General features: G+C 37.8%; 4 protein-coding genes across 6 annotated transcripts; 3 read left to right on the top strand and 1 right to left on the bottom strand.

Moving 5' to 3' along the window:
- Positions 1-25,465: 25,465 nt before the first annotated feature.
- LOC115971984 lies at positions 25,466-26,375 on the bottom strand. The gene has a single exon (XM_031092114.1). The coding sequence runs from the start codon at positions 26,273-26,275 to the stop codon at positions 25,781-25,783; it is 495 nt and encodes a 164-aa protein (XP_030947974.1). The 5' UTR covers positions 26,276-26,375; the 3' UTR covers positions 25,466-25,780.
- A 10,446-nt stretch (positions 26,376-36,821) lies between these two features.
- LOC115972509 lies at positions 36,822-40,962 on the top strand. 3 transcript variants are annotated; one of them, XM_031092819.1, is made up of 7 exons: positions 36,822-36,868; positions 37,372-37,676; positions 38,836-38,970; positions 39,057-39,099; positions 40,251-40,307; positions 40,406-40,520; positions 40,614-40,962. In XM_031092819.1, the coding sequence occupies exons 2-7, from the start codon at positions 37,372-37,374 to the stop codon at positions 40,742-40,744; spliced, it is 786 nt and encodes a 261-aa protein (XP_030948679.1). In that variant the 5' UTR covers positions 36,822-36,868; the 3' UTR covers positions 40,745-40,962. The 3 variants fall into 3 exon arrangements, with proteins under 3 accessions (XP_030948679.1, XP_030948680.1, XP_030948678.1); XM_031092820.1 differs by lacking the exon at positions 36,822-36,868 and adding an exon at positions 36,953-37,106 and having other exon boundaries at positions 40,254-40,307; positions 40,614-40,939; XM_031092818.1 differs by lacking the exon at positions 36,822-36,868 and adding an exon at positions 36,954-37,106.
- A 5,238-nt stretch (positions 40,963-46,200) lies between these two features.
- Positions 46,201-50,020, top strand: LOC115971366 (protein NTM1-like 9). The gene is made up of 6 exons (XM_031091246.1): positions 46,201-46,623; positions 47,232-47,524; positions 47,633-47,953; positions 48,131-48,502; positions 48,771-49,178; positions 49,262-50,020. Exons 1-6 carry the CDS (start codon positions 46,452-46,454, stop codon positions 49,550-49,552), a joined length of 1,857 nt encoding a protein of 618 aa, XP_030947106.1. The 5' UTR covers positions 46,201-46,451; the 3' UTR covers positions 49,553-50,020.
- Positions 50,021-53,530: 3,510 nt separating this feature from the next.
- LOC115972254 lies at positions 53,531-54,280 on the top strand. The gene is made up of 2 exons (XM_031092468.1): positions 53,531-53,682; positions 53,834-54,280. Exon 2 carries the CDS (start codon positions 53,839-53,841, stop codon positions 54,010-54,012), a length of 174 nt encoding a protein of 57 aa, XP_030948328.1. The 5' UTR covers positions 53,531-53,682; positions 53,834-53,838; the 3' UTR covers positions 54,013-54,280.
- Positions 54,281-71,878: the final 17,598 nt, after the last annotated feature.

Genomic DNA, 71,878 nt, shown 5'->3' with positions numbered 1-71,878 from the left:
AAAGAGAGAAATACAAGAAAGAAGAAATTTTCTAGAAAAACTATCAGAAAAATCTGTGGTGATGAGAAAATATTAAGGGAAAAACAAAACATTGCTTCCCGGTATCCTGTAAAAGCCACTATTGCGCATACTCGGATTCAACGAGAATCAAACTTTGCAAGTTTTGAAGGCTGAAATAGCCATTCAAGACTGTAATTTTTGAGCTTGATTGAATCTTGTATCACGTCTTAGTGAGCTTTCTGTAATCAAACAGACAATGTATTAATGAAACATGCTTCATATTTCCCAGGATCCCCTCAGCATTAATTTTTTTATCGCTTTGCTAATCCTGTTTCTTTCCTTCTGAATTTACCTTGTTAATTTTTGGCACTCTTCGATATCCTTGCTTGTCATTTTTTATTTTGTCAGGAGTATCCTCTGTATACCACTTGATTCTTAAACAGCTCGTTAGCTGCGGTGAGTCAAGGCCCGGTTCTCCAACCTTTTTTATTTAGGCCCGGGATCCTTGGGCCTGAGTGTCACAAAAAAGTGCACTCTCACATTTTGGCGACTCCACTGGGGACTGGGCAAAGAAGAAGGAAGAAGCAATCCCTTCACAGAGTATGCCTCCAAGACAGAGAAACAGCAAAGGAACTAATGTGCTACCTACGGCCTCTGAGCCCGTAGGAGAAAACGAGGTAGCTTCCAAGCAAGGAGGCGGGATACCCCTGGTAGAACAGGAGGTTGTGTCAGAACAAAGACATGCAAGGCAGGAACCAGACCTCATGGCCAGGATGACAGCAATGTTGAAGGATCTGGAGCAAGAAGTTCGCCTTCTCAAAGAGGGCAAGACACAGGAAATCAGAGACAATGTTCCCCCTACTGGCCACCAAGATGGGATGCAGCCAGAAGGAGGGTCAGCAGTGGGAGGAAGAGCCAACCCTCAGTACTTAACACTGGCAGATGTCAATGCCCTCCTGGAGCAAGAAAGGGAAAAACTCTCAGGGATCCCCAAGCAATTCTCTCGGGATCCCCCGTTCCGTCCAGAACTTCTTGGCAAACCATACCCTAAGGGGTACGAACCCCCAAAGTTCCATCCTTTCGATGGAAGAAATGGAAGTGTCGTGGAACATGTGAGTAGGTTTGTCCACATTATGGGCCCCTATGCAGGAGACAGAGAATTATGTCTAAGGGAGTTTGCCAAGTCCTTAGTGGATAGGGCATACACTTGGTACACCACGCTGAGACCCGGGTCCATCAAAACCTGGGATGAGATGATGGAAAAATTCTGCGCCAAATATTACCCTGGTGAAGACAGGATCACTTTCCAGAATTTGCAAATGGTGAGGCAGAGACCTGGAGAGGATCCCGTCCAATTCATTAAAAGATTTGAAGATGTGTCCCTAGACTGCTATGGGAACCATGAAGAAAAGGAGCTCGTGGAAACCTGTGTGGCCAACATGCTTTTTGATTACAGGCTCAACCTTGAAAATCTATGTATCACGCAATTTGTTGACCTGCTACAGAGAACCAGAAGGACGGCGCAAACCATGAGGACAAAAAGGCTGCCCGCGTCCCAAGCTATGACAGCATCAGTAGGAGAGAAAAGGAAGAGACCAGATGGGAAGGTGTTCGAGGAACCATCGGTGATCCCATGTACAGCTGAGGAGTTAAGCCATGTTTTAGACAAATGGATCGGAGATAGGGTTGTTAGGCCATTCACTGTGTCCAGGCCACCAACTGAAGAAGAAAGGAAGAACCCTTTATTTTGCAGAATCCATAATTATGTCAAGCACTCCACCAAGGATTGCTGGACCCTTCGCAGACTCTTCCACAAAAAGTTGAGGGAAGGAACCTTGGAACTCACTCAGAAGGAGCCAGAAGTGCAGAGGAATCCCTTACCTAACCACAAAGGAAAAGGGGTGGTAGCAGTAGTAATACATGGGAACCTGGCAGAAGTAGGAGAATCTGAAGGATCCTTCCACCCGAGCACAGTCAGGACCCTCTATAAGAATCCTAAGTTCAGGTCACTATTCAATCAATTAGGATTTGGACCAGAAGCAAGAAGAGTGGCCACAGTCTCTCATGAGTATAGCAGCAGATTTAGGGATGGAATGCTTCACAGCAGAGTCACATGCTAGTCGTACTTTTCTGGAGACAACCAATGCAATAACCTTCACTGATGAAGACATGGAGATTGAGCACCCAGACCATCGTAGACCCCTTTATCTAATGGCCACCATAAACGGCGTTCAAGTCAGAAGAGCACTGGTGGATACGGGGGCATCACTCAATCTCATAGCCTTGAGTACCCTGAAAGCTGTGGGCTTAGTTGATAGAAGGATCCTGGGGGCTCCCATGGAAATAACGAGATTTGGAGGATCGGTGGAATCAACGGAAGGATACGTGCAGCTAGCCTTAAGGGTAGGGCCAATAGTAGCCTTGACAAGGTTTCATGTGATTAATGCAGAAGTTTCTTATCATGTGTTGCTGGGACGCCCGTGGCTTCATAAACATCGCCTTATTCCGTCCACGTTCCATCAATGCATTAAAGGGAGACTGAATGGGAGGCCCATAAGGATCCCTGCCAACCATAATCCTTTCAGCCAGGGAGAAGTGAATTTTGCAGAAACGATGTTTTATGATGAGTTGGAGCCAGATGATGAGAACCTCGCCCCGAGGACCCCAGGGGCACCTATCCTAGAAGAAGAAGGAGGGAGGGGCACCCGTGACCTGAGGAACCTTCTAGAAAGAAAAAGACAAAAAAGGGAGCCCAGCTTTTCAGGATCCCGAGAATGTGTGGTGGTGCGGGAACCCGGGGGAAGGCTAATCTATCGTTTGTGAAGGTGCGCGGGACCCCAATGCATTATGCAGGAAGGTCCCGGACCACCAAGCTGCATGATGGCCCAAGAAGAAATTCCAGAAGAACCAGTTAAGGAGGCCCAGATTCAGCCTGAGGAAGAATTAAAGGAAATAGATTTGGGAACAGAACCAGGATCCCGAAAGTCTGTCTTCATTAGCAGTCAATTGGTGGCGCAAGAAAGGGAACAACTGGTAACCTTGCTTCAAAAATACAGAGATGTGTTCGCATGGACCTATGATGAGATGTCTGGTTTAGACCCAGGGTTGGTAGTCCATTCTCTTAATGTGGACCCAGGGATGAGGCCAGTAGTTCAACCGGCTAGGGTCTTCCACACTGAGGTAGAAGCTCAAATAGTTCAAGAAGTCAAAAAATTGCTAATAGCTGGTTTTATCAAACCCATTCAACACCCAAAATGGCTTTCCAACATTGTACCTGTGAAGAAGAAAAACGGTCAGATCCGTTGCTATGTAGACTTTCGCAACTTGAATAAGGCATGTCCTAAAGATGAATTCCCCTTGCCCAATATCGACCTCCTTGTAGATTCAGCTGCAGGCAGCTCAATGTTCTCATTTATGGACGGGTATAGTTGGTACAACCAAATCCGCATGGCTGCTAAAGATGCAGAGAAGACGGCATTTAGAACTCCAATTTGGAACTTTTACTACACTGTAATGCCCTTTGGCCTCAAAAATGCGGGGGCTACGTATCAGCGGACCATGACAGCCATTTTCCATGACATGATGCACGAGGAGATGGAAGATTATGTAGATGACATTGTGGTCAAGTCAAAGACCAGAACAGGACATTTCCAAGTACTTGAGCAAGTCTTTGAAAGATGCAGGAAGTACAAGTTACGTATGAACCCCATGAAGTGCGCCTTTGGAGTGTCTGCTGGAAAGTTCCTTGGGTTTCTGGTACATCACAAAGGCATAAGTGTGGATCCAGCCAAGGCCACAGCTATCGCCACAATGAGAAGACCAACTACTGTTAGGGAACTCAAAAGCTTCCTGAGAAGGGTCTCCTATATTAGGAGATTTGTGCCTGGTTTAGTCTCAGCTACAGCAGGTCTATCCAAACTGTTGAAAAAGGGGAATGAATTTACCTGGGGGATGGAGTAGCAGGAAGCTTTTCAAAGAATTCAGGGCATCATGAATCATTTGCCCACCCTCCAGGCGCCAGTACGTGGGCGACCTCTGCTGCTATACTTAGCATCAAACTCCCAGGCAATAGGAGTTTTGTTGGCACAAGAAGACGACCAAGGAAATGAGCAGCTTGTATATTACGTAAGCAGAACACTCAAGGATACCGAGACCAGGTACCCCAAAATAGAGAAAGCTTGCCTAGTGATCATTTATGCGTCCCAAAGGCTAAAGAGGTACTTCTCAGCTCACCAAATCCTTTTGGTAACCAAGTCCCACCTTATAAAAGCACTCCTGCACCAGCCCCTTCTCACGGGAAGGATAGCACAATGACTAGTGTTGCTCTCTCAATATGATATAGGCATAAGAACTCCCAAGGCTGTTAAGAGTCAGGCCATAGCAGATTTGCTAGCTCAATTCCCAAGGAAGGAGGAAAGCCCCCTGAGCGAAGAAATCCCTGGTGAGGTAGCAGTAATGGAGATCCCAGGGAAGAAATGGACCATGAGGTTTGATGGGTCGGCTACAGCAACTTCAAATGGGGTAGGAATTGTACTAAGTTGTGAAAACGGGGATATCATGCCCTTGTCTTTCACGCTTGGTTTCTCGTGCTCTAATAATGCAGCTAAATATGAGGCATACTTAACTGGGTTGACTATAGCACTCAGCATAGGAGTGAAACATATGAGAGTGTTGGGAGATTCCAATCTTGTAGTCTCCCAAGTGAAAGGTGACTTTGCGTTACGGGAACAAAGCTTAGCAGCCTACAGGACTTGGGCATAAAGGCTGGAGATGGAATTTCAGACCTTTAGCATAGAGTACACTCAAAGAAGTGAAAACAGGTTTGCTGATGCCCTCGCCACCCTGGGATCCCAAATACCATTTAATGGGAGAGATACGCTGATAAAAATAGGAAGACAGGAACATTCTATTGTAAGGATCCTCCAAGGGATGTACCCCGGAGAGTCCAAACAGTGGGACTGGAGGGACGAAGTCAAAGAAAAGATGAAAGAGGTAGGGCCTAGAGGGAACATCAAAGAACTAATGGATTACACTCAGATAGAAGGAGAATTGTATAGAAGGCTGCCAGGAGGAATATTGTCCAGATGTATCACCGAGAATGAAGGAAAGTCGAAACTAGAAGAATTACACGCCCAAGCATATGGAGTTGCAGAAAAGGTCAGTCTATATAGAAGGATGCAACGCATGGGGTATTACTGGCCAAATATGAACAAGGAAGCAGCAATTATACAGGAGAAATACCAGGAATGTCGTTTGGCAATTGATAAAGAAGAAAGCTACGTGGTGTTTATTGCAGAAGATTGGAGGGTTCCTTTCATAGGAGACCTGGCTCAGGGGATCCTGCCAACCGACAGGAAACTGGCCCACAAGCTCAAAAAGCTAGCAGGCAGGTATTTCCTGCAGAACGACATCTTATTCAAAAAGGGATACCATGGGGATCCCCTCAGGTGCCTGGGACCAAAGGAAGCTAGAGAGGTACATTCTGGAGATTGTGGAAGTCACCCGGGGAAGAGAAGGCTGTACAAGCAGTTACTGTTGTTGGGATATTACTTGCCAACGATGAAAAGAGACTCTGAAGAGCTGGTCAAAACATGTCATGCTTGCCAAGTCCTGGGAGATGCAATTCACACTCACCCAAATGTCCTACAGGATATGACGACGCCATGACCTTTTCATACTTGGGGGCTTGATCTCATAGGGCCTATAAACCCTCCATCCAATGGTTATATATGGATCCTGGCAGCCATCGAGTACTTTACAAAATGGGTAAAGGCCATCCCTTTGAAAAAAGCTACTGGAGCAGCTGTAGCAAATTTCATTCGAAACCACATCATTACAAGGTTCGGGATCCCCAGAAGATTGATCAGTGACAACGGAACCCCATTCATAAACAAAAATATGAAGGGGTTAACTGAAGCATACCACATCAAGCATGGGAGATCTACCCCATACTACCCACAAGGAAACGGCCAAGCTGAAGCTACTAATAGGGTAATGTTGAAGATCCTTAAGAAAATGAAGCATGAGTATGGAGGGAAATGGAGTGACCATCTGGCAGATGTACTTTGGGCATGTAGAAGCTCTGTAAAGACAGCCACATGATTCTCCCCATTCTCCTTAGTCTATGGAACAGAAGCCATCAGTCCCGTGGAGTTAGTCATTCCTACACCAAGGGTAGTTTTGGAGGAAAATTAAGGAGAAAGTGAGGACACAAACAATGAAAGGAGGCTAGCAGATCTGGAAGGGGTAGAAGAAGAAAGAGAGCTGGCCAAGAAAAGGAGCCAAAGGTACCAGCAAAGAATGACCAGAGCATATGCACAAGCAGTACGCCCAAGAGTGTTCACTGAAGGGCAATTAGTACTAAGGATGGCGGAGCACGTGAGGAGGAACCTGCCAGGGCCTTTCAAGTTCACCCCAAAATGGGAAGGACCCTACATCATTAATGCAGCTCATGAGAGTGGGTATTATTACCTTACCAAAGAAGATGGGACAGTCCTGACAGAACCCATAAACGGGAAATGGCTGAAGTAATACTATGCATAAGGACGAGGGGATCCCGGTACCTCAGGGTCCTTTTACCAGCTTCACTATCTGCTAAGTTTTTTTTTTTTTTTTTAATCTTTTTATTTCAGCCTTTATCATGAATTCTGATCTAAAATAATTTTGTTCAGGAACATATGATAGATTGACACTTTGTGGTCAATACTGCACTAAATGATTTTTTCTTTGTTCCTTAAAAATGACCATATTTTAATGAAGTTCTTTTTTCTTCAATATTTAAGTCTTTCTTTAAATACTGCAAAGACCAAGTTTGGATAGATTTAAGGAAGGATACCTGAGTCAAAAAGAAAAAGAAAAAAAGGTATGTAATACCCTTTTACATATGGCCCAGGATTCACCTCACAGATAATTTCAAATACCCCACAGACAGTTCCAAGTGCATAAGGTCTAGGATCACAGATAAAAGTAAAGTATCCAAGATACCTAGCCTAGCACTTGGCAAAAGAGGGGAACCTGTCAAAGTTCATGAACTGGGACCGTATCTCAAAATATATATAGGAAAAGATACCAGTGTACCCAGTTCAGTACTTGCATAATAGATTACTGGGTACCTGGACCAGAACTTACAGTGAAGCCTGTGGAAACCATGGTCCAGGACTCAGGAAAGAAAAGAGAAAAGTCATAGGAAAGAAAATGCAATATATCAAAGAGAAAGGCAGATTCACATACTAAGAAATTAGAAGCAGTTTTGAAACACCAAAAAAAAGAAACAAAGAGGAAAGCAATGTTAAAAAAAAAACTTATACAACCCCAAATTGTTTATGTAAATCTAAAAGTAAGCTAAGGGATGAGGCTGGCCAACAGGGAGGCATCCGGAAAAATAACAGGCACAATCGAAGTAGAAAGGATCCTCTGCCGCTTGACCTTCAAGTCTTGTAAAACCTTGTGAGCACGAGCCAAAGCTTCCTCAGCAGCAGCTATCTCGATGTCTATACTCTTGGATGATTGCTTCTGAAATATCATATGAGCCAACAGATGCAAGTGATCCAACAAAAAAGACAAATTGAACTTGGCCTCCAGAAGGTCTTGGACCACCCCTCTCCACTCCAGAAGCTTTTCTTCAGACAAAGAATCTACAGAAGAATTCCTCAGGGAAACCAACACAGCACATAGCAATTCCATCAAAATATTACATAGAGAAACATCTCCCCTGAAGCCACTGGTGAAATCCCCGTGACTCTTGAGCAGACTCTCTAACAGCGGCAGGCCTTCAACAGGAATAGAGAAGCGCAGGAAGCTGCCATAAGAAGACCCAAAAGCATGGAAATGGCTGGCAGGAAGACTGTTAAATTCCAAGAGATCAAAGCGAGCCAGGAAGGAGGAGAGCCTTGAATCATGATCTGAGGCAGCCACTCTCGAGGCATCCCCCATCGCTGTGTCACCACTTGCAGAGACTGGAGGACTTACAGCCTTTCGCTCTGGCTGAAGATCAGCAATTCGAACGGGTCTCACAATTCCTTCAGGGATAACAGGCTCAGAATCTGTAAAGCCTATATCAATATTCAAAAAAAAAAAAAAAAAGGAAGAACATATTTAGTCTTAAAAAAGAAAAGGGGAGAAAGAAGGACAAACCAGTACCGGCTTCTTGGGGCAGAGCCTTTTCTTCTAGATCCCCTGATTTCCCCGAAAATTCTGGGAAAGAACATAAGGCAAGTTGGAGAAAGGATAAAGAACCAATGGCAAAATGGCTAAAGGAAGGAAGAGATGCAGGGGGCTTCGCCATTTTCTTAAAATAAAAAAAAGAAAAGGGTGAAGGGAAGGAAAGAAAGGAAAAAGAAACACAGTGGGAGCAGCTCACACTCACCTTTTGAGCTTTCTGATTCTAAAGAAGAGGCAACATTGGGAGCAAACTTCTCACTGGTTTGACCTAAAAGGAGAAAGAAAAGAAGGAACTCAAAAAAAAAAAAAAAAAAACTGGAAAAGAAAATAGAGATGTAACGCTATTTCAAGGAAACATGGCTCACCTGTTTGTTTGGATAAAGGAGTGTCTCCCAAAGCGCCTTTATTTGACAATGTTTGAGGAAACACAGTCCTGATGGGACTAGGAGTGCGCTCAAGATGGGGACTTTGAGATGTAGGGATCTTAGAGGTTTTGGGATCCTGAGAATCCTGGGAACCCTGCATCGGTTGCCCGGTTTCCTCAGCCAGACCACCAGTAGGGGGCTCCTCCCCCACAATAGGAAAGGCAATAGAAAGAGCTGTAACAGTTTCCTTTCCCAAAGCCTTACCGGTCATAGGAGGAGATACCTTCACCTAAAGGAAGAAGAGGAGGAAAAAGCAGTGCCAAGTAATACAACGGGGTAATGCTAACAACACAGTGCCAGAACAAAAGGGAGAGAACATAAAAAAAAAAAAAAGGGGCACACATACCACGTCGTCACCAGAAGATTGGCTTTTACCCTTCTTGTAATCAGACTTGTGTTTGGACTGCAAAAAAAACCACCACTCGTCAGCAAAATAGAAATAAGTGCAACAAGGTGAACAAGTGAAAAAGAGAGAAGAAGGAAAGAAGTCTTGCCCTTCTCTCTCTCTCTCTACATATTCTTTAGAAGTCTTTTGCTTACTACGAGTACGCCCAGAAGGTCCTAAAGGAGGCTGGGATACAAAACCAGATGATCCTAAAGAACCATGGACTGAAACAGTCACAGGAACCTGGGAAAAAGAAGACTCTACCTTAGTCTTCTTCCGGGTCCTTGAAGCCAAAGGTTCTCCGACATCCTTGCCTTCCTAAGATGCTAAGTGTGTTTGAGATTTCCCAATTTTTCTTCTTTTCGTCTCAGAACCTATCTGAACACCCTCTGTGCTTTCATCAACATCAACAGCTTTCATTTTTTTCGGCCTGACATCCTTACCTTTACTCGGAGCGGTGGCAGCACCTATTGTCTCCACTGCACCTTTCTTGATGGGCACTCTAGAGGAAGTGCCAATGACGAGACTATAACCCAGCCAAGTCTCAGGAAAATCCTGTGCATAAGTCACCCAACCTCCCTTGGAGGCATGCCACTCTGCAAACCCAGTCTTACTGCTTGCAGCAGCAGAAACAATCCTAGCAGTAGGAAGGGATAAACGCCTATTGGATGTCAGAGCAGAAACAATACTAAGATTCGGGGTTTCCCGAACTGTACTAGAGCCAACATAGTCAACGAAAGACTTCTGTACTCTTCTCCAATAACTAGTATAGCCACTAGAAGCAAAGACTCCTCTCTAGGAGTTAGGCACTGCAAATTGGGGGCTCCTCCGTGACCAATAAGAAAAGGCATGCAGCCTCAGGAAAGGATCCAAAGAAGGAAGGGACGGCACCACGTCTTTAAAAACTGGAGGAACGTCCTGGTCAAAACCAAACTGTCGGAGTACCCGGTGTGCTGAATAATGGGTATATTTTGGGCCACTCGAAGAAGGCACAGGAAGCCAAGAGGGGCTAATACAGGCAAGATAAGCCAGACTGCCCTCATCACCACGGTGCAAGTCAAAGGTATTACCTGTAGAAGATAAAAAAGAAGACAATACAGAATCACACGCAAAGCCAGGGCCAAACTCACGAGGGGATCTTCAATGTAAGTTCCCTGCTTGGTCAAATAATTCCACAAGATTGAGGCCGCCACCTTTCAAGCTAATCCGACGAAAGATAATGGGAAAAGCATCAGTAGAATTGCCACAAAGACCCTTCACTATGTCAGGGGATCCTTGGAATTTGTCTTTCACAAATTTCAAATTCCTGCACTTGGCCAAAGTAGCTGCAAAACGGTCCCACATGAAAATCTGAAGGATAGCACAGTGAAGAGATGAAGTAATCACATAACAAGAATCACCCTCGGTCTCATCTCCATGAAACTGGTCCAATTGAGAGTAAATATGACCCAAAAACAGAGGGGCCAAAGGATATTGGGTACCTCAAGCTAACTTGATTGCTAACGGAAAAAAGAAAGACTTAACTTCGTACCCAGGGAATTCACTAAACAAGAACTTGCTAAGCCAAAAAGCCAGAAAACCGACCCACCTCACTTCCTTATTTTTCTCACGAGAGAGGGTCATCACCCATCTCCCCATTCTAGCCGACTTACCACCAGAAGAGGCAGCACGACCACCAAAATGACCAAACAATTTATCTTCCACCACGATATCCTCCCTAGAAAGGTTAATATCAAAGGGGCTCTCGTCACCAAATACCGGGAGAAGGAAGTTATTAACCACATCTTCCAAGGTAATTGTCAATTCACCAACAGAAAAGAAAAAAGTATGAAGGGAAGGGCACCAATGACGTACCAAATGCCTGAGCCCTTTGGCGTTTCTGAAGCCCTCAAGGTTTCTGGAAATAGCCACTGCCTTTAGGATACCGGCGCGCTCCAAGCAACCCACAAATTTAGCATCAGACAGTTCCTTGTCTACCCAGATAGGCCAGCCCTGAATTTTTCCCGGGACAAAATCAAAGAAGATAGGAACCGCCTCTCGAACTCCTTGTCTAATCTGAAGGTCAAAAATCTCTCTAGGGTCAGGAACCTGGGCGGAACCGGTGAAACCCGCTTGGCCAGAAAACATCCAAGCATGAGGAGATGGAGGGGCCTCACCATTAGATACATGAGGGAAAAATGAACTGAGAGAATACCAAGGATCCCGTAAAGGGAAGGCCGGACGTTCGGTAACCTCGCGAGAATCACTTGGAGCAGAACCAAAAGAACCTTCGCCCTTAGAAGGACTGGGGGTACGCTCTCTCCTCTTTCGGGAAGAAGAAGAAGCCATTGGAACAACACGTACAATGAGAAGAGAAGAGATTGAAAGTGCGAAAAGGGGGAAGACCGGAGTGACAGAGAAGAAGAGAAAAAGAAAGAGAAACCCAAAGAATGAAAGACTCAGAGAAGCAAAGTGATAAGATGAAACGGCTACAATAAAGGCGCAAATAGCAGTTGGGGAAGACAGTGTATGGAAAGACGCGCCAGTTGCCAAAAAATTTAATTTGAAGAAGGGATTAATCAGCGGTTATTAATGAGAAGTAACGGGAAATGAGAAAAGTGGGTAGAGGAATTTTACCTCAAATACTCAACTGCCACGTCCCGTGCAAAGAGGAAGCTGCAAAAAATAATAATAATAAGGGAACGCAACACGCAAAAAGGAGGTAACCAAAAGCAGCAGAAAAGGGCCGAGATCCCAAGTAAAAAGGAAGGGAACCCAATAGAAGTTGAAAAAGGGGGATCCTACGAAAATCTTAGAAAACCTAAATCACTCACGCGTGGGCTTCAGGCAACCCATGAGCTCGGGGGGCTAAATGTTGAGGTCTAAAAAGGATCATAGTGAAGGAAGCCCAAAAGAATGAGTCAAGCCCAAAAGAAAAAATCAAGTTGAGCCCAAAGTAGTAGATGCAGGAGACCTATGAAGGAATAAAAAGGCCCAGGGAATCTTGAAGCCCAGACGAAGAAGCATCCAAAAAAAAGAGAACCACAACAAGGGATAAGAAGTAAGGATCCTCAGGAATCATCAAGAGGCGCGGATCCTTTCAGGCACAAAGACAAAGGAAGACTAGGACAGCTCGAAAGAAAAAGACAGAAGAAGAAAACAAGAAACAAAAGCAAAAGAACGCAAGCGCCAGTAGAACCCAACGATCTCTCATGGCACAGACAGCAAAAGCCTCGGGGAACCAGAACAGGGAAGCACAAAAAAAAGAATGATAACAAGCGGCTTTCAAGTTGGCAGAACAAGATTCCGCCCAGATAGGAAAGAAAAGGGAAAAGTGGAAGATGCCAAAAACGGGGATGCCGAGAAGGGCATACCTCAGCACATCCCAAAGAAGATGGCCAACCAGGAACTTTCAAAAGAATCAGAGCTGAAAGAAGGAAAGAATGAGAAAAAAACGGAAATGGGACTTACTGAGTGATGGGTACAGGACGTGCTCTGTTTGCAAAAGGGTAAAACAGGGGAACCAACGGTTCCACAGGAAGACCAAAAACTTCATTATAAAAGGAAGAGATGGGTTGCGAAGAAAGGGCAGCGAAAAAAGAGAGAAACACAAAAAATAAGAGATTTTCTAGAAAAATTATCAGTAAATCTGTGGTGAAGAGAAAGAAAAATACCAAGGGAAAAAACAAATATTGCTTCCCGGTATTCTGTAAAAGCCACTATTGCACATATTCGGATTCAAAGAGAATCAAACTTTGCAAGTTTTGAAGGCTGAAATAGCCACTCAAGACTGTAATTTTTGAGCTTGATTGAACCTTGTATCACGTCCTAGTGAGCTTTCTATAATTCAACAGACAATGTATTAATGAAATATGCTTCATATTTCCCAGGATCCCCTCAGCATTAATTGTTTATCGCTTTGCTAATCCTATTTCTTTCCTTCTGAATTTACCTTGTTGATTTTTTTTGGCATTCTTCGATACGAATATCCTTGCTTGTCATTTTTTATATTGTCAGGAGTATCCCCTGTATACCACTTGATTCTTAAACAGCTCGTTAGCTGCGGTGAGTCAAGGCCCGGTTCACCAAACCTTTTATTTAGGCCCAGGATCCTTGGGCCTGAGTGTCACAAAAAAGCACTCTCATAAGGGGCAATATGTGTTAATACACAACCAATGAACCAAACATGTTCCTAATGAGGAAACATGAAAAACTCCAAAGTTTGGTACTCATCAGAGTCCAAACAAGCAAGAAAATGCCTAAGAGGTATTTTATCAAACACCTAACGTGCATACTATGAATAACAAAGTAAAAAAATACATGAACATCATGAAATCCATCCTTAATACATGTTCTTTTTGCCACAAGGGGCCAACATCCAAAGCAATCATCAAAAGAAACCAATCTCATACAAGAATTTGACAAAAATTAAGTTTTTCCAACCCCTATGATGAAAATCGAATCCCAACCAAGAGCACAAAACTCTCCAAAATATAATCTAAGGATCCAAATCAACGAAAAGGGTTTAAAAATACCTTAGAGATGTTAATGGAATGAAAAACCATTCAAATTGATTGAATTTTGATGTAAAAATATTGAAAGAGGGGTTTGAGAGAGGATAGGAAATGTTTAAAATAAGTTTCCTACGAAAAAGCTCTTTAAAAAGCTATTTCTGGGCATTTCGCGACTAGCGAGTCGTGAGTGAGTTGCAAAACCATTCTGTGTAAACTCATAGCTTGGACTCGCGACTTGCAAGTCGCCAAAACTCGTAGCTTGCTCGCTACTCGTGCAAGAAGCCAGAATGAGTAGCCAAAAATTCTGATACTTGTTTTTCAACACAGAACATGTTTAAACAATGAAAAACAAAGTAAGTACTAAACATAAACACAAAGAGTGATAAAAATCACTTCCAAAAACATATAAAATGATCAAAAATTTATTTGGATTAATCCATATATGGTTAAGCACACATACATCACATTTAAACAAGTACAATCGAACAAATAAATAAGACATTCATTGGACATTAAGTATGTGTGTTGTGTGCGTGTATCAGATGTGGAATAGTCCTTAGTCTAGAGTGAAACTTCAATGATCAATTCAATTAAGTCATACACAACTAGTACTAAATTAAGTGGTCTACCTCAATTATAGAAATGAACATATATAACCTCCTACAAGAAAATGATAACATATCTTAGAAGCTTTTCATTTGGCTTCTATACAATTCATAACATTTGATCATTTTGAATCAATATATCTCATTTTGAGATTGATGCCTAAAATTTTTGATATTTCAATTTGATGAACAAGTTTTTGGCTTTTGGGCATCATACATTTTCAGTACAAGTCGCTTTCCCTTTTTCCTAGTCAAATACTAGTTTGTGCGGCGACTTTTGCAGCTCATTATCTCTTTTCATTTTGAGATTTACATTTGTTGAGCTCTTTAAGCAAAAACAATAAAAAGTGTGGGAAGATATATAGGCACAAGTCTATACAAGTATCAAAACTATCAAGATTATTGACCAATCATTCATGACAAGCTTGAAGATCGATTTACAACAATCATACATAAATTTCAAGATTTTTCCCACAAAGAAATAAGTGCATAAAGAACAAGCTAAGCTCATAAATGCATAAAACCATTTGTATGAAGGTACAAGGCAAAACTCACATGTGATATGTGCTCAAACATATACGATCAAACTTTTTGAATTTTTCACTTTTTATGTGGTTTTGAATTTTTACTCACACAAAACTAAAAATTAAAAAAAAAAAATCAAATGCAAAAACAATCAAAACAATGTATATAAAGAGATGCATGATGCACAAATACATGACAATGAAGCATCTAATGCATGAAGGGTCCTACAAAGATCGAAAGAATTAGATCAAGGATCAAAAGAGTAAAAGCTCAACCATAGGAACCCTTCCTTATCCAAACACAACGATTGTTTGGAATGAGTTTCTTATGAGAAGTGAGACAAGAATTGGAAGAATGAGAACCGGAGATGCACATAGATAAGGAGTTAAGAGCATAAAACACTTCCTTTAACAACATGTTATTTTCACTCAAATCCGGTTTACCCTTTTCAGCATAGTTTCCAAGAAGCTCAAGTTTCTCTTTTCTTTTAATTCTTTTAAAAACATGAAACTTAGAGCATTAAGGTCTTAGATGATCAAAGGCACCACAATGGTGACAAACAATGTGTTTAGGTCCACTAGGCTTTTTGGGAAGGGATCTAGCAACATGGTTTTGTTCCATCTTCAACTTATGACATTGAGGTCTTATATGACCAATCACACCACAATGGTGGTAAGTTGGAACAAATTTAAATCCATCCAAAACCTTAAGCTGAGACATAAACGGAGGCTTTGACTTAACAGCTTTTCTCTCCACCTTTTGATTTCTTTTATGTGGAGGAATGTACATCGATTTGTCTTTTGAGGTAGAACCCATAATAGGCACGAAATCGGGTACCACAACATGATTGCAACATATATTATCATCCTTTTTAGCAATAGGTTCAGCAATCAAACACTTGGCATGCATCTTAAAAGATTCATTTTCACATGTTAGCTCATCAACAAGTTTGTTAGACAAAACAAGTTTAGCATCCAAGTCCATATTCAAACATTCAAACTCTTTCAGTTTTTCAAGAGAATTTTCTTCTCAACCAATTTGTTGGATTCATTGAGCTTAGCAATCAAATCATCATTTTCACAAAATAACTTGCTTAAATTCTTTTGAAACTTCTTAGCATTTTTCTTCAAGAGTTTATCATTTGGAATATCAACAACACCCAAAGATTCATGTAACATAGTATCACAATCATGAGGAGTATCACTTATAAAGGCATTTTCACAAATACGTGGCATGTTATAATCATCAACATCCAAAACATGCATTAAGGCATACAAAGCACTATCCATGGCATATAAACACTAGGGATCAAGGATCACACTTAGGTATTTAAACCACAACAAGTGTACCTGCTCTAATACTAATTGAATGTTCAATAAGTGTATAAAACACTATGAACGTTTAGACCCCCAATATCTAAATTATCAATTCAAGCTTATTATCAAACAATTAATGTGCGGAATATGAACATAAGCATATAACAGAATTGATAAAAAATCTCAACCAAATAAAATCATATCCACAGTAGAAATTAAATGGTAAAGATTAAGGGAAGAGAGATGCAAACATAAGGACAGCACAATGATGTGTTATCGAAGAGGAAACCAAAGCCCTCGGCATAAAACCTCTTTGCCGCCCTCCAAGCGGTAAATAATCCACTAAAGAATGTAGTTGAGATACATGAACAGTAGAAGACCCTCCAAGCCTAATCTACCCAGTGTACCTAAGCTCTCCAAACTCCTAGTCCAACGAGGTTACGCCGAACTTATTTCATTTTTAGCTTATCGAATTCTGCTATAACCCATAGCATTAACCAATATGAAATTGGTCCCTTCCTAACTGCTTCCCAAGAACTAAATAGCCTTCTCATATATATAGGTATGATGAGAAAAGGTTTTGGTAATGTACCTTACAAGGATGTAACAATGGAGAGGGTGAGAGTAGAGGAATTTGAAGAGTCTCTATGTGAAGATTGGGGATGAGTCAATCTTGTTTTTCTCTAGAATTTCACTCTCAAAATTCTCTCTAGAAGCTCTCTACATTTCGTGGGTATAAGGGGTATATATACTAGGGTGAGAGTGGAATGCAAAGAGTCAGTTTTTCAAAACAGAGCTAGCTGGCGGCTTGGCCTCGTGACTTGACTAAGCCGCGAGTTCCAGCCGCAAGGTAATTGAATGGCTAGTCTGTACTTTTTGTCCTGTAGTGCTTCAGCTGGCATGACGCTTCAACTTTTGGCATGCTTGGCACGTGTGCAACTTCTAGCGGCTTGCAAGCTGTGAGCCACCCACGAGATCCAGTCGCGAATCCCTGCTACTTTGCACAATCTTGAGCATTTTTTCACACTCTCTCACACACTACCCTTTCATGATTCCCACCTAAATACAGGGTTACTAATTACTAAAATACAAGCAAATTTGGTACGGAATAAAGCCAACAAAATGATTGATATAATTCAACCTTACAATCTTTTTAGTTCACTTCTTTTCCTTTTTTTTTTCTTCTTCTTTCTTTCTCCAGAACCTCCATCTCTCCCTTTTTCTTTATTTTTTTTTCCCTTTTTTTTTTCTTTTCTGTCACCTTCGCCTTCTCTATCTCTTTTTTTTTTTTTTTTTCTCCTGTCATTGTTTTTTTTTTCTTCGCCTAGGTCGTTGCCATTGAGATCGGTCGCCGCCGTGGAGTTCAACCTTGATGAGGCTGTCACCATGGAGCCGTGGAGATCTCTTATTCTGATCTCCCTCTGGATTTTTTTTTTTTTTTTTTTTTTTTTTTTTTTGCTTGGGTATGGTAGTGTCAGACTGTGCTGTGTATGATGGGGTTTTGTTGAAGATTTTTTTTTTTTTCTCTTTTGTTGTGGTTTTTGGATTTGGAATTTATTGGAGGACTCGGTGATTGTGGTTGTAGTTTGTGGCGGTGGTGACTGTCGCTGGGCTGTGTGTTGGTATATCGCTGGGTTTTAAGTAAATATATTATTTTAATGTGTTATATATATTATTTTAATGTTTAGAAGGAAATAATAGAACATGTGATGAATGAGATATTGTAAAATAATGTGGTAAAATAATAAAGTAGACTTTTGATGTGTCAAAATGACATTTTTTATAAAAGAATTGTTGGTGATGCTCTAAAGGGATCTATTGCAAAAAGTGAAAGTAACCACTGACGTGTTGGGACTTGGGAGGGGGATGGAGAATGTTTTAAAAAATTGAGTCTAATTAGGAGGGGGACATGGACAAGTCACAGATGGGGGGCAATATTTTTGGTTTTGGGGGCCATGGCCCCCACTATGTTGCACTTGGGGGTTTGGCATTAACTTTATGTTTTATAGGTTTTTATATACAATTTTTAATTTTTTTTAACTCATATTTTTAAAGTATAAATATATTTTAACATATTTTTAATAAAAAATTAAATAAATTATTTTTAAACGGATACTTAGTTTTGCCTTTGCCCATAACCATTTTGACAACATTTATTTGTTGCGTCAAAAAAAAGTCGAATCAACAAAATTATGTCGCGTCATTAACCTCATTATGTGAGTCGGGGAAATCAAAACAAAAAGAAAGCCCAAACAAACAACGTTGAGTACATTATATTGTTCCTCACAATCGCAGAGAACAAAATCGTAAGCTCAAATAGTCAAAAGCCTTCATTGCTAAGATGCTAACTCAAGCTTCTTTTCCGTTTTGTTTGTTGATAAAGTGCGGGAAAAGAAAAAGATTTGAGAGGTTGAAGAAGTTTAGATCTTAATTCTTAATCATTGGCTTGAGGCATAAAGTTAGGTTGTAGTTGCTAGAATTGATTCTGCAAAGTGCTTTAGTTGCTGAGAAAATTACGGAAATCAAATGGGAAGAAAAGTGAGATGTTAGATTCAAAAAATTATTAAGTATCTCCATAGTATAGTGACATAGTGCTCTCACATCTCAAAAAAAAAAAAAAAAAAGAATTTTACTAATAAAATGCTGGACTAATTTTATTAGAAAGTGTTTATATAATCTAACCTGATAATTTTTGGAGAATAAACACGATTTTAGATAAATACATTAAATATATCTTTTTCAAAATGTATTTAGTATAATACTGTACGTGTATATAATTAATGAGGTTAAGATTGTGTTACTTCGGACAAAAATTGATTTTTAGAAATGTTTTTCGCATTTGTGTGTGTTTGGGATTGATTGAGAATAACAAGTATTTTATCACACATACACTGGGAGAGGGAACAAAAGTTTCTCTGTCTCTAAGGAAGTTTCTCTGGGGTCCCAGGAAAACTCCCTTTTGACTGTAGAACCGTTAGTTTCCTGTTGGGGGGAGTCATTGTATCTCAAGTAAAATTTATTTTGCTTGGAGGTTGGTTGACGTTGGCACTCTGTTGATATTTTTAAAGTTTACTCCCCTAGTTTCTTGGAGCTAGAGAGTGACGAGAGCACTCTCCGTGAGTGTGTCTTAGAATATGGAAAACCTTACTAAACATTGGCAAAGCCTGTCACTGAATGCCAGGGAAGGTGAAGAACTGGGGTTGGTTGATGAGCTTTCAACCAAAAACTTCACAATAGCAGCAAAATTTCTTACAAAAAGGGCACTAAATGTGGAGGCAGTGACCAAAACTTTCAGTCCGTTGTGGAGATCAGAAAAAGGGTTTGAGGTTCGAAAAATTAGTGACCATGTTCTGCTATTCACGTTTGAAAAAAAGGAGGAGGTGGAGAGGATAATGAGCTATTCCCCCTGGAGCTTTGATAAGCACCTTGTTGTGCTTCAGTGGTATGATAAGGAAGTTCCTCTCCGGGCCCTAGAGTTCAACAAGATTCCGATATGGGTCCAGATACATGATGTCCCGATCAGATTTATGAACAAAACAGTGGCGGAGAAGCTCTGTGATGTTGTAGGGGAGGTGTGTAAGAACATTGACGAGGGAGAGACGGATGGAGGGAGTTTTTTAAGAATGAAGGTCACTATAGATATAAGTACACCCCTGTGCAGGGGAAGAAGAATATCTCTGTCACAAGGCGAGCAAAGTTGGGTGTCTTTCAAATATGAAAGACTCCCTAACATATGCTACTGGTGTGGGTGCCTGAATCATGTGGATAGGGACTGTGACTTGTGGATAGAAAGCGAAGGGAAGCTTATAAAGGAGGATCAAGCCTACGGTGCATGGATTCGTGCAGCATCCTTTGGGAAGGGAAGAAGTTCAGTTTTAAAAGTGCCAGGATTCTATGCAGCAAAGAAAGCCCAGAAAAAACAGGATGATAGCAGTGAGAGTGTGGTGGAGCCGATGGTTGCTCAGGTCAGTGAGCAACCTCCTGTGGCGGAGCTGGTGCAGACAGAGGAGGGAGGCACTTCCCAAGGCGCATTAAATGTGAATCACATGGGGTCAGGAGGGGATGTCTTGAACTCTGACGGTGCTGTGATGGAAAGCCGTGATTCAGGGAAAAGTTTTGAGGTCAGGCTAGGCGAGATTGACAAGGAGCTGGCGAGATTTGACAAGAAGAGTGGCGTGACCGTAGGAGTTTCTATAGAAGGAAAGAATGAGGGAAATAAGGAAGCTAGTACAGCAGGGAGGGCTGAGCTTATACTAGGGGCAGTGGAAAGTGTAGAAGCAAAGCTAGTGGAGGAGTTGGTGACCACACATGCACGTGAAGAGGAGGGCAAATTGGTAAGTGTACCTATCACCCAATCAGATTTATGTGTTATCTCTAATGCTATTGGCTCTAGGAAAAGTAGTGCTAGGGTGGAAAAAGGCAAAAGAAATAGGAAGAAAGTTGGTGCACGGCTAGTTGAGAGTAGTATTCCTGGGGTAGTAAAAAAAAATGCAAAAAGGCTAGCTTCTGAGGGGGATCACAGTGAGTTACCAAATAAAAAGAGATTGGTTTCATACTCTGGTCAGGAACATGATTATGAAATGGTGGAGGCTGCGGTGCAGCCCCGCCAACAGCAATGAATATCTTAAGCTGGAACTGTCGAGGACTTGGGAACCCTCAGACAGAGCAGGAGCTTGGGGATTTACTACGAGCTCACTCTCCCTCAATCGTGTTTGTGGCCGAAACATGGTTGAAAAAAGCTAGGCTAATTTACTTACGTGACAAATGGAAGTTTGGTGGGATGATTGAATTTTCTAGAGAGGTGAGGGGTGGAGGGGTGGTGGTTTTTTGGAAAGAAGATGTGGATTTCGCGGTGGATACTTATTCGCCAAATCACATTGATGCGGTCATAAATAAAGGAAAGGAGGGTGAGTGGAGATTTACGGGTTTCTACGGTGAACCCGAAACTAACAATCATTGTATCTCTTGGGCTACTTTGAGAAGACTAAATTCAAAATTTTCCCTACCTTGGTTGTGTGCGGGTGATTTCAATGAAATTATTCGAGCCCATGAGAAATTGGGGGGGCGGCATAGACCAAATAGGCAAATGGAGGAGTTTAGGGATGTGTTGGATGAATGTGGGTTTCAAGACTTAGGCTTTTGTGGGAACAAGTTCACTTGGTGCAATGGGCATGAGGAGGGGCATACGGTGTGGGAAAGACTCGATAGAGCGGTTGGTACGGCGGAGTGGCTCTCCATGTTCCCGGCCACAAAAGTGGTTCATTTGGAGTGTGGCACATCGGATCACAAACCGATTATGATACACTTATTAGGGATTCCTAAGCGAGTTAATAAACCTTGGAGGTTCGAACAAATGTGGATGAAGGATGAGGGTTGTAGAGAAGTAATTGAGGATGCATGGTCCTATGCTCATCAAGGCAACCCGATGAGTAAAGTGGAAGGGAAAGTGGAAAGGTGTCGAAAAAACTTGAAGTGGTGGAGCAAAGTGGCTTTTGGTAATGTGACCCGAAGCCTTAGGAAGAAGAAGGAGTTACTAAGGTTGGCCGAGGTGGAGGCAATTAGGGGTGGAAGTTTTTCTCGTGTTCAAAGGTTGAAAAAAGAGATCTCAAAGTTATTGGTGTCGGAAGAGCAAATGTGGAGGCAACGATCTCGATCCCTATGGCTTCAAGAGGGAGATAACAACACTAAGTACTTTCATAGTAGAGCCTCTCATCGGTTTAGAAGAAATCGAATTGACGCCATTGAGGATTCTTTGGGGGAGATGTGCACGGATGAGGAGGGAATTTCTCAAACATTGGTAAGCTATTACCAACTCCTCTTTACCTCTTCTATTCCGAGTAGGATGGAGGAAGTCATGGCGGATGTGCCTTGTTCGGTAACTGAGGAGATGAATATGTTGCTCTTGGGCGAGTTCTCCAAGGAAGAAGTGGTCACGGCCTTGAATCAAATGGCCCCTTTGAAGGCTCCGGGACCGGACGGTCTCCCCCCCCTCTTTTTCCAACATTATTGGTCGTCAGTGGGCAAAGATGTGACTGAAGCGGTGTTGAGCTGCCTTACCTCGGGTGTTGTCCCTTCATCCATAAACCGGACTTTCATCACTCTTATCCCAAAGGTAAAAAGTCCTACTAAAGTCTCTGAATATCGTCCTATTTCCTTATGTAATATAATTTATAAGCTTGTATCAAAGGTGATAGCAAATAGGCTTAAAGCGGCGTTACCGACGATTATTTCGGAATCTCAAAGTGCCTTCCAATCGGACAAGGCAATATCCGATAATATTCTTGTAGCTTTTGAGACTTTACATCACATGAAGAATCAAAAATCAAAAAAAGGGGGTTTCATGGCCTTGAAGCTCGACATGAGCAAGGCTTATGATAGGGTGGAGTGGAATTTCTTGGAGGCAACAATGTTGAAGATGGGTTTTAATGCGAGTTGGGTGGCTTTGATTATGAGTTGCATATCTTCGGCGTCCTACTCTATCCTAGTGAATGGAGTTCCTAAGGGTGATATCCGGCCAACTAGGGGTATTAGGCAAGGAGACCCTCTCTCTCCTTACCTATTCCTAATTTGTTCTGAAGCTTTAAATTGCCAACTGCAACAGGCAGCCAGGTCCGAAGCCATTAGGGGATTCTCTCTTTGCAAAAATGGCCCTAAGATTTCTCATTTATTCTTTGCCGACGACACCTTACTATTTTGCCGAGCAAATAGGGGTGATTTGGATGTTATCCAAGGTATCTTGGTGTTGTATGAGAATGCCTCTGGTCAAAAGCTTAATAGAGAAAAAACCACCGTGTTCTTTAGTAAGGCTACTTCGGAGGAGAAGAAGCTTGAGATAATCGAAGCTTTGGGGGTAAGCGAAGTGAAGGAATATGAGAAGTACCTTGGTCTTCCGGCGGTTGTGGGGAGAAATAAAAAGGCGAGTCTCAATTTCATCAAAGAGAGAGTATGGAATAAGCTCCAAGGTTGGAAGGAAAAACTCCTTTCTCAAGCGGGTAGGGAGGTGCTCCTAAAAGCGGTAGTTCAAGCTATTCCCACCTTTGCGATGGGTTGCTTCAAACTCCCATCCGGTCTTCTAAATGATATTGAGATGATGATTAGGAAATTTTGGTGGGGTCAACGGGGCAACCAACGCAAGATTCATTGGAAGAATTGGGAAACTTTGTGCAAACCAAAGGAGTTAGGAGGTATGGGCTTCAAGGATTTGGAAAAATTTAATGAGGCTATGCTCGCAAAGCAAGTGTGGAGGCTTTTAGTAGATCAATCTTCCCTCTTTTACCGGGTTTTTAGTGCCAAATATTTCCCAAGTGGGTCAATCTTTGATGCAAAGGTAGTTTCGGGGTCGTATGCGTGGAGAAGTATTGTTAAGGCTAGTAAGCTTGTAAAATCGGGTTTGCTATGGCGAGTGGGGAATGGTACAAAGATTAATATCTATAATGATAGGTGGCTGCCTGGGGAGGCTTCGGCTTGTGTCATTTCTCCAAAAATTGAGGAGGCGAAAAATTGGGTAGTTGCAAATCTGCTAGAGCCGGAGGGAGGAGGATGGAATGAGCAGCTTGTGGATGTCCTCTTTCTGCCCTTTGAAGCTCAAAGAATCAAAAGCATTCCTTTGTGTGTTACGGACCAAGTCGACTGCTTATCATGGCCAAGGTGCAGGTCGGGGTCTTACTCAGTTAAAACAGGTTACCAGCTGCTGTGTGAATTGGAAATGAGCTCTCTGCCTTCTAGCTCCAACTCTGATGGGGTAAGAAGCTTTTGGAAATTCATATGGCACTTGAAGGTTCCTAACAAAGTGAAGGTGTTCATTTGGCGGGCTTGCTCAAGAGCGCTTCCAACAAAGGAAAATCTGAAAAAAAGGAAAGTGGTAGATTCCTCCGTGTGTGATCAGTGTGGCTGTTTGCAGGAAGATGAGATCCATGCCATTTGGGACTGTGTGCAGGTCCGTGTGGTGTGGGAGTCCTCCTGTGCTGATGTGATGAATAAGTACTTATCTGTGAAGAATATGTGGGACCTCGTGAGTATTATGAAGGCTGAAGGTAAAAATATGGAGGTGTTTGTGATGACGGCTTGGCTTATTTGGATGCGAAGAAACAAGTTGCGCTCAAAAGAAGCTACTCAGCCTTGTACTAGAATCGCTCAGTTAGCCTCATCCATGTTGGCTGAGTTCCAGCAGGGAAAACAGAGGCGGGTTGCAGGGGTGCAAGCTGGCCTGGTGCGGTGGCAGCCCCCGGCAGAGAATTCCATCAAAGCTAACTTTGATGGGGCGGTTTTCGGGGAGGAGCAAGAAGCCGGTATTGGGGTGGTGCTTCGCGACTGTGAAGGGCAGGTGCTGGCGGCTTTGTCGGAAAAGGTTAGGCTGCCAGCAACAGTTGAGGTCCTCGAGATGATGGCGGCTCGAAGAGCAGCTCTGTTTGCAAGGGAGCTAGGCTTTAGCCGGGTCTGTTTTGAAGGGGATGCGGAATTAGTGGTGAAATGCTTGCAGTCGGGGTTGGTTGCTAATGCATTGACAGGCCACTTAGTAAAAGACTTTATGTCTATAAGGGGGTATTTTCAGTCCTCCTCTATCATCCATGTAAGGCGGCAGGGCAATCATGTAGCCCATGCTCTAGCTAGGGATGCTAGGTTTTCTTTTCCTTTAAGAGTTTGGATGGAGGAAGTGCCACCAAGTGTTTTCAGCTTTGTTGTTAAAGATTTGCAGTAGTTGTTTTCCTTCCCTCCCTGAGAAGGGAGGTTTCTCAAAAAAAAAAAAAAAAAAAAAAAACACTGGGAGAGGGGTTGATTGATTGATGGTTAACTTGAAAGTAATTTCCAATTGACCATAAAATTTAGGCACTTTGGGCATAAAATGCTTTACGCTTTCATTTTCCGTAAAACATTTGACACCCCGCCCAAAACTCATCAGTCTAATCTCCACTCCCATCTCTCACTATTAGTAGCTCAGCCATGACCACCACCCCCAATGGTGTCATTAGTCACTAGTTGTCAATCAAGATTTTTTTTTATCTAAAATTCTCATTTTAAAAAAAAAATTATATATTTGTTTGGGAAATGAGAAAAAGGAGGAAAGTAATAGAAAATATATTTTTCATAGCATTTTCAAGAATGCAACCAAACACTATCCATCCAAACAAATGTAGCCAAAGTGAGTGATACACATGTATCTAATAATTTTGAATGCGCTAGAAGTATCTACTCCCATTTGTGTCAAGTCAAGAAATTGAGTTTCTTATTGAGTCAATTTGAGTGTTCTTATGTATTTTACTATCATCAGTTCATCACTTAGCACTTGCGTGTACTTTCATATTCCAATAATTAATAAATAAAGAAATTATATTTTTTTGTAATTGATGAAATATATTTATGTAATAAAATTTATAATATTTGAAGCATTACTCTTGCTAATAACACAACTGCATGAATTTGGCTTACAGAATACAGAGTAAATTTTCTTTTCTCAAAAAAGAAAAAAAAAGCAAAAAGAAAAAGAAAGAAAAGAAAAGAAAAAAAGAAGAAGATAATAGTAAACTTCTAATAAAAATATTTGATGTTGTTATTCATATAACTAACAATATTTTTTCCTTTTTCTTTTCGTAGGTAGGAGATATGTTTAACAATCCAAACAACACACACAGTATCAACAAATAAATACCATATTGTGATACATAACTTTGGAATCAAACTGAAATATGATGCATCAAAACTCAATACCTAAATAAAATTTAACCCTTTCATCTCTTCTCAAACTTAAATACTCTTATATAATAAATTAAGCAGCATGCTCACGAAGACTTATTAATTATTAGTACGTAATTATGGCAATATTGATAATACTTGTTTAGCCTTTACGACCTCTTTGTCCCTGCAAATTTGTGATTCATGAATCATGATCTCCATCAGAATGCTCGGTGTGGTCGCTTTTCTGGGAGTCCTTCTCTTTTTTCTTTCCCTTCTTTCCATTTTTGTGGCCTGGCTTATGGCCATGGTTCTCTTGGATGTCTTTGATGTCCAGGTGAACACCTGGATCGTTGGTGGTGTAGCTGCCACCCATCATGATTGAGTTGTTGATGGCTTGGAAATTGCTGTTGACGTAGGTGGTTAGTGTGTCATACTCAACCAGTGAATCCTCTTGAGGTTTCTCGTCCAACTCACTTCGTAGATTGGCTCCATAGTTGGTTCCAGCAAGCGTGATGACTCTTAAACCATTTTCATCATCACCCTCCACTTGCTGGGTACTTGAACCTGATTTCTTGAGATCACCGAGGCGTTGAGTTATGGCTGAGACCATCTGTCTCACATCACGGTCAAATGATTTATGATTGTCTCCTCCACCTGATGAGGAGTTGGTTGGATTCATTGATTCAGAAAGCATTGTTTTAAAGATCAGAGAAGGTGTATATATATATATATATTATACGTTTGTGCAGTGCAGAAAATTGGAGTTGGAACTTGGGGTTACATATGAGTTAGTATTAATAAAATGGGCATCTATATATAAGAGGAGGTGCATGAAGTATGATGTTCTGTTTGTTGGAATAAAGGGAAAGTGAGTTTCTTACATGGCAATGCAAGGATTTTGATTTATTCGGTTCGAAAAAGAGGAGGATTACTTGACAGTGGGTTTACTTATTTGCTACACCTTATGCTTTTGTGAGTGTTAAGCTCTTTGGTTTGATTTGCCAGTTTTGGAGGGAAAGAATCTACTTGAGATAAAAGAAAGGAAATAGTAAAATTTTGCTTTTTTGTTTGTTTTTGTTTTTGTTTTTGTTTTCGTTTTGATAAAAGAAAGATTATGGTATTAATTGCTAAGTCAATTCTACTCTGTTTTAGTCAAATTTGTGGTGTTTACCATTTTAATTAATGTCTTGCTTGAATACTACTATTTGAATTTTAATGTGTTTTATGGCTGCCATGGAGAGAGAAAGAATAAGAAGTTGAACAAGGGGTAAGAGAAGAAAAAAAAAATGAAAAACGAATGCATTTTCTTTATTTCTTTTTAAAAATACATTTTAAAGAAATGTATTTAAAATGAACTTTTATAATAAATTTATTTTTATACTCAAATAAATTTTATTTGAAATTGACAAAAATGATATGTAACTCGTAGGGGTGTGTATCAATCTCACCAACTTGACGAAACAAATCAAACTTGACACCTCAGGTGAGTTGGTGGGTTAGGTTAGGTTGGATTGAAATTTTATTTAATGCCTTAGGTTGGGTCGAGTTCGGGTTGATAATTTTTTTCAACCCATTTAACCCAATTTGATCCACCATATATATAATTTTATTTTAAATTTGTAGTTAAGTTGACTATGGTATTTTATTAGAACCAATTTTAATGAATTTTGTATTTTAGAATATAATTTAAGCTTATTATATGGATACTAAAAATTTATATTAAAAAATGTTTAAATAATTGATGAAAGCCTAATCTTTTACAATGCATAAAATATGTACGCACATCCCACTAGCCAATGTGGATTGGGTTAGATTGATTTCTACACATGTAATGAGTTGGGTTGAAAATTTCTTAACCCAACAAGGTCAAATTAGTGTGTAAAAACCCTTCAACCCAACTCAACCTAGTCACACCTGTAGCTATTGATAGCTCTAGCATCTATAACACTAAATTGAAGATATAAGGGTGTGTTTGAAAGTGATCCAAATCTCATGTGTCCAAGGGCCCACCCTTAAACAGCAAAACCTTTCCCTTTTCATTTTGTCCTTTTCAAATTATTCTATACTCTTATTTTAGTATTTTGCTTCAATTATCTCAAGGTTTCAAATAACATTGCTATTGGTAATAAAGGAAGGGTTTTTCAAATTATTCTATACTCTTATTTTAGTATTTTGCTTCAATTATCTCAAGGTTTCAAATAACATTGCTATTGGTAATAAAGGAAGGGTCATGTTAGCGAGTATTCTTAGGGTAATTATTAACAAACCATTTTAGAAAAATTTTGACATCACTTTTAAAGGAAATAGAAAAAGGTATCAAAATATTAATTGCTTATTTTATTTTCCTATAAAAATATTCTTAAAATAGTTCATTAACAAATGATTTTGGATTTAGATCCTCTAGATTTCCTAGGGTACTCTACTAGTAGATTTCTTTAAATCCTAACCATTCTTTAATGATTTAATGGTCAAGATTCTGCCATATCAGCGTTCCACTAACAATATTATTAAAATAATAAAATAATGTTGTAAACAAAACAATTAAGATTATTGTTAATGGAATACTGACATGACAGAATACTAACATGACAGAATCTTGACCATTAAAGCATTAAAGAATGGTTAAGATTTAAAGAAATCTATTTGGTAGAGTACCCTAGGAAATCTAAAAGATCTGAATCCAATGATTTTAGGGTATCCATTAACATTTTCTATAAAGAAAGAATAACTTTCTTAAATAATTAGTGGAGATTTTGGTAATGTAATCTTAATTTTATGCGAGTTTCAATTTAGTTTTTATATGTGCAATTCAACCAATCATTAAGCTTTACTAAGGAGCATTTTCTCTTTTCCCCAAAACATCCTCTCCTAAATGGAAAACTATAATTACATGGATTCAGTCCTAAGCACACTTTTCTATTTGTAAAATGTTGGTAGACAAACGTGATCATGTGTAAGGTTTTATGTTGCAATTTTTGGACCATGACGAAGTCCCACACGTTTGTGGGTACTTGTTATGAGAGAACTGCTATATATATATATATATATAAATATATTAGTAACATGAGAGAGAGTGAGATTATGTTGCTTGCAAGTTGTAACTTTTTTTTTTTTTATACAAAATAAAAATTCTATTCTAATCTAATATAAGTGTATATATGTGTAAAATTTTCTCCTAAAAACTTGAATCGTAATCATTGCCTCTCACACCCCACAAGCATTTATACTTGTGAAGTGACCACCGCACGTGGTGGTCACTCAACTTTTATGTTACACATACTACACACACATGAAAAATGATTTTTTCTTTTCTTTTTTGGTGATAGAAAATTGAAATCATTATGCTAGGCTTTCTAATAAAGTCGGAGTGCATGATGCACCCTCGCATTTTGGGCCTAAATTAAAGTGCATGATGCAACCTCACATTTTGGGCTTATCTATGTTCTTTGGATTTTGGTCCACGGTGTAGTAACACATAACCCAATTGAAGTTTTGGCCTTTTGGGACTTTGGGCAATTCTCAGCTCCCCTTTCTTTTCTTTTCTTTTCTTTTCTTTCTTTTCTTTCTTTTTTTTTTTTTTTTTTTTTTTTTTAAGATAAAAATTTTACTGTAATCTAATCTAAAGTGTATATACTATATGTGTGTAAAAGTTCCCCCCGAAGACTCGAATTTCGGCCTTTACCCTTCACACCCCACAATCACTTATACTTGTGGAGTAACCATTATACCAAAGGTGTGCGATAGTAGTTCCCACTTAATCCTATGGCATTTCGTAGAGTCCATATGTGACCCCCATATCAAGCCTAACTTCATAAAATTTCCTTATATTTTTAAATCTTACTCCAGTAAATAAATAAATTAAAAAAAAACACCCCATTTTTTTGTTTTTTAGAAAAAAAAAAAAAAGTTTGTCATTGAGGTTTGAGATTTTTCTCGTTTTAGCTCTTTAGGTTTCAAAATTTTCATTTTGGCTCTTCATATTTCATTCCATTTTCATATTAGTCATGCTGTCCTTTTTTTTTTTTTTTTTTGTAATGATCTAATTGTTAAATGCCAAATAATTCTCATCCATATAAGTTCACTTTTGTTAGTAATCTAACCCTTAAGTGTAAAATAAATATTATTCATTAAGACATGTCACTTGTACAAGCTTTAATTTTGTTAGTAATTTGATCGTTATGTGCCATCTATTAAGACACATAACCTATATAATACCATGTGTCACCGGATTACTAACATAAATGGACAATATGCCCAATATGAAATGAAATCAAATATAAAGGGTCTAAATGAAAATTACTCTAAATGTTAAGAGCCAAAAATGTACTTTAATATATTTATTTTTAAATGTACTACCTCCATCTTTTATTGTTAGTTGAAAATGTACAAATTACCAAAACTAATCTCATTAATTTAAATTCTAGTAGTGATAGAATGATATTAACCTTTTCAATAAAGTAAATGGTAAATTAAGAAATTTATTTATTAACTTTTTAAAAAGAATAATATTTTGAAATATTCAAAAAGAAATAAATAACCACAATTTTTAAACAAATGAAAACTTATACATTTTTAAAAGGTAGACAAGATAATAAATGATATTCTCTTAAAAAATTTGACTTTTCAAACATGAAAAAAAAAAGTGGGACGGAGGGAGTAAGAATTATTGGGGTTTTTTTTAAAAAAAAAAAAATTCTTGGATGTGTTGGGCATTTGGGCTGGATTTGTTTTGCAGTATTCGCTATTACATTTGAGCTCCCAACCAAAACCATTTATTTACCTTCCATATAAGTGACTTTGTTAATATTCTAATGTGCTTTTGGCTGATGCGTAGGTTGAAAAGGACTCAAATTCACCACACAACTTTATGATGTGTCTCCATCTCCAACCAGATTGATTCTGAAATTTGGTATTTCCCATATTATAGAAAGTGATAAAATGTCTCGCTTGCATTTTCTACAATAACTTCAATCTCAATCACAATGACAAGTGACAACACAAGGATTCCTTCCTATGGGGTTTAAATTAATGGTAGGCAAGGAAACACCTGTAATTGGACACTCATCTATAAAATCAGTATTTTTGCGTCCACCTCATGATATAGTGTATACCGTGTATAAATATATCTTTCGGAATGTGTTGTGTGCCTAATTTGTTTCTGTAACTGTGTCCAATACCGCCATTGTCTGCGACAAGCTCTCAACTTAATTATTAAATTGAAAATACAGCACTAAAAAAAAGAAGTGGTGGTTTTATTGTCATAATCTCACGTAATGTTTCAAGCTTCACTCCGTGCCTTCCTTAATGGTACTTCAGAGGTTAAGTAGAAGCAAAGTTGTAAAAAGTGTAAATGAATAGATTAAATTTATGAATAATTCAATTCGAAAAAAAATGTTTATATTTGTTTATTTAAGAGTCTAGCTCAAACCTAATGTTAGTTTCTCCATTTAAAAAAAAAAAAAAATAAAAAAAAAATAAAAAACCATAATGTCAGTTTCGACTATTAAATAAACTAAACTTAAACGTAAGATGTTCTCATGATATAACATTACACACTCAATATAAGTGTATATATATATATATATATATATTTTTTTTTTTCTTTATGAGAAACTAGATGATTTTATTAAAATAAAGGAGACTGAGCATAAAGTAAGATAAGTAACAACAAAAGGACAGCTCAACATCAGTCTCTCTCTCAAAAAAAGAAAAAAAAAAAAAAAACTAGTACAACATCAGTAAAAGCTTGAGGAGCATAGCCTAACCAAAAGAATCAACTAGCTTATTAGTTACTTCCAAGTGTCTAAAAAAATACTCATTCACCATTTTAACGCTCTGTTTGTTTCAACATTAACGTCTTCTGAAAAATGGTTCCTTTTCTAAAGAGTATTTTCTAGAAAACTGTTTCATTTTTCAGTGTTTGGTAATGACTTTGAAAATGAGCTTGAAAATGTTTTCTGGTGTTTGGTATACAATTTTTTTAAAAATATTTCTTGTAGAATTTAAAAGACGTGTACTACGTAAACCAACTAATATAATCATTATAAATAAAAAACCAGGAATGAATTTAGTTTTTATACTAAAATTTTGAAAATAGATACAATCAAAATTAAATTAATTAATTAGTAGTCAAATTTTCATGATCTCTACCACTCATCCTACTCATATATATGGACAGTAACATACGTACATATGTACGTACACACACACACACATCAACCATTTGTCTATATATATAATTGACAGGGTAATACATTTTCAATAAATATAAATAATAATAACTTTTAATTGTCTACTTTTTACGTTAGTATACTAATTGTAATTGATAGGGTAATACATTTTTAATAAATATAAATAATAATAACTTTTAATTGTCTACTCTTTACGTTAGTATACTAATTGTTTACTATGGTCAATCACAAGTCTTCAATATGTATTTACATAATGTAGCTGCATAATATATCATCATTGCATAGTATTTGCATAAAGTATCTGCCAACAAAAAAAGTTTCTACCAATTAATGCAATTCCCCTAAACAATTATCGTTCATTATATAACAATATTATTAGTTCATGGTAAAAATTATCCTATGTAAAAGCAATTTAAAGCAATATAGGCACTATGTTTAAAATTTTCATCTTTTACTTCATTCATTCATTCTTCTTCTTTTTTTAATTTTTACTTTTTTGCACTTTATGTATGAAAAATAAGTAACTTCTGCCTGGAATCCATCAAATCGAAAATTTTTTAGAGAAAAAAGAAAATCAAGCTTGTAATTCAAAGCAAAGAATTAGGATTTTGGTAGAGAGGAATGAAATAATTACTGCTACAAATTTGTTCTCCTTTACAAGTTAGAACTATTGACCGATCAATGAAGGGAAAAAAAAATCTAATCAGAGAATTGTGTTACAGAGGGGAAGAGAAACATGGAGAAAAGAGAGAAGAGAGACAGTTAGAAAGAGATAGATCTATGGGAAGAGGAGAGATCAGAGTTAGTGACAATGAGGGTGTGAGGAGAGAAAGAAAAAGGAAGAGAGAAAAAGTGAGAAAGCTTATCATTAGAGAGAGAAGACGCTAAAAAATAATGTTTCCTACAGCTACAAACGAAGATAATATTTATAAGAGATGCAACGCGTGAGAGAGAGATTTTTTTCCAAAATTTTTTTTTGGAAAACAGCCTACAAAAAATAAGCTATATTTTTATTAGGATTTTCCATTGACTCAAGATAGTTTTTCATTGACCCGTTTTTTTTGTACTACCAAATATTGGAAAATGTGGAAAATTATCTTTATAGAATGTTTTCCAACGAAACAAACAAAACGTTAAAAAATTACTTTATCTATTTTAATATTATTTTACAACTCACCCAATATTCCAATTCTTATTTTTCATATCTAAACTAACACTATTCATTTGCTTATTCATTTCACTCTCTTTATCTCACTTTCTCACTCTCTCTTTGCCCATTGCAATTTCTCTCTTCCTCTCTTTCTCTTTTCACCCACAATCAAAACTAGCCACCTACACCATAATCAATATGAGCCACCACCACCACAATTAGTACGTACACATCCCAAAATCAAACCTTATAGCATAACAGCCACCATCCCCACTAGCATTAACAAACGCCAAAATCACATATCCATACCCAAAAAAAAAAAAAAAAACATAAACTAATTCAGAACTGCAACCCACTACCACCAACCACAAAAAACACAACAACCACCATTGCTAGCAACCACCATCATCTACGCAAATACCCACACAAATCCAAATCCAAACCCACAAATCCACCGGAGACGAGAGGGAGGCAGAGGTGAGAGGAAGGCTAAGATGTGAGAGAGAGAGAGAGAGAGAGAAAGAGAGAAGGGGCTCAGAGAGTGATAGAGGAGAAAAGGCAGAGACGTGGAAAGAGAGTGTATGAGGAGAGAGAAGAGAATAAAATATAAATATTTAGTTTTAGAAACTTGCTACAGTATTGTGTAAAAGTAAGGATTTACTTTAGGAATGCTGTATGCTTTTTTAGGTTTAATAACCCAGGTAATGAATTGTTTTTAGTGTTTGAGAGGGTAAAATAACAGTTTTGGGGGGGGGGGGGGAGGGGGGGGAGTTACACCCCCTAATGCTAATGTTCTTAGAGAATGACCAAGTAGCTCAGTTGTGAGCTGCATTGTAGGCTTATCTAGGAATCCAACTGAATTGAGTATTTTTGAGAGAGCTTTTCCATTAGAGAATGATCGAGTAGCTAAGCTATGAGTTGCAATGTAGGCTTATCTAGGAATCCAATTGTACTGGATATTCTGAGAGAGCTTTTCTAGTATAATCATATTAGCACTTAAAACTGCAATTCTCCACGAAACTTCACTATTTTGTTTCAGTAGGGCTTCCACACATGTTTTAGCATCACTCTCTACTATGACATGGTTTATGTTGAGATTTAGGGTCTTATAAGTTGCCTAGTTGATGGCTTTTGCTTCAGTTTGGATAGGGATAATTGTTTTCACCCACTTTGTCTGAACAAAAACCAATGCCCCTCTTCAATATTTTGCAACTATAGCCACATAGGACTAATCTTGGTTGATAACATCATCACAATTTATTTTTGATGACTCCTTGCTTTGGCTGGTCCAACCCACATTTTTAACAGAGGTCTTTTGGATAGTGGTTAGGGTAATGGAAGCCAAGTGTTCTTCAAGTTTGAATTGAATTTTTTCCAATATCAACCATTGATTCTTAGAAAACAAGGACTTTCCTTATTTTTCATATCTAGTTTATGGCCTTTTTTTTGTGGGTGGGGGGGGGGGGGAGGGGAAGAGACAAGAGCACTCACATTAGTGGTGCATAATAGAAAAAAATGCAAAACGTACACAATTTGGCTTAAAACTAATCTACATTAGAGAGTGCAAAAGTGTGTAAATATACACAATAACTACAATAACCATGTATATTTACATTTTGCTCGGTTACTATAGCTGTGTATTTAATATTTTATTATTTTCCTGTTTTTTAACTTTTTCTTTTCTCTCTCCTCTCAGTAAACTAAGTCTCTCTCTCTCTCTCTCTCTCTCTCTCTCTCTTGCTTTTGTTCTCCCTCATCAGTGACCAAGGTTTGGGAGAGCTTGGGCTCACTTGGATTTTCTGGTGGTGGTAAGGTGATTGTCAAGTAAGGATCGATGCAGATTTGTTTCGGGTTAAGCTAGGGATGGTTTTCTTTTGATGGGTTTTGGAGGCTTCATTGAGATTCATTGATGGTTAGATTTTGTGATGATTGCAGCACAATGGTGGTTGATTGATTTTTGTTTGGGTTGATTGGTGGTAGGATTTTTGATTTTAGGTAGTCACTTCATGGCAGTGGGGATGGGTTCGACAATGTGGGTTTCTCTTTGCTTTGTGGGTTGCATGTTTATAGCTATGAATTTTCTAGGTTTCAAGTTTATGGGTATGATTTTCTAGGTTGCAGGTTTATGGGTATGACTTTTCTAGGTTGTTATGATTTTATGGGTTTATGGGTATGAAATTTTCTAGAATTTTTTGGGTTGCTACGATTCTTTGGGTTTATGGGTTGCTATAAATTTTTTTTTTTTTTTTGGAATTTTCTAGGTTGTTCATGTGTTGTTATGTGGTGAACTAGTGATCTTTCTTACTCTTGCATTTGTGAAAGTGCCTTGGATGGTGGGAGGAGATTGTGGTTTGGCTACGAATTGAGTCTCTATAATTGTAAGAGAGAGATTCTAGAGATAGGAAGAGAGAAAACAGATAGGGATTGAAGGAAGAGAGAGAGAGAGAGAGAATATTGAAGGAAATAAAAAAATGTAGAAGAATGAATATTTTATTTAATAAATTTGTAGAATAGATAATTTGATATAGGTGTTTTTTTAGAAGTAGTTGTGTAAAATAGAAAAAAAAAAAAGTAAATTCTTATGCTAAAATAGACAATTTTAAATAAACTAATATGAATGCTCTAATGTTGGATCAACATGTGCAATAGATCCCAAATTTAACTGGTCTAATCTAAGGCTCCGTTTAGTGCTAAACTAGAGGGCTCTTGCTAGGTGACAGTAAATATACAAATGTAAAAATTTATAATTTAAACTTTGAAAATTTTTTCATAAATAAATTACATGTGTGACATATAAATGCTAATGTTAAAGACAATTTTTTCCCCAAAGGTGGAGGAATCTTTTTTTTGGGGGGGATCTAATTTTGGTGGATCATATTTGTGATGCTGGCCCATAGCTGGATGTGAATGAGACCCATTTAATATTCGTATCAAAATCCTAAGATAACTTATTTATTAAGTAGGATGATACAATTTCTATTTCATTATAAACATCTTCGAAAATGTTTACAATATACAACATAAGAAGTTTTATTTCAACCCAATGAAATTTCATTAAAAAAAAAAATGGAATAAGTGATTTTTTGTTACCTATTTCAGGTAAAACGGTTAGCGACTTTAGAGTTCCATAGTAGAATTTATCATTATAACAATTAAAATTAGTTTAACACTTTAATTACTTAATTAATATTTAAAATTCAATTTCTTTTAAAATAAGAATGACATTTATTTATGGAGTTATACAGAATAGTTTTGAAACAGTCTAACCTGCCTTAACACAAAGAATGAATCGTATCATTTTGAATTTTTTTTGAATTAGTTACAAGTTAAGCTAATCAACATGAAATTAAATATTTTATGAATTGTGACAAAGCAAGTCCACTCATTTACACTAACTATTAATTTATAGATTCTATAAATTATTCTATAAGGTCGGGCATCTGATATAAAAAATTGCAATTCCTAAAGCAAATAAGTATTAATATAATATTTTAACATGAGCTGATAGTTGTACCTTCCCAAGTACTACATCCTTGGGGAATAAGGTTAGGCTTTGGGTTTTAATTTTTTTTAATTTAATAAAACTAGTGTGTTTATATAAATATATATATATGTTTTTGTCTCATATTTAGCAAATAAGTTACCTTAGTTAGTTACCAAAAACTAAGGGATAGCAAACAGAAACTCAATATGTCAACAATTGTAATCTGTTATTAGCATATATCTGTAAATGGATTAGGACCCTTTAATATTTAGAGGTGTAGTCTCACATTATGCTAAAAAAGAAAAGAATAAAAAAAAGAAAAGAAAAGAAGAAGAGGTGCAGTGTCTGACACGGTGAGTTAAGTGAGATGAGATGAGTCTGTCATAGCAGTAATCGATTTGGCGCGTGGGCGTAACCTCAATAAGTTAACCCCCAAACATGCTTCTTGCGCTGCTAAGTTAGGTTAGAATTTGGATAATACTTTATATTAATTAATTAAAACACTTTCTATTATAATTAGGAAAAAAAAAAAAAAAAAAAACTATATCTGAAATTCTTCATTCTTTAAAAATTAAAAAAAGAAAAGAAAAAAAATCCTCCATATCTGTAATTAGTCATCTTCTTCTAATTCTTCAACGCTTTCATTACTAATAAATACCAAAACAAAAGAAAACCAACAAAACAAAACAGCATTTCCCAGGTACGAGGATCGATCTTCCTTTGTAACTAATAGCCTATATATTTGTGTTTTTTTTCTTTTGGTTTCTTTTTTATATATTAATCTTTATATCGCGCTCTTTCTGTTTGTCAAAATGTCTCAATGAATTTATTTATATATTTTATTTTTTTTGGAGTTCTATAGCGTTTGTTTGATTCTTATTTTTACGCTAATTGATAGATAGAGATTTGACAATAAATAAATTATAAGGTTGGTTCTTAAGTGTTTGGCAAAAATATCGAATCAGATGGTGAAAGACGCGGGCACCACTGGGGATAATGCTGGTGATGGTGCTGCTGCTGATGATGGTGATGTCCCCGACTTGGAAAAGGGTACTGACCATAATACAGCTGTGACGGTGGACTCCGGCGGCGATCATGGTGATCACACCTCAGTCACCGTCGTGGTTTCTAGTGGGGATTCACTCACAACCACTCCCCAACCAGAGCCAGAGCTGTCGGCAACCGACACCTCTAAGCAAGAACTGCCGACTCCCGTGTCTCCTAAGAAGCCATATTTGACTAGGACTACAAGTTCTCCTGAGCAATGCAGGTAAGTTGTACTTCCTTACCCTGGATTATGTGGATATGGATTGGATGAGCGTGTTATCGAGGCGTGGTTTGACTCCTGCATCAGGTGTTTACCACATTGAATTGGGCTATGTTGGTAATTACAAGGAACCCCAATTGTAACTTGACTAATCCTTTTGGGTAAAACACAGACATAACTAGCATTTCCTCTGGTTTTTATAAATTATAAAATGTGTTTGCTTTTGTTTCTTATGTTGGGCATTCTATTGATTATTGCCTAAACTCCCCATATGCGTCACATGAATGTCTTGGAAATTTGACTGAACTCTTCAAAATTGGAACTTAAGTTGGCTGGCCTAACAATCTTAGAACGGTCTAACAATCTTAGTGTTCTATAGACAAGACCATAAGCTCGAATATTTCTCATCTCCTAATTGTGTTTACTGGGCAATTAGAGGGCACCCAATTTTTTTTTAGTTAATTTACATACACGATTAAGCATGCTAGTTTGGAATGCGCATTAGAATGAATCTTCATTAGATGATATTGCATGCAAACCACCTTCAAGTTTGGTTACTATAATTACCACAAAACCAGCAGTGTGATAGACCCACACCAAATTTCATTAAAAGACCGAAATTAGGGTCTGAAGATATAATAAACCGTAGTGTGATTGAAAATAAATTTTCACTTTATATCAGTAGGAGTATATCTAAAAGGTTCAATCTTTTCAACAATGTCTTCATCCTATATTTGATGCCTGTTTTGGTTCCTTCTATTCATTTTACTGTTTGTAAGATTTTCATATTGTGGCTTCTTGCCCTTGTTTTTTGAACCTGTACTTCCTTTGCATCTAATCATTTTGGTCTCATTCAAGTTAGCTTATAAAATTTAGGCTGCGCAGAGCTGCTCTGTTGATTTTAAGGAGTTTTTTTATATTAGAATTTGATGCTTCAAGAATCATGCTATCCATTTGAAGTTACTACTACCTGTTTCTAAGCATCTTTCTTATTTATATATATGTGTGGGACAGATTCTTTACTTTAACTGCATGATCTTTATTTTCATGTTGGAAATGGAGTTTGATGGATACAAGCATTAGCGAATTACTTATTGCTTTATCTTGTTGTGTCATTTCAAAAAGTACTGGAACCATCATATTGGCTATTTTATTCTTTCAGAGTTTGTCAGCAGGAGAAGGAGGAAGTTCTAATAGAGCTTGGGTGCCACTGTCGAGGTGGTCTTGCAAAAGCCCACAGGTCATGCATAGATACTTGGTTTTGTTCCAAAGGATCAAACAAATGCGAGATTTGCCAGTAAGCCTTTTGACTAAATTTGTTCAAGATATTGAGCCAGCTTAGTCTTAAAGGATATTATAATTTGGTTTTGCCTTTTTATGCAGAGAGGTAGCTACAAATGTGCCACCTCCAGATTCCCAGCCCAGTGTATGTTTTCTGTATTTTTTACTGCAAAGACTTGTAATATGCAATTGAGAATATTCTTTGCCTTTTCTATTGAGCTATTTAAGATATGCATTGAGTTAGCAATTTGAATGGGATTTGTGATATCATATCTGTGTCAAATTAGATGCTTCTTGGATATATCCCAATAGATATTTTGTCTTTCATAATTATATCAAAAAGTTGGAAATATTATTTAGTTGCTCTGTTAAAACTAATTGGAACTTACTGAGTAGTAACGGATGCACCCAAATTTTCAGGATATGAACTTCTCCACGATAGACCAGAACATAGAATTGTTAGTAACAGCACCTGAAGGGTTTATGATATATGTTTTCAAGGACATCTAAAGTACGGATGCTTTTATGAAAAGACCAATATAGCATATACTCATAAAATATTTAAGAACTGGAAAAAAGGTTGACATAGATTTAGAAAAAGAAAACATTTTATTATAGCATATACTCAGTATAGTGGAAAACATTTTATTATAGCATATACTCGGTATAGTGGTTACAAACCCTAGTATATTGAGCTGGAGATATGGAGAATATAATATTGAAGAACTATGAGCATATAAAGTATTTATGAGAATTTTGGCATTTTCAATGTGTACACAGGGTACAACTACCTAAGCGCCAAAAGAACAAGTATCAAGCATATCAAACATATTATCAAAATAAAATAGAGAGGAAGCATTCATCCACCGAAATAAAGATTTGAGAAGAAGAAGCTTAAGATCTTGCAGTGATTTTTTTTTAATTATTTTGCCACTGCATTCTTTTTTCTGTGTTCCAAATCCAAAAATCTTACTGGTTATTAATTTTTCTAGTTTAATAATTGGGTTCAACCTCAAGTTTATAAAACTGCAATATGATGACTCTGGACATTAGGGTTTATGCTGAAGATACACCATTGTAACAAAGCATTAAGTTAGTAGTGTGTTTGAAAGCCGAAAAAGGGAATTTCAATGTGGGGAAATATATCCAGTAGTATGCTCTGCTCTTTCTATCAATTACTGATGCTTCTGCATTACATAGAGGCAGAATAGGTGATGTATTTCTTATTTTCAGTTCAGGGTATGTTTAGTGTCTAACAGACAAGTCTGAATTTTTGTTCTCTTATGTTTCATGCAGCAGACAAATTACTGGGTTTGGAGGATTGAAAACTATAGACTTCAAAATCATCAAAGGGTAAGGGGTTACTGTGGTCAATCTGCTGAGTTACTCTTTATTTTCTGAAAATAATATTCATTTTCTATGATTTTTGCATTTAATGATCTTCGTATCAGGGATGTATTAGTCCACTTTGGGTGGCATTTGCAATCCTCATTGGTGGTCTCCTGTTGGATGTGCTAATTTCCATTACCCTTGGTGTCTCTGCACTGCCTATCAACATTATAATCGGTATGTAGTTCCATAATTTTGTGTACAATTCTACTCATTCTTCCCAAAGGACAAGTTTGTTTGATGATGGTAAAAACTTGAGTTTATGTATAGGTGTTATTGTTGTGCTTGGACTTGGAACTGCACTGCGACTTGCACTGGAATTCGTTCATGAGTGGCATTTGAGAAGAGCTGTGCAAAGTATTGAAACAAATGGGAATCTTGGTTACCATCCCACCTTGTAGGTAAAACTATGTATGATAATATTTACAAGTAAACTCTTTAATTTATTGTTTACTGTTTATAAGTGTTCATGATGTTTTTTCTATTTGTGAGGGAACCTCTGTTTCTTGCCTTTTAGTTTGATACCCATGATGCACTGGACAACATTATTTGTTGTTGAATTTATTAAGAACCTTAGCATTTGAGTTTGAGATAAATCTACTTTCTTTTTAAGTTTTAATCACTTGTCTTAGACACAAGTGCTGCAAGTTTATTTTATGGTACATTCATGGTTATATTATATTGGTTTGGATGAGCCAACAGTTTTGTAGTTCTTGGTGTTTCTAACGGAAATATTTAGAGTTCAAATCTTCATACCCCCAACTCTATGAGTTTATTATTATCTTAAAACAAAATTATAGCTTTTTAAAGAAAAGTGTTAGGTTTACAACATTTTTACAACAAATAATAAGTGGTAAGTTGTCATTAGTTTTAATTTGAATTTACAATTTAAATTACTTTTTTGTCCACCCATAACAGCCAATAATAACCTACCATCTAGAGTTTATTGTAAAAATATTGTGCATTTGCCCTTTTTAAAACGCCATATTTTAGTTACAACTTACAACTGTATTTTTTTAATAAATTAATAAACAAAATAATCTGATAAAAATAAGTACGGCCAAAGCTAAACTTTGAGCATAAACATGTGATCTAATTTGTTGATGAATTTGAGTTTGGTTTTGTGTTCAAAATAAAATAAAATGAATAATCTTAAGTCTTTTAAAATAAATTAAAATGAATAAAATTATGAATTTTTAATGGTTAACACTTAACAGACTAGTTTACCATCAAAGACAGGAAACATAGGTTAGAAAAGTGAGAGGGAGATGCTGCACGAGGTAAATTGGGTGAAGCCCACATTCTGAATCTAATCTTTCTGCGGGAAAAGATATAGAAGCATGTGCTAGTAGAATCATCCCTTTTTTAAGGGTGGCGCCTCTCTCCTTTTTATTGGGCCTGTAAAGCCCTTTTGACACGGTCTTCTATAATTCTCACGTTGCTTCAACTATCACAGTTCCGTTACAAAAACCCATTTTCCTTTTCCTTTTCCTTTTTCTCAGGATTTTTGTTAATTGTCAGTTTGTCACCACTAACCTTAACTTGTATTAATACTTTTTAATTTCTCCCGAAAAAAAAAAAAAAAAAAATTTCGTTAATAATAGGAAAGCCGTTACACAAATTTTGAAATTGAGGACGATTGTGACATCCGTAGCAATTTTTGAGCAAGAGATTTGACTGTTTAATACCTGATAACTTGTAAAATTAGATTTTAATTTTAGTCCCAAGGAAGAATTGGTAAGAGAAATTTCATGGAAATTTCCAAATGATTGAAGAAGTAGGTTCCTATTTATTAAGACTTATTAAGAGTAGAGTGAAAGATTATGCTGGCAATATTTTATTAGCATTTGAATGAATTAAAGAAATTGTAGAATGAAAGAGAAATTGAGAGGAAGAACATGGTTCAAATGTAATGAAGATCTATTACATTCGGAACATAAAGAATGATTGAGGTTTTACCGTTCATTTCAAGAAAATTCTAAACTATATGACAATAATTATATACATAAAAAGGTAGACTTTAGCAACAAAAAATTAAAAAACATAGAAAAGTAGACAATATAGTAAAATAAAAAAAAATTAAAATATTAAAACCATGGAACATAGTTGGCATATAGTTTTTTATAGCATTCTCATAGTATTCCGTCAAAGAATAAGGGCCCGTTTGGTAGAGTAGTGTGAGTAATGTTTTTTGTATTTTTTTGAAATATGTGTGGGTAAAAAAGTGTGTGAAAATGCGTGTAATGTTGTTTAAAAACTGAAAACATGTTACTAAAATGCTCTACCAAACATGCTCTAAAAGTTTAAAAAGTGGTTACTTATTATTATTATTATCATTATATATTTTTTTGGTTTGATAATTTGATACTTAGAGGAAGGAAGATTTGAATTTTGAATTTCTCGTTTAAAAATATGGAGTTGTCAATTAATTGAGCTATAATATGTGGGTTCTAGTCAGCTCAACTAGGGCTGTCTACAGGTTGGTCCGGGTTGGTTTTGGTTTCAACCTGGACTCAACTTGCCCAGGTCGGGTGGAACAAAAACAAACCCACAATCGACCTCCGACCACCACGGGTCAAGTCGGCCGGGCTTAGGGGAGCGAATGGTCGGGTCGGTCAAGTCTGATGATGAGCGATGGCGAGCGGAGGAGAAGATCTCTCTTCGTTAATCTGAGTTAAAGGCCAACCGGATCTAATGGATTATCGTTGGATTTGAGTAGACCGGAGCCCAATCTAACTAAGAATAGCCGGATTTGTGTAGATCTAAGTTAGATCTAACCCAATACCGCCGAATTTGAGCAAATCTAAGCGAAGGAGGAGAGCAGATCTTGGCCGGATTTGAGTGAATCTGAGCAAATAACACCGGATCTGAGTGAAGGAAGACTTGGGTGGCCGGATCGGGGTTGAGGAACACTAGATTTGAGTGAAGGAAGACCAAAGATGGTTGGATCGGAGTTGAGGAACACCAGAACATCACCGGATCTCGAAGGATCTCGCTGGATTTGGTCCAAAATTCGTTATATTTCGCTAGAGAGGATGATTGTTTCGGTTCGGGTCAGGTGTCATGGGTTTTGAAACGTAAAACCAACAACCGATCCACGTGGGGTCAGGTTAGAGAGTTTGGACCCACGTCCGACCGCCGAAGACGTCGGATCGAGTGGCGGTGGGTTGAGCTCGAGCGGGTTAGGCGGGCGGCCAGGTGGGTTGGACAGCTCTAAGTTCAATTAATAAAGTCTCTGATAGTTGAATAAGCCTATACTAAAAACTAATTGGTGTTTTAGTCTAATGATAAAGAGCATAATAATCGGAAGAGAGCAAGACACCGTAAGTTAAAACACTCTAAATAAATAAATAATTGAACTATAATACTCTTCACAAAATAATTATCTTATTGAGAGTGGTAAGAGATGATCTATACATGCTATTCAAAGTGTTCATTATTCATATTGGCGTAAACAATAAACATAGACTAATATACACCTCTTTCTTTCTTCTTTTTATTTATTTTTTTATGGGAAGAATAATATACTCTTAACAAAAAACAAAAGATAAAATATGTAAGAGTTTGAATTCAAACTCACGGTTTACATTATCCAATCAGAGATGGCCACATCATATTTTTTCTTAAAACTCAATACATCCTATTACACCTAATAATAACTCAAAAACTCTTAATTTGATTGGATTTTCATATAGGCATTAGAGTATCCATAGCAGATGTGGAAAAAATTATGCCATTTTGTTACACTAAAGACCTACTTTATTATTTTACCACATCATTTTACAACATCCCATTTATTAGATGTTTTATCATTCAATTCTATATATTAAAATAATATTTACTACACATTAAAATAATATATTATCCCTTCCCCCATTATCATTAACAACAGCAACAACATCAACGGCACAACCACCAGCCACAAATGTCCACTGCGGCACCAACACCGGTAGCCACCACTGGCCATCACCCCCACAGCCCACCACCACTGCCACTGTCACCACCCATAGCCCATAACCCACCACCACCCAGATCATCTAAACCACCACCTGCCGCCTACAATTTAAAAAACAAACACAAATACCCACCATCACCACCACTACAACCCACCTCTACTGCAAACCAACCACCAAAATTACTCACAAATATCAAATCAACCCAAATTGCAGCAAAAAAAAAAAAAAAAAAAAAAAAAAAAAAAAAAAAAAAAAAGAAAAAAAAACCCACAACCAAAGAGAGGCAGAGTGAAAGGCGGACATAAAGGAGAGGGAAGAGGGTGAGATCGACAACGGCCTCGGGGTGAGATCAGCGAGATCGAGCGCGGCTGGGCGATATTGACGGTGGTTGGGCGAGATCGGCGGTGGCGGCTTCAGAGGGTGAGAGAGATTGGCGTGCGTTTCCAAGAAGCTGTCCTCCAAGCCCTCGTCGGCGGAGCGCGCTGTCGTCGTCGGAGCTACGCCGTCATTGCTGTCAGTGAACATCCCGGACTGGTTGAAGATCCTGAGAGACCAGTACAGAGATAATACAAGGAGAAGAGAGAGGGAACCAGTGAGAGAGAAGAGAAAAGAAAAAAAATGAAGAGATAGGAGAGAGAAAAGAGAATAAAAAACTATAAAATTTTTTGCAACATCTGTCCATATCGTCTCATATTTGGGACGGTACTGTAATTGTGTTGCATAATTTTTGGGATTTGGAACATCTGATGAACCTCCATTTTTGTGTTTGGTGTGGCAAATATGTCAAATATTTAGCATTTGACACATTTACCACATCTGATGCGGATGCTCTTAGAATTAATTGTGAGTCATTGTGCTTATTTTTTAATATGTGATAAAGTGATGTGGTATGTTGAATTTAAATAATCTTAGTATATAATAGAGTAATACAACAATATACCGCGTCTTTATAAAATTTAATCTCAATATATCCATACTATATTACTATATATAAAAAAGGATTCCCTTATTTGAACATAACTTTTATATAGTTCAAAAATATTCTCATTAATGGAAGGTAACTTCTCTTAGAAATAAGGCTATAAATGTTAATTAACAAATTTCATTTTGAATTTAAAAGGAGAGCTCCTAAAATTTAGGATTTTTTTTCCCCTTCACGTATACAAATTTAGTATTACCACTGCACACTCTTAGTGCTATGGTCATTTCACAAGTATAAGTGCTTGTGGGGTGTGGAGGGTAATGACCGAGGCTCAAGTCTGAAAGAGGAAGTTTCATACATATATATATTTAGATTAGGTCAGATTAAAATATCTATCTTATATAAAAAAAAAATTAGCATTTTTTATTCATTTTTCATCTAAATAAAAGTAAAATATCCCTAAAATTTAGCATTTTTTGCAATCAAATTCATTTTATTTTAAAAGAAATTATTGTTACAGTTTATTTTTAAAGTTTATCATTTTTATTTATTTAATAAATATAAATTATTAATTTTTATCAAAAAAAAAAAATATATAAAAGAGCTACTAAGCAGGCGCAATGCCAGTGCTTATTGGCCAATAATATATAATACAGTAATACAGCGGTATATCACTATATTGAGGGCAGCTCCCTTCCTAGAAAGGACGCGGCAGAGTGGCACGCTATGCGGTAACGGAGCTCAGCTACCGCGTTTAGACTAGTCTGCCCAAAACTTTGCCGATTCCAATCACGCGGTAACAGCACACAATTTTGTGCCCCACAAAGATTAGAAAGTCGTTGCGTGTCATGATCCCATTGGTTGAGAGTGGTGGTAGTTGGGAACATAGTAACGGTAACGGTGGGCATTGCGTTTGCAAGAATAGAAAAACGAGTAGAGAACGGCAACACGTGTTGTGTATGTCCCAAAAATAGTATCACAAAGCAAAACAAAACAAAACAACATTGTGATTGTATAGTAGAGTTACATCTATCTATGTACATGTCCTAATATTATGTTGCTTAACCAGCAAGAGGTCTCCCAACTCCCAAGGTTTTGTTTCAATTTACTACTGCTCCCATAATATCTGACTCTCAAAAAGAAAAAAAAAATCTACCAATTACCAAAGAAAAGAGTAAAGTGCGAGAGAGAGAGAGAGAGAGAAAACAAACAAAAAAGAAGAAGAGGAAGATGGGTGCTGCAGTGTTAACAATGGAATCTCTGCCTCTGGGTTTCAGATTCAGACCCACCGACGAAGAGCTTATCAACCATTACCTCAGGTTGAAAATCAACGGCCGCCATTCCGAGGTCCAGGTTATTCGCGAAATCGACGTTTGCAAATGGGAGCCCTGGGATTTACCTGGTATTTTTCTATCTTCCTTCTTCTTCTTCTTCTTCTTCATTTTTATTTTTCTTTTCTAGTTTTTTTCTTTTATAGTTATGTTTAAAGCTCATTTCTTAATTTTATAATATTTGATTGTGAGGATTGGGAATTTTATAGATCGGTTAATTTTACTGTCAATTCATTTCCCTTTATTCTCCCATGAATAAATGAATAATTCCCCTTGAAAAAGCACATCCATATATCCCTATTTTGTATGCCAAAGATTCCTTTTTGACATTCTTCTAGCTTCTATTTTCTAACCCTTAAAAAATTAAAAATCAAAACAAAGAGGATTACAATAGAAATTTAGATTTTGATTCTCTGGTTCGATCTGTTTCTATACTCAAAATATCTGTATCCTTTCTTGATTTGTGAATGGATTATATGCTGATTTTGGTTCATATTCTATATTATTGATTATTTGGTAAATAAGCTTTATATCAAATTGCACCTGCTCTCCTTGTAAGAGCAAGGTGGATTCCGGAGAGTGAGATTGTAAATCACGATCCGTTGAGTGTGTGTGTGTCATTGCAATCAAAAAAGAGAAAAAGGATTGATTTTTTTTTTTTTTTTTTGGCTGAAACCAGGGCTCTCAGTGATAAAGACAGATGATCCCGAGTGGTTCTTCTTCTGCCCACGTGATCGGAAGTACCCAAATGGTCATCGTTCCAACAGAGCCACTGATGCTGGCTACTGGAAAGCCACGGGTAAGGACCGCACCATAAAGTCCCGCAAGTCTAGCTCCAATACCAGCATGATTGGGATGAAGAAGACCTTGGTTTTCTACAGAGGCCGTGCTCCCAAGGGCGAGCGCACAAGCTGGATCATGCACGAGTATCGTGCTACTGAGAAAGACCTGGATGGTACTGGTCCCGGCCAGGTACTTTTCTTTCCTAACAAGTTTTTATTCTAGTCTGGAAACAGCTTGGAATTCATATACACTTAAAGACTTACGTTTGTCTTACATTTCTTCTTTCACACTGTGCAGGCTGCCTTTGTTCTCTGTCGCTTGTTCCACAAGCCTGAGGAGAAGTCACCAGTTCCAAAGTACGATGAAGTTGACCCTACTGGCTTGTCGCCTACCACTACCAAGTCCTCTCCTGATGATACATTGTCAGATGTAGTTCAACTTCAAGAAACAGCAACATCTGATATGCCAGTTAGGAGCCAGTCTGAAGGTATAAAGCGATGGTTGACTGATAAGTCTGATAACATGACCCCTAATGCTCTAGTCCCTGCTGAAACTAGCTCCAATAGTTATGTGCCTTCTGATGTGGACGATCATGTACTAGAAGAAGATGCTTTAGAGGTGAGAAGCGGACTCACAAAGTATCTGTATTCTTTTTTCTTTGTGTGTTCGTCATCCTGTTTCTCTATCTTTTACCATGTATAAGCCCTTCATAATGAGGAATTTCTTTTCTTTGGTTTGAATCATCAAGAGACATTCCATGACTAAAATTTGTTGTTTTCTTGCTTTTCAATTTAGGTGAATCAGCAGCCCTCATGCGGCGAGATTGATTTTCAAGATTTCCCCACATTGCAATCACAGATTCAAATGGAGATAGCACCCCAAGTGGGTTCACCTTTTCCCAGTGACTTTGGAAATGGCAATAATGCACTAACATTTCAGGATGGTACCAGCGAACAGGACATATCTCTCACAGAGTTGTTAGATGAGTTCTTGAATAACCCTGATGATAACTCATTTGATGGATCAGCCAGTCAGAAGAACTCATTTGGTGGGAGCGACACCCTATTTACCAGTCAGGCTGTACCACCTGGAAGCATTTATGTTAAAGACAGTGGTGCATACAGTGGTGCATACAGTGATGCGGACACTGAAATGGCTCAATTACAGGTAAAATAATACTCTTTTGGATTATGAGAGACATGCTATTGGTAATCCTTGTCTGTTTCCAGTTTAGCTTGCACATTGCATTTACTTTGAAGTTCTGGCACTGTGGTATTTATATATTGCTTTTTTCTGATGGCTGGGGGCGTGTATCCCTGGTGAGGTTTCACATCATTAAAAATATATATATACTTTGCTTTTATGGGCATTTGATGTAGTTAATTAGTGAACAAATCTAACTCTGAAATTGACATGTTTTGTTGTCATCCACCAGCGTGATTCTGAGATGGAAGTTTCTGGATGGTTCAATGAACATGTTGATAGTGAGCATGTATATTCCAACCAAGAACTTTGGGGGAATGACCTTTGGGATAATTCTGTTGGACAAGATACTTTGTCTGTTTATTCTGCTGTGTGCTCATCCTTGGCGCCCAGCTCAGAAGAACCAACCGATAAGAAGGAACCCAATAACTACAGCAGTGTTCCTGTTGGTGAAACTGGAATCAAGATTAGGACCCGGCAACCTCAGAATAGACCAACTTTAGGCAATATTCCATTTCAAGGTACTGCTCCAAGAAGAATCCGTCTGCAGCTCCAGTGTTCTGGTGAATCAGTTTGCCATAGTGAAGTGGGAGGTCCAAGCTGCAGTGAAGAAGATGAAGTGCAATCAACAGTTACTAAGGTAAGGTTCATTAAATGAAGCTGATATGAAAGTTCTGCTCATATGTATTTATCAATTATTGAGTCTAATAATGTTGCCTGCAGGCTGAAGAAGCTTCAGAACACTGTCCTCCTGTTGTTGAGATAGAGGAACTGAGCGAGCTTTTGAAGTCTGAGAAGAGCTGGGGAACTAATGAAGAATCCTCTGCAAAACTGAGGTTTAGGGTGAAACGTGATGCTCTTCCAGGTGGCAGCCAGCTGGAGATGTCAGAATTTGCGAAGGCACCTGCTCTACATCATGCCCCACGATCCTCATTAGTCTATATAGCAGGAGTTTCTCTAGTTGTAGTCATGTCTGTTGTCTTTATTGGGGTATGGGGGTACTTCAAATCTTGATGTTGTACACCAATAGCTATAGGTAGTCTGCTCCTGTGTTTTGTAGTTGCCAGACGAGGTAAATAAGCAGTTTTCTGAAGTTGGAGAGCAGAGTAACTAATGAAGAATCATCTACACAACTTAGGTTGAGGGTGAATCGTGATGGTCTGTTGGTTGCAGCCAGGCATTGTGCCCCAGGAACCTCATTATCATACGTCAGTCGTTGGAGTAGTTTCTTTTGTTGTAGTTGTGTCCATACTATTTATTGGGGAATGGACTGGGGGAGCTGAGTTTGATCATGATGTTGCACAGGAATAGCTATAGGTAGTCTGTTCCAGTGTATGTTAGTTGCTTAGAAGCAGGGTTAGGTTTGTAGATTCCTCTGCTTTCCTGTATGCATGCGTATATATATCTAGAATAGCCAAATGTTGTGTACTCTATTATCGAACAACGTTGTTTAATTTAAGTTTGTTTTCTTTTTTTGTAGTAGCTTTGTTGGAGGTTCTGAATTTTGTTTTGGATTTATTGTTCTGTACATCGGCTCTTTTGTGTGTGTGTGTGTTTGTTTGTGTGTGCATACTTTGGTTGTTTAAGTACATGGAAACACTTTATGCTGGTTGTTTTGTCTTTGCGGGGTTTGTACCATGTACTGGAAGCTCTTACGAAGGAGAAGGTATCTTGTGGTGTTGTGCATCTAAACAAATGCATATCACACCTAATTCTCACAAACATGTAGTAGATCCCAATATGTTGTGGGGTCCATATTTCTGTGTCTAGTGGTGCTTCAGTTAGTGCTAAATTTATTTTGTCTGTTCTGTTTAGATATTGTTCACACAGGCATGCATATACTTGGGAAACCAGTCTGTGGCCGATTCTTTGGCGGGATTTTGTTACCGAGTATGACAGTCTGCAGACTCTGCACTCTCTTATGTTTTGTTTGAAGAGAAGGGAGTAGAGTATACTGTAAAATAGAATTGATTCAAAATTAGTTTATTTTCAATTAACTTTACTTTCTTCCATTCTTCCTCTCTCTCTCTCTCTCTTTCCTCAATCTAAATGAGCCATTAGTCTTGGCATCATGTAATGAGGAGTGAGTCAAACTTCCGGTTGTATGCATGCTACATGAATGTGCACTCCTCAAATCAGAAAACATCAATTTGCCCTTTACTGAAAAACTAAAGGTTGCTAGAATCCGTTGGTATAGCAGTCATAAGCAGCGTAGTATTGTGTTTTCACACCCAATTATAAGTTGACTTTTTGTTTATTTTATGTATTGTTTATGAGTTTTATATTATTTTTTGTCAAAATATTATCTATATATATATATATATAAAATCGAAGCCTTTGCTGGCACCACAATTTTCCACGTCAGCACAATATTTAAAAAATAAAAAATAAATAAAAATTATAACTCCTCAAAACCCTAACAACCTTACCCCTCTCTCAAGTTAAGAAATATAAAGCCACGGTTTCTGCAAACTCTCTCTCTCCAGACGTAGGAAGCCTTAAAGCATTCATAAAATATTATTATTAGTATGAATTTTATGGAGTTGCGGTATTCAAGAATTAAACCAAAATTCTTTTAAATTATCTATAATATTTTGTCCTCTGAAAATTTTATCTCTTTGATTTTATTATATTGTGTTTCTTAAGTTATAGAGAGATTTTCTTTGGTTTTTGCAAACTCTCTCTTTCCAGATATAGGAAACCCTAAACGCACGGTATAGCATTCAAGATCTACAACTCACGGTATAGATTTTAGCTTATAAAGTTCAGCTTTTGTAAAGTTAGTTTGTTTATATATTTAGTCCTTACGTTTAGGTTTAGGTTTTAAGAGATTTATATATTACTATTATGTGGCTAAATTTTCCGTGACATCAGTTTTATATTTTTAACCAAATACATCAGGAAAGCAAGAGAAGGCGCATAAATATTTAGTCCTTAGGTTTAGGTTTAGGTTTTAAGAGATTTATATATTACTACTATATGGCTGAATTTCCTGTGACATCAGTTTTATGTTTTTTTTTTTTAATTTGTTTTATGTAAGGTTAGTTTGTTTACATCAATTCTTTATCTCAAAGATAAGACTTTTATTTCTACCGCAAGAACTATTTAGGTATGTATCCCTTGCAAGCACACATGAACTTAAATTGTCTTTTAATATATGCATGCTTTATTATTTTCTAATAGTTTTTCCGTGCATCGCACGGTTAGCGACTAGTTTCTAATAAATTAATAATCTAATATTTTAAAAATAAATTAGCTTTTGATTTTTTTTTTTTTATCTCTGTCTAAGCTATCATAGATAATCAATTGTTTTTAAAATTGCTTTCGTGTATTATTATTATTATTATTATTATCATCATCTCCTTTACTTTATTGTCTTTTTAAGGGGTTACTTTTTTTAAATAAAGTTTGGTAGATGAAGCCACTAGTTTTTGGAGGTTTATCGGGTAAAATCGGTGGGCTTCTTGGAATACCACTATAATGCTGAAAGCGGTTTTTTGGATTAAGCCGGCCCTGTAAGCCATTGCTGCGCTGGTTTGTCCTATTCTCTTTTATAATATTTGATTATTGTTATGTACGTCTTTTATTTAATAATTCAATTCAATTCAATTGCAATTCCACTGCCGACGACAATAATAATTTGAAATATACTAGTCTCTCTCTCTCTCTCTAAATTAGAGAAAATTCAATTAAATTTTAAATTAAAATTCAATTATTAGTTAATTTTGTGTCATATATTTATTTAAGTTTTTTAATTTTTTTGCTAAGTGAGTTAATGAGTACAAAATAATTAGAGTCTAATATTAATAAATTATATTAAAAAAAAATCAATCATACATACTTAATAAAAATTATTACACAACAAAGATCATCACATATTCTAGTATCTTATTAAAAATTAAAAAAATAATCATAAATAGTATTAAATTTAGGTGAAAATTTTAATATTTAACTAATTATATATATTTTTTAATAATTTGCCTAGTTATTTATATTTTTATAATTAAAAATATGTTAATTTCCATACATATGCAGGATTTACACGCTAGTTCTTATAAGAAAAACACGGGACAACGGATTTTCCAAATGCCAATAACTATTATTCTCTCCGTTTTACTTTGTTTATCCTCTATTCTATTATGGGATGTCCCAAAATATTGTCTTGTTTCTAAAAATAAAAGTCATTAATTTACTAATGTTCCTATTATGCCCCTATTTTATTAATAATTCAATTTTTTGATAAATTTATTTAAGAGTAGTTTTGGAAACTTATACATTTTTTTTTGAAGAGAAAATTTATACATTTTTAAAAGGTAGACAAGATAATAAATGATGTCTCCTTAAAAAGTTTGACTTTTTAAACAGGACAAATAAAATGGAAGGGAGGGAGAACAAAAATAAATCTAGCTAATCATAGTATAGGAGCAGTTCTTCAATAGTAGATTTTGGATGCATCCAGAAAATGCGACTACAAAAAACTTGGGTAAATATAATGAAAGAAAAGCCACTGTAGCTTACAGTCCAGGTGGCAAAAAAACCAGACAGCTAACAATGCATATGATGACTGTGCATCTATTTCTTTTATTTTTTTATTGGTTGTTTCAAAGAGAAACCAAAATTTCTTATTTTGAGACTCAGAGACTTCGAGTCTTTCGGCCTTAAATTTAGACCAGCTAACAATACGAAACTCAATGACTTAATACTATTTTTTCTTTCACTTTCAATAAATGAATTTATACAAAACAACTTTCAAATAGGTAAAGATTAAATACTAATTTTGTCTAGTATCTAATCATAACTTATACCAGTCCAAACTAAAGTAACTAAGCTGAATAAAAATCTAATTTATTTGAACAAGTAAAACATCTCTCTCCAATTAAAATTAGATTAGACTACTTGCTGGTTAAATATAAATGGATAGAGGGGATAAGGATGACAGAGGCCGATAGTCACAGCTCATAATGCACAAAGCCTTTTCCGCTGGCCTTGTATAAATAATTAAAAAAAAATACAAGAAGATATGGATAAAAATCTAAATCCTTAATATCTCGTAAGGTAAAGACGCCCACGTGGAAGCCCAGCAGCACACTGGAAGAAGAAGTGGGCGCACCAGGTGAAGGAAAAGAAAAAACCAGATCAGTGAGGTACAGATTCTCGTGGTTTTGTTGGGTATCTTATAGAGACAAAACACACACAAACACACACTTATATAACATGTTTCTCTCTAGCTAGTTGTTGACTGACTCTCCTATTCTTACTTGGTCCAATCTTTTTCAAACTTTGATCTTTGAGCAGAAGAGATGATACTGGTGGCTATAATGGCGGAGCTGATGGAGGAGTACACAGTGTTGCTGGCGAGGGTGCTAGAGCATGTGTTTCATTCTGTGCCTTTCCCAAGAAGGGTTCGTTTTCTCATCCTCCGCAGCCTTCCTTTTGCTTCCACACCAACTGGCCCTCTCACTCTAACCCCTTAGTCCTTAGCCCTCCCTTTGTTTTTTGTTTTTTTTTTTTTCCCCTATGAATATAAGAAGCAAACAGTGCCTGTGGATTATATGTTTTAATCTCAGCTTCTTACTTTATTCATTCATGTACAGCTTTCTGAAGTCTCTAATTTTTTTTTTCTTTTCTGGATTTTAAGTTGATGCGGTGGTCCTAAATTTCTGTAAATATTACTGTGAGTCTTCTTCTTTCTAATTTAATTAGCATCTTGTATAAAGTGCATCTTGTGAGTTATACCCTTCACTTTTTTCGGCTCTGGTTTCAAATTTTTCAATGTATATAAGAAAAAGCATTTGTAGGGAGATATGATTGATACAATTAGATAGAGAGATTGCCCATATTAGAAGAAGGTTCTGGCTTTAACATTAAGACGAAAATTGTGTACCCTTTAAAATAAGGATTGAATTGAATATGATTCCCAACATGAAATTCATTTTTTTCCCCCACTTCCAACGGTGGGTAATTGTTAAACCTCACAGAGAGATAATACTTTAGGAGAGAGAGAGAGAGACAAAAAGGCCAAGGCATATATAGATGTGATGTAAACTTTGAAAAGCTGGCAGTGATCTTTAGAGAAGAGTGTGGAAGCTCCTTCGTTATCTTTGAAGTTTGTTTTAATTAGGACTACTATGTTTCAATAATTCATTTTTGCTTTCAAAAAAAAAAAAAAAAAAATCATTTTTATATTTTATTGAGGACAAAACATTTTTGCGAACTCATCTAATCTTAACTTGGGAACTGTTACTGGAGAAAATGGCAGTAAGTAATATTCAACTATTTTATTCCTATGATTTCTAGGTGGGACGCCAAGCCTGGGTTTTCATTATCTCTATCGCTTGGTGGTTACCCACATTTCCTTTTCTTTTATCTCGTAAATTAATTGTACACGGAATCTTCTATAATCAGTATGGATAAATACAAATACCTGATTTTCTACCGCTAAAATATGACAAGAAAGTTAAAAACTCCTTTTCTTCTCCTTTTCATCAGTGCCAAATTTTCAATCTTATCAAATGACACAGCATTATTACTCAGTGCCGTCATGGGAGAGTAAAATATGGCGTTGATTTCTAATTTTAATTCCCTTAAAAAAAATTAATAAAGAAAAGATAGGTTTTTTGGGTGTTGTCATCCTACTGATAATGAGATTATTTAATAAAAGCATCCCAATGTGAAAACATACAATTGGACGGTACAGAACCAAATCTGGCTAGGTGTTTGGAGTACGCATAAAAGAAGTAAATAACTGTCCTCAACTTATTGAGTCCATTGAGTAATGTAAACTACGATAATTTTTGAAGCACAGGTATAAAAAAAACAATATGAAAAAAAAAATTAGTATAAAAAAAAAAATCACAACTCTTTATGGGATTAATTGTGATTGACGGAGAAAAAAAAATGGTATTATGACAAAAATTGTGAGTTTGTTTATGATACTAGAAGAATTCATATGAAAACTCATGCGTGCTGGATGTTACTAAACATGTAGTTAGTCCCCTAGTAATGTGAAATTTTTCCCGAGAATTTTTTTTAATGAAAGGTTTAGAAAAGATTTTAAGATTTTAATTTAACTCTTTTTCACACTTATCATCTTTCTAAAATCATTTTTTAGTTGCTTAAGTTACCAAATACTCCAAGTTGATTCTTAAAAGTTAAAATGTTAGTTGTCTAATTTATACTAGTTATTAATCTTTTGAGGTTGATTATAAGTATAATTTTTGGACCAAAGGAAACATAGGATTTTGTATTAAAAAAAACCTAGGAACTTGTTTGGTCATCCGAATTTTTCTTTTCCTTGTTTCTCAAAAAAAAAAAAAAAAAAAAGAATTTTTCTTTTCCTTTTCCTAACTTCGATTTTTATTTTCCTTTTCCAAACTTAGATTATTTTTTCTTTCTTTCTTTCTTTTTAATGGTATTTGAAATTAGTCTTCAAAACCCAATTTTGACATGATTTGTTTTTTACTACTACTAGTTGCAAATTCACGTGATGCATGAAAAATTGTAATATAATTATTTTATAAGATTGTAATGTAAGATTTATAGGTTAAATAGTGCATAAAAGTATTTTTAATTTTTATAAGTTTTATGTAATAGAACTGTGGAGGCATGAGGATCCAAAGCAGTAATAAAGTAGGCAAGGGTATTTCGGAGGAGGGGAATTTCACGAGGAATTTTTGGATAGGACCTATTTTTACTAATAAGGAGTTTCGGATGTTGCCATTGATGACGATATTGAGGACTCCTTATTAACCTTGGAAGGTCAAGAATCAGGCATATAGGGAGGACGGTGCAATCTCAGGGGGGACAAAGGTAACTTGGTGTAAAACAAGGAAGAGAAGAAAAAGGAAGGACAAGGCAACTATTCTTTCTGCATTAAATGCACTGCAACCACTTAGCTGGCCGCATTAATGAGGAAATGACCATAAATAGTATTCTTCATAACTCATATTCTGGTGTAAACACCTTCTAGCAAGGTCTTGATATGACAAGTGTTAGGAGAGTTTGATCATAACCCTCCAAATGTAAGATCCAGATGCATCCTTGTTGACTTATATAAAGCCAAGAACCATTTGGATCAAAGGGAGAGAAAAGAATAGTGTGGAAGAGAAACAAAAGAGAGAAAAGAACCATCCCATTGTACCTTCCTCCTTGGATTGAACCCGAGGATAAACACTTAGTCAATTTTCAAGCTATTTCCTATTGAAATGTTATTATTTTGCGTATAGTTCTTGGGTATGACTGTCATCTTTTGTTACAGAACGGGTATTTAAAGTTGACCTCGCATCCCATCTCTAACAAATTAATTGTGTGAGTGAATAGTAATTCGTATTTATCCATTTTTACTTTTCGCTCGCTACAATTGGTGTCATCTGTGGGAAAGTCTCCTGAAGTACTTGTATAAATCTCGTAGTCATGGCTGGTCCTAGGCTTAGTGAATCACTGGAGTCTGTTGGCTCTCAGTGCAGAGATCATTTCATTCATCTCGAACGTAGGAGGGATCAAGATATGGCTCATACTCACAGTTAGTGAGCACCTTCCTTTCATTCTAAATGAACTAGACAACATGAGGCTAGTAATCATTCACGTGATGAAGAGGTCCATAACTTGGAGAAGAAGGTGGAGCGGTTACATCGACGTCTTCGTCGTCGAACTCAAATAAGGGAAGATAGGACCCTTTCTCCAGACCAATATTTAAGTACTAGAAGTGATGGAAGTTACTGACCACCAAGGAGAGGCGAGGGGCATGATGCGATGGGAAAAGCTCTCCTTCGAATTTCTTGCTCCCCATTTTCTCAACATATCGAGTAGGTTGAGCTCCCTTGTCGCTTTAACTAGCCTACTTTCACCATCTATAATGGTAAAACCGACTCAATTGAACACGTGAGCCATTTTCACTAAAGGATGATCATTCACTCAAAGAATGAAGTCTTAATGTGCAAGGTCTTCCCTTCAAGCCTTGGGCTGGTGGCTATGAGCTGGTTTGACAGCCTTGAAGAAGAATCAATACATTCCTATAAGGAGCTAACTAGGGCCTTCAGGGCAAGATTTGTAACCTATAGCCGAGTCCCTAGACCCTTAGACTCTTTACTCTCGATGTCTATGAGAGAAGGGGAGACCTTGAAGAATTATTCTGATAGATATTGGGAGATCTATAATGAAATTGATGGAGTTTTTGAGGACGTCGTTGTACGAACCTTCAAAGTGGGTCTTCCTACACATTTTGACCTGTGGAAGTCATTTACCATGAAATCGCCTCAGGGCATGCATCAATTAACGGATCAGATTGAGGAGTATAAAAGGGTCGAGGACAACCAGAGCTTTAGCAAGGGTAAAGCTAAGGCTTTTGTACCTAATCGAAAGGATAGCTTGATAGGCCGGTTTGCATCTTCCCGGCCAAGGAGGGAGTTTTATAATCAAACGCCCCATACTATTGCCGGTCCTTAAGCGATGAACTTGGTGTTCAAAGAGCCAATATATTAAGTGCTAGAGAAGATTAAGCACGAGCCTTATTTCAAATAGCTAAATAAGATGGTTGGAGACCCAACTAAAAGAAACCAGAATTTGTATTGTCAATACCATCAGGATTAAGGTCATATGACCGAAGAATGTAGAACTTTGCAAGCCTTTCTTGATCAGTTGATTACAGTTGGTAAGTTGAAGCAATTTTTGCAGTAGCAAGATAGTCAAAGAAATCAACTTACGACAGGACCACAGAGAAGTGGAGTACCTTGGTCATCTCTGGGAAAAATAAATGTCATTTTTGCAACCCTAAGAAAAGAATCTCACCCAATTAGCAAGGTATGTTAGTGTTGCCACAAATCGTAGAATCCGAAGAAGAGGCACCATGTAAGAAGGCCAGAATTTTGGAGCAACCAATCATAGGATTTTCCGAGAAAGACAAGTTGGGAACGATTCAGCCACACAATAATGCCCTAGTGGCAACCTTGCGGATAGCAGGGTTCGATGTCAAGAGGGTGATGGTTGATCAAGGCAGTGAGGCAGAGATTATGTACTCTGACTTGTTTAAATGTCTAGGACTCAAACTTGAGGATTTGGACCAATATGATGCTCCATTGATCGGGTTCAATAGAAACACTATTATTTCGAAGGGGATGATTCGATTGCCAGTACAAACTGGGGATAAGGTGGTGAGCATGAATTTCATAATGGTAGATGCTTTTTCACCATATACCGCCATCTTAGCCAAACCGTGGCTACATGCCATAGGGGCAGTCTCATCTACGTTGCATGTTAAGGTAAACTATCCTACTAATGAGGGGGTGGTAGAGCTAGTGGTATGCCAATTAGTGGCCAAGCAATGTATGGTGGTGGCGGTTGATCATCATGTTGCTCAAATTGGCTCTTCGGAAGTGGTGCCAACATTATAGCAACCATAGCCCGGGCCACCTACCTCCTCAGATAGTCTAGTATCATGTAAGGAGTTGGAAAAGGTCATCATTGGCAAGGATATAGATAAATACTTTCAAGTTGGGATTCTACTCCCAGTAAAGGATAAAAAGCAGCTGGTAGACTTTCTGAACTGGTAGACTTTCTGAAGAGTAATTTAGATGTTTTTGCGTGGAATGCATACGTAGCACCCACGATTGATCCCGAGTTTATTTGCTACCACTTGAATGTTAACCCTAAAGCTACCTCGAAGAAACAATTACCTCGGCGTTCGTCTAAAGAACATGTCAAGGCTGTAAAACACGAGGTCCGTAAGCTTAAACAGGCTAGGGAAATCAAAGAGGTTTTCTACCTTGAATGGTTGGCTAATACTGTGGTCGTAAGGAAAAAATCGGGGAGGTGGAGAGTGTGTGTGGATTTTACAGATCTTAATAAAGCATGTCCAAAGGATCCGTTTCCTGTCTCGAGAATTGATCAATTAGTTGATGCAACGTATGGACATCCTAGGATGAATTTTCTAGATGCTTTTCAAGGCTACCATCAAATCGCGTTGGTGCTTCTCGATCAAGAGAAAATAGCCTTCCTTACCCTAACAGGAAATTATCACTATAAAGTAATGCCATTTGGACTAAAGAATACAGGGTCTACATATCAAAGAATGGTGACTAGAATGTTTGAGAGCCAGTTGGGAAAGAACATGGAGGCATACATTGATGATATGGTAGTTAAGAGTAAAGAAGAGTTTGGGCATCTGTCTGATCTTGATGAAGTTTTTACAATCTTAAGAAAGCACAAGTTACGCTTAAATGCTTTTAAGTATTCTTTTGGTGTAGGGTCTAGAAAGTTTTTAGGCTACATGATCACCCATCAAGGGATTGAAGTTAATCTCGACCAGATTAGGACTATTCACGGGTTGTATCCTCCTCGGAATTCGAAAGAAGTTTAGTGTCTTATTGGAATGACAGTAGCTTTAATCGGTTCATATCAAGGTCCGTAGAGCGATGTAGACCGTTCTTTCAGCTATTGCATAAATGGAAGGATTTTTCTTGGTTCGAGGAATGTGATAAGGATTTTGGGGAGTTGAAGACGTATTTAGCTTATCCACCAGTCTTGTCTAGGCTAGAGAAAAAGGAGGTTTTGTATGCATATTTTGTTGTTGCCCAAAATGTAGTGAGTTTGGTCTTGATATGGGTGGATGAGGGAATTTAGAAACTAGTGTACTATGTTAGCAAATCCCTCTAGGACGCCGAGGTTAAGTATCTCTACTTGGAGAAGGCAATTCTTGCTATCATCCATGCCGCCAAGAAGCTGCCCCACTACTTCCAAGCCCACACCGTGATCTTCTTGACCTAGTTGCCCCTACAAGCATTGCTTCGAAGGTTGGATTATACGAGAAGAGTGGCAAAATGGGGAACTATGCTTGGTGCATTTGACATTAAGTATTTGCCCCGAACGGCTATGAAAGGCTAAATTTTGGCGGATTTGGTAGTAGAATTTACCGAGGAGTTAGGTGATTCTGAGGAGGGGATAAAGATCGAGGGAGAGTGAGTTCAGTGGAAGTTTAGCAAGTTTGGTAGCTATTTATGGATGGCGTGGCCAACCGGAAAGGATTAGGGATAGGAATTGTGATGATCTCACCAGATGGAATCACTTTAGAAAAGTCTTTGAGGCTTAGCTTTTTAGCAACAAGTAACGAGGCAGAATACGAGGCTCAATTGGCAGGGTTGACTACTATGCAGAAACTTGGAGTTAAGATTATCAGGGCATATTGTGATTCAAGACTCATAGTGGGACAAGTTCAGGGTGATTTTAAGGCTAAAGACCTAAGGATGCTTTGGCACTTAAATCAAGTTAAGCATTTGTTAGGGTACTTTCATTCTTTTATGCTCGAACAAGTTCCTCAAAGTAAAAATTCTCATGTTGATTTGCTAGCAACTCTGGCTACTGCAAGCAGGGAGAATCTTCCTAGGATTATACTTGTGGAAGATTATGCATTACCTACTTATGACGTATCGGTTCCTGTTGGAGTTCACTTTATGCGAGTGGGCCCTAGTTCGATGGATCCATTGTTTACATTTCTCAGGAATGGAATATTACCCAAGGACAAGATCGAGGCATAGAAAATTCTTAGGAAGGCGCCGAGGTTTTGGTTATCTGAGGATCAAAAACTATACAAACGCTTATACTCGTGATCGTACCTACTGTGTATTCATCCTGAAGTAATGGAAATATTACTGGAAGAGTTGCACGAAGGAATTTGTGGTAGTCATATGGGGGGTAGGTCACTTGCCCATAGAGCTTTAATACAAGGTTATTGGTGACCGAGCATGCAGAAGTCCTCCCAAGTGTACGTTAAGAAATGGGACCAGTGTTAGAGATATGCTCCTAACATCCATCAACTAGGGGGAGTGCTAAACTCATTAAGTAGCCCTTGGCCTTTTGCATAGTGGGGGCTGGATATCATGGGGCCTTTTCCTAAGGCAACAGGGAATTGAAGGTTCCTCATTGATGCTACTGATTATTTCACCAAGTGGGTCGAGGCTGAACCATTAGTAAACATCTGAGATCAAGATGTCAAAAGATCCGTATGGCGAAATATTGTGACGACATTTAGGGTTTCGAACATTCTTATCTTGGATAATGGGCTTCAATTCAGTAGTACGGCATTTCGGAGGTATTGTTGTGACTTAAGGATAAAGAATAGGTATTCCACCCCATCGTACCCACAAAGTAATGGACAAGCTGAGGCCACAAACAAAGTCATTGTGGATGGTTTAAAGAAAAGATTGGAAGGCGCCAAGGGAAAGTGGGTGGACGAACTGCCCCATGTTTTGTGGACATATCACGCAACTCCTAGAAGATCTATGGGTGAGACCCCGTTTTCCATGACTTATGGATCTGAAGTAGTTATCTCTACAGAAGCAAGTTTCCCAACATTAAGGTCTGGCCAACTCCTCGATGGCAGCAATGAATGACTACTATCCCTTGACCTTGATTTAGCTAAGGAATGAAGGGAAATAGTTGCGGTCAGATTAGTGCAGTACCAGCAGAAGCTTAGGCAAGGATTTGATAAAGGGATAAAAGTCAGGGTATTCATTCTAGGAGATCTTGTTTTGCGAAGGGTGGTCAAAAGTATGAAGAATCCCTCCTAGGGAAAGCTAGGTCCTAATTGGGAAGGGCCTTATTAGGTAACTTCTATAGCCAGAACAGGGGCTTATCGGTTGGAAGATTGAGATGGGGTTGTAGTTCCCCGACCATGGAATGTGAATAATTTACGAAAATATTATTTCTAATGCGAAATTGTGTAAATAATTATTTGCTTATATGCAATTGAATGTATTGATCATCTCTATTGTTGTCATTTTGATTAAAAATATACTTAAATTATCATTATGGGTTAAACAGAACCTCGACCAGGTTTGATTCCTCAGATCACCTGCCTTGGGTAAATTAACACCTAACTTATCATCATGGGTTAAACAGAGTGTTTAACCTCGGCTAGGTTCGACTCCTCGGATCACCTACCTGAAGAAAATTGACACTTGACTTATCATAATGGGTTAAACAAAACCTCGGTCAAGTTCGACTCCTCGGATCACTTGCCTTGGGTAAATTAACACCTAACTTATCATCCTAGGTTAAACAGAAACTCGGCTAAGTTTGACTCCTCGGATCACCTTCCTTGAGTAAATTAACACCTAACTTGTCATCATGGATTAAGTAGAACCAAGGCTAGGATAGACTCCTTGGATCATCTGCCTTTGGTAAATTAACGTTTAACTTGTAATGTAGGACCTCAGTAGATGAGATTCCTAGGATCTTCAACTTGGTATAAAACGGCACTTGGTTTCTTCTAAGTCAGTTTCATTGAAATCTAGATTAGGCCTTGCACTTTAGTCAACCAACTATGGAGATACTCATCCTTTGACATTAAGCATAGGAGAACTTGGTGCTGAGGGCTGCAGAATGGTAGGCTATCTAGGTAAATTAAATGTGATGAAAAAAAAAATGTATTCAATAAAGAGTCATGTAGTTCAGAATGTGTATTAAGGCAAGGGTAAAAGAATTGTTATTACAGAATAAGGAAAACTATATGTGGCAAAAGATAAGTAGAAACCTTTTCATTCATAAGTTTAGAAACTAGAAAAGTACATAACAAAACAGGGGGTGAAGCTTTAACTCGTTAGAGTATTCACCAACTTCATAACAAAAATAAAATAAAATAAAATAATAATAATAACAAAACAGGTCCTCGACCTAACATCTATTTCATCCCTTGGCCCTCGAGAGCATTCTCTTTTTTTGCCCTCTCTGTTATTTGATCCTCGGTAGCAAGTTGAGATACAAGGGGAGCAATATCAGTTGTTGATGAGACTCTGCCTCAGGAGTGAGCCTCGTCTACCACCATGGAGGCCATCGGGGCAGCCTTGCTAGACTTTGGAGGTTGATCCTCAACTTAGGAAGGCTGCGTAGGAGTGGTAAAGCTGGTTGGAGGTGGAGCAGATGTTTGTGCCCTTATGGCTGGGGGGTAAAACACCTTCTTTGGATTTCTTAATTCAGAAGAGGGGTCTACATCGACGGCATTCAAAGCCTTGATCCAAGTCTAGAGGCAGAAACTTTGACATACTGTTGGGATTTGAGACTTGAGATGTGCTTTAGTTTCTTTTTTTCCCAAATCGTATGCAGTTTGCTCCATTTTGTCAATTTCTTTAGATTTTTGGGCTAGCTCCTTACTCAGTTCAGTGATTTGAGCTCGAGCAAGGGAGAGCTAACCCTCTACCTTTTTCAACTGATGGAGTTATTCCCGGGCTTGCCTCTCAAAGCTTTCAATTGCAGCATTAGCACTTTTCCTAGCTTTGTTGCGCTCGAACAACTTAAGGAGAGTTTCCTTTAGTTTTTTGTTAGCCAGGGCTTAGGCCTTCTGGGCGGCATAGTGCTTTGATTCCTTCTCTTTTTTCTCATAAAGGGCTTGATTAACCCACTCCTCGGCCACATGTGCTGCTTGGGTGGCGTAAGCATTCATAAGTAAGAAAAAGAGTAGAAGTTAAATGCTGTATATAAGAACAAAACAAAAACAAGAATTGACTACAAGGAGAAAGAAAATGTACCAGAGCTAAATCCCTTTTTAGGGACAAGAATATCTAGTGCTTCTTCAAGTTCCAGAGCTTGGCCATATCTCGGGGAAGTAGAAGTGCTTGCTCAACCGAATTGGCTATATAGCTCGACCTTTTGTTGTTAAAATTGTGGATTGAAGAATTCGTAGGGAGGGGGGCTCCGTCTAGTATAAGAGGAAGATTCCAATTAGGAGTGCGGGAATGGTGTTTAGGGATCATGTCCTAAGTCTCTCCCCCTCTCCTTTGTTGAGTTCGGCTTACTTTAGTGGCCTTACTTTGTTCGGGAGAAGCCTCTTCATGGATTTCTCCTTCCTCGGAGGATCCCTTGCCTCCCTTTTTATCACTCTTCCATTTTTTGTCAGCTGTTTTGGTTTGAAAGGTAGGAGGAGGGGCAAGAGTGGGGGTCTGGGCATTATGGGAACCTTAGGAGTGGCACCCCCAGTGTGTGATTCTAGTAAGGACAAAAGGTATAGCATTCTTTTCTCCAACACCAATGCTTTGAGAATCATAGTGGCCTCCTGGTCAGCACTAATTGAGGCAACAACTAGCCTCGAGCTGGATGCTATGTCTTCAATCTCATCCTGATGGTAGAAGACTTCGAAATCCTCGTCGTGGATGAGGCTTTTAGTACTTTCCTCCTGGGTCTCTTCCTCAGTCCCTTCAGACTGTGATTTAAGCTCAACGTCCGAGGATATAACTTCCTCAGTTAAGGTTTGAGGATCTGTAAAGACTGGGAGCTCCACAAGTTGGGCTCCGGCAGGAGGAGGCTTTCGAATGAATCCCTCGATGGCCATGTCAACTAGTGCCAAGCGTGGATCTCTTGCATTGATTACGTTCTTTGAAACTTGGAAGCGAGTAGAAATGGGTTTGAAACCCAAGATGACATGCATTGCTCAGAGTTGGCCATCTCGATTCAAAAAGATCTCGGATCTAAGAACCTGGTTCAACAAGTCGAAGTTCACCAAGTTGCATCTTTTGGCAGTATCCTTCTTAAAAAAAAAAAGAAAAAGAAAAAGAAAAAGAAAAAGAAAAAGAAAGAAAGAGGTTATTTTAGAAAGGTGGAGATAAAATGTGTGTGTTCTCATTTCGTAATAGTACAATATCTTAAAGGTATCCCTAAGCCACCCCAACTGGAACACCATCTTTGGTCGGGTAGTAAAGTCCATCATGCCATTCCCTTGAAATGAAGAGGAAATCCTCGTCCATACCCTGGTTCGTCTCGGGGAGGCAAGAAATTAATCTAACTGTTAGGACCCTAGTTTTTAGGTAATACCCCGCTTCGTTATTCCTCTAAAAACTATAAACCCAATTTATATTGTGATGGGTAAGATTTATACCCATCCTTTCATTCATGGCGTCTACACCGCCCAAAATCCTAAACATATTTGGGGCCACATTGGGTGTGACAGAGTCTATAAAGAATCAAAAAATCCCTAGTTACTCAAACTATAGGAAGCCTCATCCCACCTTTGATAAATGCTATCATGGGAATTGCTACTGCCTCTGTGGGTCTTTTTTCATGCCATTCTCCTGGATTGTAATGTTCTATGGATGCATTGCTAGGAATCCTATATCGCTTCTTAAACTTGTTGGGAAATTTAGACCCCAGTTGATAGAATTAACAAGTTTTAAACCCAAGTTATTAATTAGATTTATTATGAATAAAACTTGTTAAAACAAACAAACATCAATATCATGTCAAAATAATGCAATGGAAAAATAAATTAGACAAGATATGATGACCCAGGAAAACCAATGAAATAAACTAGTTTCACAGTAAAAAACCTGGGGGGAAACCTTCCCAAAAAGAAATCCACTATAGTAAAGAGAAGTTTCAGATCTAGTACAAAACCTTTGCCGCTAGACTCTACAATCGCTTTAGATGAACTCACAGTAGAAACCTTTTATCACTTCAGAACCTCTGAACTCTTCAATATATGAACGCCACCCTTTTGATGCATGAATCCTAGTACGTGACTAACCAATTACACGGATCCCAGTATACGACTTAATTATCAATTAGAAGAAGATGTTGACTGCAAAGTTCTTCACTTCATCCACACGATGAAGATCAGGAAGCACTTGGTTACAAAACCCTAAGGCGCAAAGACGTAGTAGCTTCTTTTAGAGAGAATAAGGCTTCGATCACCTTTTGCATATGTTCTCCTTGTATTCTCTTATGTAACGGCCTCTAAAATAAGCCTTATATAGGTCTAGGGTTGTGAGAAAAGAAACCCTACACATACATGTCAGCATGAGCTGAAAATCAGATCTGAAAATTTGAAATTCGTAAAGCTCGACAGATAAGGTGTTGAGCCAGGTGTCGAGGAACATCTCGATCGATCCACTAAGTGTCGAGAAGCTATCAAGGAGATAGAATATTTCTCGATCGATCGACCAGCTATCGAGAAGGTGTCGAGATTGCGATAAGAAACACCTTAAGAAGCTCGATAGATAGCTTAGCTGTCGAGAGGTGTCGAGCAGCTATCAAGCTTTAAAAACTCAACACTTCTTCATTTGTTTCTTGGATAGACTTGATGACTTCAAAAATTGAACTTGAAACAAGGTTTCTTGAATTATTGAACACATCCTAGATCTACCTAAATGCAAGTAAATTGCGTTTTGTCAAAGGATTAGTCAATTACACAAAATATGTCCTTAACAAAACTCCTCTTTGTGTTCAGGAGTATCGACTAAACTAAAGAATCTACCCATTTGTCAGGAAAGTAGCAAAAAGAAAAGGAAGACTTAAATACAAAATCTGTCACAGGAAGAAAGAATCAAAAGCAAAAAACACTTACAAAAATTTAAGAAGAGAGGATCCTCAGGCGAATTATCTGGAGTAAGGAGTATTATTTGCTTTAAAAGGAGTAAAATGAGGGAAGAGTCTCCAAACTTCCCCTTATATAAGAGACAAAAAAGAAGTGGAGATTTTCCCGCCTCTTTAATTGAAGAAATGAGGGCCATAGGACGAGAATTTGATCGTAGAACGTGGGGGACAGCAAGCCACCCGTAGCATTTATGGCGAAGTTACGGATTACAAAGCATTAGGAGCGTGTCTCAGTCAGTTGAAGAGATGCTCTCACTTGGGAACTTGTAGGAAGCATGTTGTGGCAACCAGTTCTCCTTAAACAAAACCTCCCTCTCCTAGGGTAGGAACGAAAAGTGCAGTTTTGGGGGCTATTGTGGAGGCACGAGGATCCAAAGCAATAATAAAGTAGGCAAGGGTATTTCTGAGGAGGAGAATTTCGTGAGGAATCCTTAGAGAGGACCTATTTTACTAATAAGGAGTTCAGGATGTTGCCATTGATGAAGATACCGAAGACTCCTTATTAAGCTAGAAGGCCGAGAATCAGGTGTATAGGGAGGATGGTGCAATCCTAGGGGGGACAAAGGTAACTTGGTGTAAAACAAGGAAGAGAAGAAAAAAGAAGGACGAGATAACCATCCTCTCCGCATTAAATGCACTGCAACTACTTAGTTGGCTACATTAATGGGGAAATGATCATGAATAGTGTTCTTCACAGCTCATATTCTGGTGTAAACACCTTCTAGCAAGGTCTTTATAGGACAAGTGTCAGGAGAGTTTGATCATAACCCTCCAAATGTAAGATCTAGGTGCATCCTTGCTGAGTTATATAAAGCCAAGAAGCATCTGGATCAAAGGAAGAGAAAAGAATAGTGGAGGAGAAACAAAAGAGAGAAAAGATCCATCCCATTGTACCTTCCTCCTCAGATTGAACCCGAGGACAAACACTTAGTCAATTTTCAAGCTATTTCTTGTTGAAACGATACCATTTTGTGTATAGTTCTTGGGTATGGCTGTCATTTTTTTGTTACAGAATGGGTATTTAAAGTTGACCTCACATCCCATTGTGAGAGACCGCGCCCCTGGCCCGTTTTATGGGATGTTGGGCCAAACCCACGTGAATGGGTGGAGTCGTGTTATTACTTCTCAAAATGGAGGTTCGACTAGTTATATTTCCCCCTTTAGATTAAGGGTTTTACAATGGAGTCGCCACTTATTTAATTATTGGAAAAATGAGAAAACCATAAATGAAAAATTCCTCATTTTATTAATTTGAAATTGAATTTACATTGATCATAGAAAAATTACATGACTTTGGTCCTACATACAATCTAAGATAAAGTACATGGCTTTGTTTCCTAGTTACAATCTAAAAATAAAAAATTACATGGATAAGCATTTGATCTACTAACCCTCGATCTAAGCTCGGAGGCTATGTTACAAGGTGTGAAGGTGTTAGGCACCCACCTTGCCCGGTGAAACCGGTCTTCTAGACTATGGTAGCCAACATTCATATCATATCATTCAATATGTCAATCAATTTGCATGTTGAATTTAATGTGTGTGTATGTGATAAACTCTAATTCAATTTATTAAGCATGACATTTGGATTGAAAAATAAACTCTAGTGAATGTGTGTGGATAGTGATAACTTAGATTCAAAGATTTGAAAAAATTACTAAACAAATATGTTTTTCATATTTTTGATGTGGATTTAAGATTAAATCTAGTGATATGCATGAACATGTGATGAACAACTAAGAACATGTGAAGAACACATAAGAACATTCAAACATATTCAAGGGAATTATCATGCTTTAATCTTAAATTCTTATCATGGCAATATAAACAAATAGTTAGGGAAGGAGATTATACCTTCATGCAAGATCCATATAATGGAGGAGGGGATTGTTGATGGAGGTCCTAAGAGTGGAGGAAAAGAAGAGCTAGGAGAGGGAGAGTGAGTCTCACTCAATACCTTGAGTCTCAGGAAGACCAAGATATGACAAGACTACTCAACTTTACTAGAACTCAAGAGAAGAGAAGAGAGGGGAGTTTATATAGTAGTGGTGGAGGAAATATGAATGAAAGACCATTTAATGAGAGTTGACAAGGAATCATGAACCTAGACCTCATTTTAGCCTTTGGGGAAATCTGGTGCATTAAATGGAAAGATTGGTGGGAGTGAGGAGCAAGCCAAAATTCGGTTTTCCCCTAGCTGCTGTCACAGCCTATAAAGCCAACTTTGAAAAATCATATCTGCCTCAATTCTGATCGGAATTGTCTCATTTTTATGCCCAAATTGAAGGCCCGGATGTCTAGTTTCTGGGAATAATAATCTCATTCACAGATTCAAAATATTCTGAGAGATATCAATGAAATGGTAAGCAGAGGTCATTTGTTAGAAAACGGTTTCAGCACAATTAACATTAATAGGTCCCCAAATTAGCTCCCAATTAACATTAAATGGCTCCAATCACTCCCATTTCAGATTTAATTGACTCTAAATTTACTCTAATTAAAAGATAATTGTACAAATTACTCATTGAATAATTAATGTTTAACTATCTAGTTAATTAGGTGTATGCAATTCTACCATAAAATGTAGTCCTAACCAATCAAATTATGATACATCATCGATCTCAAATTGATTATATTTATAACCAATTGAAATCAATTGTTCATAATCACATATAGTCAGACTCAATTTGTAATAGTGCATCTCAGCCATTAAAACTTGATTTGATGATAACTTTCAATCTAATGGTCCGATTAGGGCTCATGACCAGTCGATTTGATCGTTATAACATCAAGATCATTTTGGTGAAATGAGATTAAGGATCTAATGACCAGAATCAAGATGCATATTTTCAATGTGAAATTACCTTTTTACCCTCCATATGAGGTTAAATACGGGTTGCAAAATAGGGTGTCAACAGAATGCCCCTCATTGGCAGAGCTTGAAAAGCGAATGCCAATGTATGAAAGAGACACCTAACTTTGCAATTAGTATTTAACCGTGGTGAATGTATGATGCATATAAATAAAAATGCAGACGGTCATGTTCTGGATCAAAATGTGGACTGAATCTCGAGGGAGATTGCCTACGTACCTCTTAGTGGGAGGATCAGGTCTAAATGTAGTTCATGCATGCAGCCCCCCCCCCCTTTTGTTTTTGTTTTTGTTTTTTTTTTTTTTGTGTTTTTTTTGAAAAAAATGAGTACAAGACATACTTACCAGTGGTCTGATGGATTTGAAGTTTTGGACGTGCTTCCCAGAGGTCGGCGGATTTGAAATTTGGACGTGCTTCCCAGAGATCCAATGGTTTGATTTTGGACGTGCTTCCCAGAGGTCCATTGAAATTGAATTTGGACGTGCTTCCCAGAGGTCCAATGGATTGAAGTTTTGGACGTGCTTCCCAGAGGTCCGATGGTTTGAAGTTTGGACGTGCTTCCCAGAGGTCCGATGGATTGAATTTAGACGTGCTTCCCAGAGGTCCGATGGTTTGAAGTTTGGACATGCTTCCCAGAGGTCCATTGAAATTGAAGTTTGGACGTGCTTCCCAGAGGTCCGATGGATTGAATTTGGACGTGCTTCCCAGAGGTCCGATGGATTGAAGTTTTGGACGTGCTTCCCAGAGGTCCATTGAAATTGAAGTTTGGACGTGCTTCCCAGAGGTCCGATGGATTGAATTTGGACGTGCTTCCCAGAGGTTCGATGGATTGAAGTTTTGGACGTGCTTCCCAGAGGTCCGATGGTTTGAAGTTTGGACGTGCTTCTCAGAAGTCCATTAAAATTGAAGTTTGGATGTTCTTCCCAGAGGTCCGATGGTTTGAAGTTTGGATGTGCTTCCCAGAGGTCCATTGAAATTGAAGTTTGGACGTGCTTCCCAGAGATCCAATGGTTTGATTTTGGACGTGCTTCCCAGAGGTCCATTGAAATTGAATTTGGATGTGCTTCCCAGAGGTCCGATGGATTAAAGTTTTGGACGTGCTTCCCAGAGATCCGATGGTTTGAAGTTTGGACGTGCTTCCCAGAGGTCCATTGAAATTGAAGTTTGGACGTGCTTCCTAGAGGTCCGATGGATTGAATTTGGATGTGCTTCCCAGAGGTCCGATGGATTGAAGTTTTGGACGTGCTTCCCAGAGGTTCGATGAAATTGAAATTTGGACGTGCTTCCTAGAGGTCCGATGGAATTGAAAGGTATTATTCATATCGATGTGTGTGGGCCTTTTACCCTAATACCTGCAAAATAAATACTTTCAATTAGTAACAGAGTTATTCATTGAAAAATTTTTGGCATACCTGGAGAATGCCCTTAGTTTGGGACATATTCCATGCTTCAATGAATGTTGAGGATGGGCAATTGACTTGATGTTGCACCACTGGAGAATATGGAAGAGGATGATAGCTTTCTGTTCCTGAAGAAGAATTTAATGAAGATTTTTTTTTTGAAATGAATTTGGAAAACTTGAGTTTTTTAAAGGAATTGAAAATTTTGATTGATGATTTTTTTTTTTTTTTTGAAATATGAAGATTTGTTCATTATCAAAAAGTGAAGAAGATGAAGATGGAGTAAAAGTGATGAAGATTTATTCATGATGATGTTTTTTGAAAAACCTATCCTTTGAATGAGAACAACTTTGGTTGGGAGTTGATGCAGATTACTGGATAAGTCCTTGCTTAATTCCTGTAAAAAGATAATTTCAATTAGCAATGGATTTATTCATTGAAATGAATTGAAAGTATTTAGCCAATGCCCCTAGTTTGAGGCATATTCCATGCTTAAATTGAAGTTGAGTTCATTTGATGTTGCAACAATTGGGGAACATGAAAGAAGATCACGGTCCGTCATCATTGGTTCCTACAAAAAGGCTTTCTTTCTCTAGCTTGTTAGAAACCAATTATCATGAAAACTTGCATACAATATAAATAGGCCAATGCTCTAAGTTTAAACATGCTTAATGCAAAACAAATGAGTTTAGCCTAACATGCACCCAAACAATTTTG

This window comes from Quercus lobata, chromosome 12 (genome assembly GCF_001633185.2).
Source record: "Quercus lobata isolate SW786 chromosome 12, ValleyOak3.0 Primary Assembly, whole genome shotgun sequence".
Taxonomy (NCBI): domain Eukaryota; kingdom Viridiplantae; phylum Streptophyta; class Magnoliopsida; order Fagales; family Fagaceae; genus Quercus; species Quercus lobata.
This window is presented reverse-complemented; position numbering and strand designations above follow the sequence as displayed.

Coding starts and splice junctions, on each gene's coding strand:
- LOC115971984 (XM_031092114.1), bottom strand. CDS start 26,275: ATGCTTTCTGAATCAATGAATCCAACCAACTCCTCATCAGGTGGAGGA.
- LOC115972509 (XM_031092819.1), top strand. CDS start 37,372: ATGGTGAAAGACGCGGGCACCACTGGGGATAATGCTGGTGATGGTGCT. Junction 37,677..38,835: donor AGTTCTCCTGAGCAATGCAG/GTAAGTTGTACT, acceptor TTATTCTTTCAG/AGTTTGTCAGCAGGAGAAGG. Junction 38,971..39,056: donor AACAAATGCGAGATTTGCCA/GTAAGCCTTTTG, acceptor CTTTTTATGCAG/AGAGGTAGCTACAAATGTGC.
- LOC115971366 (XM_031091246.1), top strand. CDS start 46,452: ATGGGTGCTGCAGTGTTAACAATGGAATCTCTGCCTCTGGGTTTCAGA. Junction 47,525..47,632: donor ATGGTACTGGTCCCGGCCAG/GTACTTTTCTTT, acceptor CACACTGTGCAG/GCTGCCTTTGTTCTCTGTCG. Junction 47,954..48,130: donor TAGAAGAAGATGCTTTAGAG/GTGAGAAGCGGA, acceptor TTTTCAATTTAG/GTGAATCAGCAGCCCTCATG.
- LOC115972254 (XM_031092468.1), top strand. CDS start 53,839: ATGATACTGGTGGCTATAATGGCGGAGCTGATGGAGGAGTACACAGTG.